Below are 70,890 nucleotides of genomic sequence, written 5' to 3' on the forward strand. Positions count from 1 at the left end.
ATGTTATGAAAAGCAGACTTATCACATTGCCTAGAGTCACTTTGTCCAGTGGATGAAGAAGTACCACACGGGTCACTGGTATCCACTGTGTGTTTAGTATTTATTCAGCATTTAAGCCTCGTGGCTACTCAGTGAGATGGATTCCATCATGATCTTGTTTCAGAAGTGAGAAACAGAGTTACCCAGCAGCTCCAGGGGGCACAGCTGGCAAGTGGGTGCCCAGGTTTAATTCCATGTTCCTAATAGGAATGTTGAGAGCTCCTGTGTTGGCTTGTTAGGTCAGGAAGGCAGGAGGTTGGGGCTTCTGGTATTTACCATAACCATTCCACAAATGTGTAGATTCTTGGCCTCAGCTGCAGGCTCACTGAACCCAGTGGTCTAGAACAAAGCCCAGGAGTCTGCTAGAATGGTAAGATCTTGAGAAGTGGCCAACAGGCAGCCATAGTGAGCCTTGAAACCATAAGTCCTACTGGTATCCCAGAGCCTAAAACTCCATGATAGGTGCCATCATACCCCTTTTATGGGTGGGGAAACCAAGATTCAGAATCTGAAGGTCACCCAGCAAACAATGATATGAGGCTCTGAAGTAGCTTTTAGTTCCAACTCCAAAAGCTGCACTCATGGTTGTAACATTCTGGTCATGAGGGTTGAAGCTAGGTAGGCCTAACTTAAAATTCTCAGGAGAAAGCTTTGCTTTCAATAGATTTAGGGGAAATATTGATATCTATATCTACATGTCTATATCTATATACATATATACATATACATATACATATGTGTGTGTGTTATTTTAAGTGCTTTATTTACTCATTAATCCTCAAGAGTTCCATGAGGTAAGTCACCACCACTTCCACCCCTCCTCACAATCTCCACCACCATCAGCACCACCACCATCAGCACCACCACCACCACTACCACCACCACCATCCCACCACCACCCTCACCACCTCCTGCTCCACCACCACACCACCACCACCTCCTTCTCCTCCTCCTCCTCCTCCTCCTCCTCCTCCTCCTCCTCCTCCACCACCACCACCACCACCACCACCACCACCACCACCACCACCACCACCACACTACCACACCACCACCTCCACCACCATAACCACCACACTACCACCACCATCTCTACCACCAGCAGCAGAATCATCATCATCATCAGCAGCAGCAGCATACGCACATTTAGGATGGGGAAACTGAGATATGGGCTAACAAAGGAACTCAGCCAAGAGTCTGCAGGCACTTAGTAATGGGATATTGTTAAAACTCAGGCCACATTGCTCCTAGGCATGCACTTTAGCCCCTGCACATTTCAGCATCTCCCACAAAGCCCTACACAGTGTTTAAAACGCTTTGTATACTAAAGAAGATGGTGACATGTCCTCTATTTTCAGATGAGATGATCAAACACTCTGGAGAGGTTGACACTCTCCAAACTGACCTCAGATTCAATGCAATCACTGTTGACCTGCGATGACCCCCCTCCACACCCACCCAAAGCACTTCCAATGAAGAAGGACTGGAGGATTGTTTTTCTCTAGATAGAAATATAAAGTAATGGTTATTAAGCAAGGGCAGTATTTGGTGCTTACAAACAGATAAATAGATCAGTAGAGCAGAAGAGAAAGCCTGGAAGAAGCCCAACCACAGAAGGAAACTGTTTAAGACAGAGAATTCTTTGCTAATCAAAGCAGAGAAGTAATAGCTCTACTAAAAATAATGAAGTGACATTCCTACCACACACCTTCTACAAATGAACTAACTCCCATGGAGTGGATGAAAGACAGAACTACGAAGGACCCAACCTGTCACATATTGAAATATAACAAAGGAAAATGTCAGCAAGGGAAGAACTTCTCAAATTACACAAAGACACATAAACACTAAGAAAAGATTGATACATTTAATGATAGGAAAACCAATATTTGCTATCAAGTCATGAATAGAGCACAACCAAATAAAGATGCTTGCATGTAACACAGAAAGATGAGCAGGCAGCATACTTCACAAGCCCCTGTGAATTAAGAACAGAGAGTCAATAGACAATGGTACATGTGCCATGCATGATTCTCCAGAAGAAAAAGAAACACAAAGGACCCACAGGCATGGGAGTGCAGTGTGATGAACAGTCAGAGAGGTGCAAACTAACCATAGTAACACACCATCTCACCCTCTGGTCACCAAGAGTCAACAGCTCACATGTCAGCAAGGGAAGAACTGAGGCTGCTGGAGGTGGCTCTGTCACTTAGAGAACACTGTATCATTACTTCATAAAGCTGAGCATAACCTAGAAAACAACAATTCACTTCCAAGAACACTCCCTGGAGAAATTCTTGTAAATGTGGATGAGAGACATGTAAACTCATTTATGTGGGTTGTTTGAAATTCACCACTCTTCCCAACACTCCCATGCACACATATAAACCCTGGAAACAATCCTAAGCTCCATATTTTATTTATTATAAATAAATAAATTGTGGTCATCTATTTAACAGACTAAATATATACAGCAAAGAAAATTAGCAAACTGTGACAAATGCTGTCATTTGGGATAAATCTAAAAAGGTATTATTATGAACTATGATAAAACCAAACAATACATTATTTGGGAATAAATTCAGAGCTGGTAATACCATGAAGGAAGAGGTAGGAACAATGATTTCTAAGTTCAGGACAGTGGTTACTGTGTGTGCAGGAACACATGCCAGGAGGAGACATGCTTGTGGGACATGGGATGTGCTGCTCACCTGGGAGGACTGAATGGAGTCTTGCATATTCATATAATAATTATTATAAACTGAGAACTACTCACAATATGTTTATGCTTTTTTATGCTCGAGGAATTTCACACTCAATCAAGAATGGGCCATTCACGCTGTTTCTGAGAAGTGAGTCCATGCTGCAGATGGTTAGTTATGGAATACCTGTCTGTACAACTTGCATGATGGTTTCTGAGCTTTGCTTTGATATTCCCAGATGGATAAAGCTAAGTGCCAAGCTGACCATAGCCCTCTGTCCTGGAGAGAGCCAGGAGTTAGGTGTGAGCCCTCTGTCTTCTAACCTGGTGACCATGGTGAGGCCATCCGAGCATGTGTCCCGGCAGGCACGGAGGAAATCCCTTCCTTCTGGGAGACTGCACCGTGTGTTCTGGATATGCCTTTTCCATTCTCTTTCCTGGCTCTTCTCTTGCTATATGTGTTGTTTTTCTTCTTCTTATGGTCTCTCTCATCTCATTGATGGCCTTGGCCACAATGGCAGCGCCCAATCAGGCCTCAGATACCTTGCTGCTGTTCTACCTGCCATTCTTGCTCTCTCATCTCTGAAATATCTGTCCCTTGTTGATGCAGGGGCTGGAGGCCCTCCCCAGAGGAGAGTACAAGCAAGTTCCATTGGTTAGAGAAGAATTTTAGATTTTGTCCCAAATAAGACAGGAGTCACTGGAGGAAGAGGGTGAGCGTAGTGGGGCGTGAACATATTGCCAAAACGTCTTCCTGGCCGTTCTAGAGGACTCAAGTCACAGAGAACTGGAGAGAAGCAGTGGAGGCCACCTGGAGACTATCACAGGCAGCCTGGCAGGAGATGATAAAGCCTGGAACAGGGAACTCACTTCTGACATGCAGAGATGTGGCATGGTTTAGAGTCCACAGAAGCCGTGCAGGGTTAGGGATGACAGCAAGAAGATTTCAGGCTGACTTCAAGCTCAGGGGTTGGGGGACCATAAAGAGGGAGACATTGTAACCTAGGCTGAGGGCAACTGTGGAGGGCAGCTTATGTGTATGTTAGGGATGTGGCACCAGGGCCTCTGATTTGCTCATGACCGGTTCCGTGCTTCTGGTTTTCCAGGTGGAGCTGCCTAGACTTTAGTGGAAGCCAGAGAGCTGGAACCAGAGTAGAGGTCCAGGCACAGGGTGTGAATGTGGAGGTCACCCAGGGACAGTTGCTCTCTGATGCCGGTGACTGTAGAGGGTCAGCTGGGCTTCAAACCTGACAGAGAAGACACCAAGAACTGAGATGTAACTTCCAAATAAGAAGCTTCAGAAACCTCAAGGGGTTTTTAGTGGGAGGTACCCTGGTAGAGACAGATTTCAACTCACGTGGCTTTTGTTCTGAGGAGACTTATTAGGCTATTTGTATTTAGAATGCAGCTTAGACCAATGACCAATAACCCTGGGCAGACCAGCTTCAATGAAAGAGATTTAATATCCTAATAGAGAGGGGGAAAGGAGAGAGAGGAGAGATGGGGGAGGAGGGAGAGGGAAAGAATTGGGGAAAGAAGGGACAGAGGCAGAGAAGGAGGAAGGGAGGGAGAGAAGAGAGAAATGTACAGGTAGACTTCCCTTTCTCTTTTGCCTTAATTGCTCCTGTGATGCCTTGGAGGCAAAGGCTGTGAAAGAACCCTCAGGACCCGGATTCTTGGATTCTAGATGTGCTCCAGCCCAACCTCTGTTCGTCAAGGCCTGGTGTCTGCAGGGAGATGACCAAAGATGGACTCACAGGACCAGCTATCGCTCTGCATCCCATGGCCTGTGTCACCAAGTGCCATGGTAAGTGGAAGTGACGCCTCCCCAGAGACCATGCTAGCTCTGATAATACTCCAGCCTCCTGCCCACCGCTTGCCCTCAGGCTACCCGGTGGGGCAGGATGCAGAACACGAGAGAAGCCACATGGCCCCAATGGCCCTTAGAACTATGAACAGGGAGTCTGGGCCGGACATGAAGGAGACGCCTTCTCCTTCAGGCCAGCTGTGTCCCCCAGATGTCTTGGAAGCCACAGGGGGAACTCGGAGGACTTGCCAATAAGCCTTCTTGTGGTAATGTCCACGTAGTTAGGGGAATGCTTCTCTCCACCCCTGCAACAGACACTTCCAGGGTCCTGCCCATCCTCCTTGTCACTCACTATGTTCTCAGTGCAGACTCTGCCCTGATGCTGCCTGTTGCCAGGACCTGGGGCTCTGCTAAGACCCTTCTCTGGCAGCAGACACATGCTTTTTTTAGGTCAGACTGGAAGCACTGGGGAATCAGTACTCGGGAATAGTTTTCATGGCTAAACCTCCTAACTTTCTCCTTGGGGGTGCAGCTCCAAGGCGTATACTGTGTCTCCGAGGTCCCAGCAGGACAACACCAGTAGCCCGTGCCATGAGCTACTTTCTAAGCCACCTTGGTCTCATCCTTTCCTGTCAGGCTTGCTCAGCTCTCTGAAGTGTTCCCAGGAGTTCCCTCTCGCACATTCTCTGACTTTTGTTTCAAACTCTGCTTCTGGATGACTCCAACATACACTAATCCCAGCCAAGGAACAAGCTCTCTTCTGCTTCTGTCTAGGGCGAGCTTCTGCAGTGCTGGCTGGATAGCACCTTGTGTCAGATGCCATCTTTATTTTGGAGAGGGAAGTCACACCAATAACTACAAAGCCCATAAGAAAAGGAGATCTGACTCTTGTGAGCACTGCTTGTCAGGGAAGGGTTTGAATGGGAGGTGGCTTTGGGGGTATTGGAGGGTGAACAGGACTTCCCCCAACAGACAAAAGGATGGAAAGAGCACATTAAAAATTTGGCAGGACATAAAACCGTAATATTTGTTCTTGAGTCTTACCTAGGTTGCTAGAGAAGAAAATATATTTTGAAGATTTATTTTTACTTTTTGTGTATGTTTTGCCTGCATGTGTGTCTAAGCATCATACACACACCTGGTACCTGTGGAAGCTGGAAGAGGGAATGGCAGTTGCAGATAGTTGTGAGCTGCCGTGTGGGTGCTGGGAACCGAATCCAAGTCCTCTTCAAGAGCATCAAGTACTTATAACCGCTGCTGAGCAATCTCTCCAGGTCTAGCAAGCATATTTTGAAGGAGGAGAAAAGGCTTGGGAAAAGTAAGGAGAGAATTAATGGCCGAAAGTACGGTTAAATGGACAAGCAGAGATTTGCTTGTGCCACTGATGCTGTTTGCACATCATCTTGGAGAGACAGGAGGATCTTCTAAAATTTCTTCTGATTGCCCAAGTATCAAATATTCATTGTAGAAAAGTGGGCAGATAGATATCAAGTGGCAGAAAGGAGGAAATGAGATTATTTTAAATCTATGGTTCATTCTGTCATACTGGTACATCTCAGTGGGATTTCAGGTGAGGTGTTGGACTTGAGTTTCAAGAATTTCTCTGGTAGCTGGGTACGATTGTATGGCTAGAAAGGCAGGGAAATAGGTGAGCCAGAAGGGGTAATGGGAATCTTCTGGGGCTCCAGGAGGATTGGCAGGGCTTCATAGGCATTCAGGAATGAAAGTAGCAGGGTTTAATGACCAGCTAGACAGGCATGGAGCAGAGGAGAACATGTCAGGTCAGCTGGAGGGACTCAGGTGTCTTTATCCACCATAGGTAGAAAGACCAGAAAATGGGGACCAGGAGATCTGGATTTCCCTTTAAGCTCTGATACCTCCCACATGTGGGACGTCAGACAGGTCTCTTGAACCTTGGATTATGTGTGTTCCTTCCTCACAGACTTGTCACAGAGGACCAGAGATGATCACCCTTGATGACAGGGAACCTGTAGTCTCCAGTTCTCATCCTGAAACCTCAGGTCTACCCTTTGCCTAATCTCCTGTTTCCTGTCATGAGTCCCCAAGAGGTCAAGGTGAAGCTAGCACCCTCTGGGTTTCCCTTCCTCTCCTCTCTGCATCCTCCCCACAGGATACCTGTGTTGCTGGCCCTGTATGTGAAAATTCTCTAAAAATCCCATGTATTGGCTATCCCTTTACTCACCCATTCACTCATTTTATGTGCCAGTATATCTAGTGAGTTGCAGGTGCCAGAGACACAGAGGTGGATGGGGTAGACAATGAATGCTTTTGATCTTCTGAAACTCAATTGCCATTCAAGGAGAGATAAAATTAGTTAATTAGTCAGTTAGGTCAGTGATCTGATGGAGAATGGGGTGGGGAGGGATGGTGGTGGAATTTTTAGATGCAAGAGTCTGAGAAGGAATCTCCGCACTAAGCCCTGACTAGCTCAGATGGAAACAAGAGCAAATGGAAAGGCCCTGGAGTAGCTTTGCTTGGAATGTTGAAAGGTGGAGAGATCAGTGTGACTACGCTTATTGAATGTCTTCCCATGCTTCGTAAGTGTTGACCTGACATTCCTGCCTGCTGCCTTTACTGATTTGGTTTCACCAAATTCCTCTTCTCTAAGGATCACAACCAGTCCCCATGGCAGTTTCACACACTGGACCCTGGACCGGGGAATCCCGGGTGTCAGGGGTTGTCTCCATAGCTCTCCTAGTTGGGTCGATTCAGACACAAGCGCAAGTTGGTTCAATAAACTCCGAGGTCCAAAAATCTAACCCTTAAATAGGACAGAAGATACTGTTCAGATGGTAGCCATGCTATTTCCAGCCATTCTTTTAGTTTGCTTTACCCACACCAGCCCATTCCACACCGGTCTTCTCACCCATCACATGTGTTTATTTATTGTGTTTCCTGTTTTCCTCCTGCTTCCGGGACTGAACCAACCAGCTCTATGACGGTTGTCCCCTTGTGGGAAACTTTAAAAGGCTGGCTCCCTTTGGCACTTGGGAGGCATTTGTAAGACCGAGTTATCAGTGCTCTCAGCCTTACAGAACAGGGTCTCAGCCTCCAAGGAGAACAGGGTCATAGCCTCCAAAGCCTGCTAGCCTGCTAGTCACAAACAGAGCCAGGAGTAAAATCCTGGGCCGCGACCTTTCAAGAAGCTGAGCTGGCCAAAGAAAACTGCCCAAGGGCCCGGCCCTGCCCGGCCCTAGGGCCACCAGTTGCAGTACTCATCTTGGAGCGCCAAGTTCCCATTTTGCTGGTGGAGAAAACTCTCATCAAGGAGATTAAGTGAGTGTATGACAGTGCTGGTGTAGCTGGAGTGGTGGCTGCTCCCCTATTCTTTCCAGCCCCACTTTGACAGACATAGACCCAGTTCTGGTAATCTGTTGCTCTCTTCCTTTGCTCAGAGATCAGAGCCAGGTGTCTTTGGGAGCCGCGTTCGCTACTCCTGCTGACTAGAGACACGGACAGAGTACTTAACCAGGTCTCCACGAGTCTCCGGGAGTCCGGCTCCCGCCACCTCGGAGCCCGTGGGAGCTGCGCCCCCGCCTCTGCCAGTCCGGGCCACGCTGTCAGTCTGCATTAGCGCTAACAGGCTCCAGACCGAGCGGGCTGGGCGCGGGGCTAATGCAATAGGCGCGTTACCTGGGGCACAGGCTACATTACCAGGTCGGCCTCCTCCGGGCGCGGCCAGAGCCAGCCAGCCCGAGTCTTGCTGGCCGCCCCGCGCCCGCAGAGCTCCCGGGGCCCCGCCTGAGTGCCACGCGGCGGAGCTCAGCCCGGCCTGGCCTCTGCGATCCCCGTGCCGCCCACCACGTGAGTGCGCCCTGCGCACGGGACCGGTAAGTGTGCCGCCTTCCCCGAAGCACATTGCGAGCAGCTGCACCGGCTAGAGTGTCCCCAAGGCTCCCAGGGATGTTAGGAGCCATCCCCACTCCCCAGAGCAGGACGGAAGAGGCGAGTCAACTCCGGCCCCCAACGGCCGGCAAGAAACTTGCCATTTAGGGGTGTGTCGGGGCGGGGGGTGGGGTGGTGCAGAGAATGACCCAGGTAGAGGCGGCAGGGTCTTTAGCCCGACCCACAGGGCGGCCGGAGGAGGTCCCCACCTATGAGTTCTGTCTCAATCTGACGCACGTCACAACCTCTGTCTCCAAATTTTTCCAACTCATGTGCTCCCTTTTCTAGGAAGCCGGAGTCTGCTCAGCGCACGGATCCCGGCGTTCTGGGTTGCCCTGGGTGGTCTCAGTTAGTGCAAACAGACTGCAAGTCCTGGTGACCACTTTTTTCCCTTTCATACAAGCAGAGCTTCGGTGTGTCCCCAGTGCCTCCGAAGTCCCCCTCTCCAGCCGCACCCATGCTTCTGGCGCGAATGAACCCGCAGGTGCAGCCGGAGCTCGGCGGCGTGGACCCGCTGCCTGAGCAGCCCCTGCGGCCCTGCAAAACCGCGGATCTGCTAGTGGTGAAGGAGCGCAACGGGGTCCAGTGCCTCTTGGCGTCCCAGGACGGCGAAGCGCAGCCTCGGGAGACTTGGGGCAAGAAGATCGATTTCCTACTGTCCGTGGTCGGCTTCGCAGTGGACCTGGCCAACGTGTGGCGCTTCCCCTATCTCTGCTACAAGAATGGTGGTGGTGAGCGCAGGGTTGGCTGAGGGTGGCTGCCTGCTCTCGTAGTGTCGCCTGGGAAGGGAGCAAGGATATCCATGAAGGAGAAGAGGAGACACACAAACAAATTTAGTGTTCAGGAAAGAACTCTTTAGGGCGCCGGGGAATAGGATCAGAGTGGTCTTCATTAGGGAAATCGAGGCAGGACCTTGGACAGTGTTACACACGGGGTGGGGGGGGGAGCTCCAGGACAGAATAGGGGGCACCTGGTTGGGTGAAGTACTCTTGAGTCAATGCTGCCCCTGCAGCAAAGGGATGTAGATCTTGAAAGGGTTCCCGAAGAGTTTGGGATGTTCCAGCCAGATGTGAGATGAAGGTAACTCCAGCACTATTAGCCTTGGGGCTGGTACACTAGGCCAAGTAGAATTACAGCCCTTGGATCACCAGAGGGCTACAAGGGGAAGTGCACATAGCTTCTGTGAGATTAGGCCTCTAGATTCCAAGAGCTGAGCTGGACCTTGAGGCAGGAGGCCTGGGACACTGGAGTGTCCTCTTCACTTTACAGGCTCTGACTACATTGTGGAATGGGGTGCAGGTGAGCCTGGAGAAGACATCCATCAGACAAACTCTTTTGCCCTCTTCTTAATGAACTGCCACTTTCCCCACCTGCACTGGAATGAGAGCACAGAGGTCACATACAGTTAGTTCCATGGAAGCAGCCTCAAGCTTCTTCCCGAAGGGCTTGGCACCTAAGATGCCCAAGCCACCCCAGTCCCACCACCTTTACGGAGATGTAAGCTCAGGGGTGCCCTGCACAGAACCTAGGCACATGAGCTTCTAGAGGAACACATTGGGCCACCCCTGATACTATAAGACAAGTTGGACTTGGAATTTAAGGGAAGTCAGTTAGAGGCGGGGTGAGAATTTACAGGGGGTTGCTGGGGGAGCTTGTGACTTTGTCCCCCAGAGTAGAAGATGCATAGCTCTTTGTCTCTGGACACTTGCTTTGGGATAAGCAATACCCAGTATTTGCAAAGAGGGTGGGGTCACCAAAGAGAGCAGGTGGCCCCAAGTTGATCCTGTTGCATATAGAAGCATCAGCTCTCACTGAGAAAGCAAGTTGAAACTACAGCCCACTGATGAGCAACCATGTGTTCCCTTCTTGACATGGGTCTGTCTGTCGCCATTAGGTACTCCAGATAAGGCAGCTGGGACAAGTCCCAAGTGTCAGGAGATGCTGCTTCCTGGTCTCTGGTGGCCCTTGCTACTACTCTTCGGGCTCAGCACTCTGACCCATAGATGCTGGTGGGGGAGAGAGAGAAAGCTAAGAAAAAGGAATACAACCTGAAGGTGAAACTTTTCCATGCTTTGTGGCTGCAGATCTGCCAGGGATTCTGGGCAGATTTTAGCTTTCTGGCTCTTAGGGGCCAATGGTAACAACAACAAAAAAGGTAGATTTTCTATATTTGCAGCAAGCAGGGAGATAAAGAGTGAATGACAAATTGGGAGCCCTTCCGACAAGTCACATGTCCTTAGTGACCGTCTGAGACACCAGACACTCTGTCATCAATCAACAATATTTCTCTGGGTTAGCTCAGTGTAGGGCATAATGCTAGGCTCCATAGGGGTCACCTGGATGTATAAGCCACCACCATTCCCACCGTCTGCTGGGCATTGATTTCCAGAAGTCTTCATTGCCATGCTGTGATACGTCCTATCTATTGATATATGCCCATTGAAACTAAAGTAACACAGATGGCCAACTTGACACATGAACTCAATAGATATTCCAGGGTTCTCATTAACACTATGTCTGCGTGGCCACTGTTGTGTTGCAGAGAGAACACCTGCTGTGTGCTGGATGATAGATTGGGGTCCTAGGGACAAAGTACAACAAATTTGTCACAGATGTAAAGTTTTCATTGGAATTGACAGAAGTTCCTTTTCCTGGGTATCCTGGTCATGGAGTGGCCTATCCTGAGTTGTTCCACAATTTATCTTTTGTGGACCAGTTTTCCAAGCAGGCTGGGAAAAAGCTGAGGTCCGTACTCTAAGTTTTTTATCTTCAATAAGGCTCAAATCCTAGGAATGAAGTAGAAGGTTCCTACACACTTGTATTGAACAAATACGTTCATAAAAATAACACAAGCTCTCAGAGATTCATTGCCAATTTCACAAACCATGACAGAAACACAATGTTGGAGATGTTGAGTGTGTGGCAGGGGGCCATAGCCTAGACATCAGAAGCCTTGGCTGTGAAGTTATAGGCTCCAGTTTCTAACATGTATGACTTTGGGCAACTCTCCAGGCATTTGTTTCCTCCTCTGTCCGATAATCTTGTTCATCTAAGAGGACGGCCAAGGACTAGATGCGCTAGTGCACATGGCGAGCCAGTGTGGCCTATGGCGTTGAGAGAGGCTGCTGCTTTTGCCAGTGTCATTGGGATGCCATAGGAAAGGGATCAGGGAGCAACTGGTGCCATAGAGGTCTAAGGAGGGGCTGCTGAGCAGTGACTCAGGGGAAGTGAGTTCTGGTTGGAACTCAGCTGCTCTGGGCAGAGAGGGCTTGGAAAAACAGTATTTTAGCATCCACCTGGAACAGGTTCCTCAGAAGAGCAAGTTCAGCTGGCTAGAGGGCAAGCCAGGAGAGATAAGGCTGAGAGGCAAGTTGAGGCTGGGCTGCAGAAGCCTTGGGTGCTAGGCTGAGGGGGGAGGGCCAGTGAATTTCCATTGATGGTTCAGAGGTTGGCAATTGGTCTGGGGATGGGTAGTAGAGCCCTTGGTCTGGAAGAACAGAGCAGTCTGACTTTTAGTACTCCCATCCCTGCTTCCGGGGATGGTCAGCTGCCCCCGCAGGCAGGCCTTGATCTCCCGTGAGACTCCATACTGTTCTTTGTGGGCCCATTCTCCTTCAGTAATTCTAAATTCAGCTCCAGGGATGGGCAAGCAGGCAGGTATTTCTTCAATCTCGGAAGAAACCCAAGACTTAAGTTTGAATCCCAATCCTCAGACATCAAAATTTCTGTTATAAAGTGGCACAATCTTAGATGATCTCCACAATCCATTGCTCCCCAGTGTCCCTGACTACAGATGGACACAAGCCAGGCCTCATCATCCTGTCCTTTTGCAGCCTGGCCGTGGGTCTTTGTGTTCTTTGGTGCCAGTGTTAACATAGAACTCTCCAAGTCTGACTGTTTATACTGGCCTAGACTGGAGAATATTTTGAACTGATGAAGGTTCCAATAGTTTATGCCCCTGGCTAATATTTTATGAATGAATTACTGTCAAAGATCAGCTTGTCTGAACATCTTCCTGAAGACCAGCTGCTAGAATGACAGGATGTGAGTTCCAGATTGCTCCCTTTGAACCCAAGGTTGGGTCTGTGCTGGTTTCTGGGAAGGAACAATGTATAGGTTACTGAGTACTCATTTCTGGAGGTGGCCTCTGTAGATTATCCTCTGCACATGACATTGTGCATTGGATCTTGTGGCAACTGTGGAGTTTTGGGTTTGAGTACACTCAGCTTTGAATCAGAGTCTGATATTTGCTAGAGAAGTGGCCTTGGACAAGCCATATTGTGTCTGTAAGCCTCAGTTTCCTTGTGCAAAAAAGAAAAAGGGGGGGGGGTTGGGGATTTAGCTCAGTGGTAGAGTGCTTGCCTGGCAAGCACAAGGCCCTGGGTTCAATCCTCAGCTCAAAAGAAAAAAAAAAAAAAGAAAAAGGGTAATTTTAGCCCTTTCTACAGGGTCAGATAACATCAGACAATATAGATAAAGTACTTGGGATAATGTCACATAACAGGGCTCAGTAGGAACACTACCATTTTGATATTTTTGATGATATTGGTTACATGCTGAACATAGGGGCAGGATGAAGTCCTAATTCTGAAACATGTGAAATTTATTCTGCAAAGAAATTGATGGAGGCAATAAGGTCAAAGAGAACTCCTTAAGCCTGGGGCCATATTGTGGCAGCTTTAGTAGGCAAAAGTTGGGCTTTGTCCATGTCCAGACAGATTATAGTGTGCCACTATAGATTGCTCACCTGGACTGTGGGCTTAGCATTCCTGCATGGGGTTCCATGAGATGCTAGGAGTCTAAGTTCCCAGTATACTCCCCTCACTGCCCAAATGCCTAGGATCCTCAGTACTGCTGATGAGAGTGGTGCTTACATAGACATCAGGGGTTTACCAACTTGATACCTTCATGTCTATCTTGGATACAGGGCCATACACATATGAATCTTGATGGTGTGATACTTACGGTTTAGCTCAGATGCACAAGGAGCCAAGCAGCATGGTACTTGAGCAGTGGAGTCTGCACTATCCCTCCCCCTCAAAGGAGTAAGGTACTGATCTGGGCTTATTATCATCTAGCAGCCCACTACTCGGAGCTAGCCAGAAGGAGCTGAAGGGCTGTTACCAACCAAGTGGGGTCTAATGGAGAAAAATGCTATATCTTACCCTGTAGTCTCAAACCCAGTTGCCTAAGTGAGGATTAAATTCTAGGACCAGTGGGGAAGGCCCAGGGCTTTTTCATTAGTGGCACCCTCCAGGTGAGTCATGGCGGAGACCTGTTTATTCAGCAGAAACTCATTGGCTAATGCCAAGCCCTAGTACAGAAATGTTTGGAAGACAATCCCTGCCTCTAAGGAGATGTAGTCCACTGTAGATAGTCTAGAAGTTCATGATCCCTCCACCCATCCATGCCTCAGATACCTGGCTCTGGGTTTTCCTGGGCAAGTGACCCCAAGCCCCATTAAATAATTATGCAAGGCCTTGTTGTCTATAGGGGCCTGGAAACAGAACTCAGACACAGGACAGAAGAGCTCACCAGCATATACCAGAGACTTCTCATGTGGCCAACAGGGCTAAAGATGAGAAGGAGCTAAAGGCCTTGGCCAGCAGAGTTCAATCTAGAGCTCTAAGAGCTGAGAATTCCAAACTTGGAGCTTTTACCAGAACTATTGGAAAGGTATCTTGTCAAAGAAGGAAGAAGATGTGTTTTAATTAGGAGTTGTACCTGCAACTGTTATTTTGAGCTATGTCTACAAGAGGACAGTGCCCCAGCCCTGCAAGAGTTCGGGTAGCTTGCTGAACTTAGACACTAGTCCCTGAGATGCTACAGGGGGCCAAATCTGGCTATTTTAGGTATTGGCCTAGGCAATGTTGGGCCTGATGGGAGCCTGAGGCAGAGACAGCCCACGGCTGAGCTGCAGGCATCCAGAAAGCTGCGCTTTGCATTTTTACTCCTTGAACACACCAGAGTTTGGCCAGAATGCTGAGGGAAGTCTGTCCTCAGGAGATTGGTCTAGATGACCTTCCTCTCCTGCTGTAGCTTCCAGGGACCACACTCCCTACACTTCATCCTGGTTCCTCAGACTTGGGCCATCACATTCCTCTGGGTGCCCCTTCCTACCCTGCCCCCAATCACCTTTCCTCAGATCTCCTTCACCTTCCCAGGTGGCTGGCTATCTAGTGACCTTACAGGCCGCTGGGCTGGCTTCTCTTCCTGATGAACCAGCATTTACATGGAAAATTCCAGAACCTCCTGTGCCAGTGGAGCTCCTCTATAACGGTGGGATATCTGGCAGTGTAAGTGGCCCCGAGAGACAAATCCTTTTTCATTTTTACTAAATTGATGCAAAGGCCCTTTGGCCAGAGTCTCTTTCTCAATGGATACTTCTCTTCCTTGTAAGGTGGTGTGAACATGTGGGTGTGCGCATGTGCAGGTGTGTGTGTGTGTGTGTGTGTGTGTGTGTGTGTGCGTGCGCGCGCGCGCGCGCAAAGGTCTAGTCCTAGCATTGCATGAGTATGTATGGGTGTATGTTGATGTGAAGTCATATGTTTTGAGGGGACCTCCTAGAAACTGAGCCCCCAGGGAGGTGTATCCTTCTACAGTTTTCCCAGGTCTGTCTAGTGAGCCCTACACTTACATAACACGGGCATTCCAGAATTGTGACAGGATTCTGGATTTTCAAGGCCTGTGTGAGGCTTGTGGCAATATACAGCCACACGAGAGACATACGGGGACACAAGGACATGACAGTGATGTTCCTTGCAGACCGAGTGCATTTATAAGCAACTTTTAATTCCATGATGCTACTGCTAAGCTGGTTATGAAGAGATGTCCTCAGACTACCACAGCTACCCTGAAGCCCCTTCCTAACTCCTCAGCCACACTCCTGTTTTTGCTTTTTCTAAGAGCTCACACAGTGTGCTATTTAATGTCCTCTTTCAGCAGAGATGTTGGGTCATTGGATGTTTTCTGGTTTTCATTCATACTCACCATATAACCATTAAAACATTTAAATTAAAATATAATTACATGCCAGGTGGTGGTGACTCACCCCTTTTTAATCCCAGCACTCGGGAGGCAGAGCCAGGTGGATCTCTGTGAGTTTGAGGCCAGCCTGGGCTACAGAGTGGGTTCCAGGAAAGGCGCAAAGCTACATAGAGAAACCCTGTCTCCAAAAACATATATTTATATTTATATCACACACTCCTTCTATTCCCTCCCTCCAACCTCCCATGTCCCCTGTGTCACCGTTCTTGAGTCTTCTGTGATTTGCCTTCCATGAAGCTGGTGGTCACATCAGAGTCATTCCCTGTGGAGAGCTGCAGCTACTGCAGCTCCTTCCATGTCTGTGCTTGCTCACTTTGTTGTGACTTGGAGTCAGCAGCAGGGGAGATGGGCTGCAAACTGAGTGATTTATTGCGTTGGTGGTACCATCTGGAAGTCTAGAGTTAAGAGCACTGGCTAAAACAGACCTGTAATGAGTTGGCTGGGTCTTTTACCTCGACCAGGTAGAAAGGGATGTGGACTGTCTGTTGGCAAATCTTAGAACCAACATCCAACCCTGATATCTGCCTCTTCCCTTCCCCCTTGGGGTACTGACTTCAGTCTTCAGGTCTATCCAACTGTTTGGGACCTAACTTCCTACTCCTGTCCAAGCTCCAGGCCCCCATGGGATGTAGCAAGTGACAGCCGAGTGGGACCCAGGCCAATCAAGCTTAGAACCTAAGTTGTAAATGTTTACTAGTGTGGACAAGCAACTTGATTTTTCTAAGTCTCAGTTTTCCTTTCCTGTAAAGCAAGAGGGGCAGTGATTATCTCTCAGGGGTAGTTCTAATGAGTACCACCTGAGTGGCCTGGCACAGACTGGGTTCCCATTAAAGGGCACATGTTACTTTCAGTAAGCCTCCGCTCATCAGCACCATCCTTATCAACACTATCCCTGCCAGCTATGTGAACAAATGCCAGAAGGGACCTTCCTGTGAGAGAGGGGGCAAGGTAGAAGTTAAATGGAAGAAAGGAGACATTGATACATAGCATTTCAAAGAGTTCCAGCCTGGAGCAGACTTGGGAGTGCTGGGTTAGCCTATGACAGACCAGATAGCTTGGCTCGTCCCCAATCCACAAACACTTCCCTTCCCATATTTCATTCAGACTCATATCCTTTATGTTTACTAGAACCTTTTAGAATCTGCAGGGTATCTTGGGAACAGGCCTAGGACTCAGAAGCCAGGCATAGCTGGGCCCAAATTATATATCTATAACTCACCAGGTATATAAGCCAGGTCAGCTCACTTGATTTGACCCGAAGCCCTAGTCTTCTCCTCTGGAGAGCCATCACAGCACTTGTTTGCTGCCAGAGGAGTTCTGGGTAATACCGCTGAACTCAGATACTTGTGATTGCGCGATATGTATGATACGAATATGCAGTAGTTTCTGCTACTCTCCAACCTGGACCTATGTCTAGCTGGAAATCACTTGGGTCTTATAACAACACGACCAGCATATCGTGCTTTATCCTTGGAAGCCCCAGTCTTTCCATGTAGAAGGCAGACACTGAGTCACTGGGCGAGCTTGACCTTGGATACAGTGTACCTCTGCTCCAGTTCTTTTTAGTGAAGAGCTTCAGTTTCCACTCATAAAATGGAGCTAGCAATGAGCTTAGCTCTGTAGAAATGCCATAAGGATATAATGAGGCTGCATGGAAAGTGTCCATGCCACAGCAGGGCCTTGGACAGAGTGAGCTGCTGAGCTATGTGTAAAAATCCTCAGTGTCGTCATCTTTATACACTCTCAACTTGGCTCATTTTCCTGCAGTGGATGGGTCAGAGACTGCCACTGTTAGAGCATCTCAGTCAGATGTCCGGGGGAGTTTGGTTTCATGCTAGCTGTGCTCGGAAAGGAGCTAGCTACTGTTTTGCTTAGAACCTGTTGACCTGCCATACATACATCCCTGAGTCATGGCACCAGATAACCCATGTAGCTCTTCAAGGGTGTCAGGACACACAGAGATTTAGAGCTGGCACTGAGACTTGTCTCACTCCACCAGGATTGTTTCCTGTGGCCTAGGACCCCCTTTGGGCTCTACCTCAGGGAATGGGCTTCCTGTGGCCTAGGACCCCCTTCAGGCTCTACCTCAGGGAATGGGCTTCTTCTGGCCTCTTTATACCAGCCTTTTCCTCCAGCAGCCTACAGCAGGATAAGCCCCAATGGACAGGAAGGAAATCTGAAGGAGAATCCTTCTGTCACTTATCAACAATACCATCAGGAAGCTCTGACTTCTCTCTCTGCCTAGCAATGTCCTCCAGGCGACACACTGACCCTGATTACATCATTTTCTATGGGTTGCTGTGACATTCTAATAGGAAAGCAGTAAAATCGGGTTTGGGGAAGCCTTGTGAGACTCCCATGATATCAGTGTGCTGTCTCTCCTTGTCCGGTTTCCTTTGTTTTGCCTGTGAGAGGAAAGGCTGGGCTTGCCTGGAAGGTTCCAGAGTGAGTTTTTTTTTTTTGTTTTTTTTTTTTTTCTCTAGAGCTAAGGACCAAACCTAGGGCCTTGTGCTTGCTAGGCAAGCGCTCTACCACTGAGCTAAATCCCCAACCCCCAGAGTGAAGTTTTATGAAAGGAAAGGTTCTGTGTTTAGACTAGTTTGGTAGAGGCTATATCTTGTGGTGCTTCATGGCATGTACCATGCACCAAAATCTACGAGAAGCTGTGGAAACACAGCTCTTTAGCTTTGCTTCACTCAGGCTTTATTTATCTGGCTGCAGATATGCATTATTATGATTATGAACACGATGACTGCCATGTTTGCTGATATATGTATACCAAGTGTTTTTCATAACTCTATTGCCCCAAGATGCACCTGCCCTGGGAAACCGCCAGATGAAGCAGATGAACAGGATCCTCACAGCTATTGTAGATTCTTGATAGCAGCCCTTTAAGAGGCAACTATCTGTAGGTCTAATGCTGTGTCTATGTTTTGCAGGTGCCTTCCTGATCCCGTACACGCTGTTCCTCATCATTGCTGGGATGCCTCTGTTTTACATGGAGCTGGCTCTGGGGCAGTACAACCGGGAAGGGGCAGCCACGGTATGGAAGATCTGCCCTTTCTTCAAAGGTAGGGATGATCTGAGGGAAGTCAAATGTTTTCTTCAAAGCCTTACTTGGTGCCTTCTGAAGAATCTGCTCCCAAGGGGAGATTTAAGGCAGACCAACTCTCACATGGGGCTCACAGGCATTGACAAGGTCAAGACTGCCCACTATTTAAATTTACACAAAGAAACTAGATTAAACCAAATGTAGCCTTAAACTTGGACTCCAGGCTGGGCCCCACTATTGAGTGAATGACTAGAGAGTATTTTCATATATTGGAAATACAAAGATAGCAGGGATTTCAGCACACATACCTCTGTTCTCACCTCTTTCTCCCATGGCAGGCATGATAAGTTGATCATGGATGCCTTCAAGTTCAAGCAGAAAGCTGCCTTAGAAAGCTTACAACAGCCATAACAGCTGTAAGATGAACTTGTGCTTGAATTTAGAATAGGTCTGTGGGAAGTAACCATGACAACTACCAGTCTCCATCCCCTAGACTGTTGGAAGAAGGGTGTGGAGCAAGGCCAGTATCTCTCAAACACTGGTTAGGAAAATAGTGACACTGAGGACAAATATGTCTCCCATGAGCCTCTTCCTACGTGGCAAGAGTCTCTTCAGCACTTTGTATATACTCAGTCCATGGTAAGGACAGGTTGGCATAAAGGTCTTACAAAATACATGGATTAGCATCTTTTCTGTTTAGTCACTTGAAATCCAACTCAATATGGCTTTTAGTACTTTTTATGTTTTTACAAATTTTGACTATTTATAAACTTAGCATAAAAAGTAATGGCCTTCATTATGGAATTTCCATATATATGTATATGGCTCAAATTAAACCAGTGAAAGCTTCTTGGGGTCCTTTAATGAAGCCATGAATATTATGTGTGTGTGTGTGTGTGTGTGTGTGTGTGTACCATTAGACTTTGACTTATTGGCTTATGTTAAAGTCTAGGGTCTGGTTAGCTGCAACTTGACCCAGGTGCTCAAACAGTACTGTCTGGAATCTCTCTCTGTCTCAGGTCTATTTTCTCCTATATTGGCATCATCCATAGGTGCATTCTTATCAACTGCTAACAAAGACAGCCACTGGCAGCTACAAGGTTAAATTCTACCAAATATAACAGTTGAAAACAACAAACATGTGCAAACAACAACAATAACAAATCCTTATGTACTCATGGCTTCACTAAAAAGACCCAGAGAAAGCTTCACTGGTTTGACTTGAGTCCTATGACTCTCTGTTAACCAATCAGTGTAGCTACAGGGAGGCAACACTTTGATTGGCCAAGACTCCATCATAAGGAAGGCTTTGGCTGTGTCAAGGAAGCTGGGATTAAATCTCACTACTAAGAATTAGTGAGGAGCACCAGGTGTGGTGGCACATGCCTTTGATACCAGCACTTGGGAGGTAGAGCCACATGGATCTCTATGAGTTTGAGGCCAGCCTGGTCTACAAAGCAAGTTCCAGGACAGCTAGGCTGTTACACAGAGAAACTCTATCTTGAAAAAAAAGGAAGAAAAAAGAAAATGCTGAGGATAATTCCTTAAAGCAACAAGTGTGTAAGAAAAAATTTCTACTCTTAAAAAAAGAAAGAGCCACAGCTATAATCCTCCAGGAGCTTTGTAAGTTTTCAGTCAATGTGTTAACACAGGACACAGTTGGTTGAGGTTGAACCCTGTGAGCACACTGCTGAGAGCCTGTCAGGGAGTGCTTGGTTGGAGCTTCCTCTGGAAGCAGGTCTTGGGGAAGGATTTACACATAAGGAGTTACCAGGGAAGGTGTCTTAGGAACATCAGTTGGAGACTGGAAACCTGTCTCTAGTAAAGGAGCCCGTCACTGGCAAGTTCCACTGTAGTTAGGGAGAGAGATGTGAAACACACTCCTGTGTTATCCTGACTGAGTAACAAGGAAGCTTCAGTGTTTACACTCTAATAACTGATATAATATTAAGGCCCCAGCACCTCTGTTTACCTGATGAGTGGACCAAGAGAACTACAGTGGCAAAAGATTATGGATGCGGCTCTGGCAATCTGATCCAGAAAAGGGAAGGTGTGACTGGAGCCCACTTCCAGGGGTGAGGGGGAGAGCCTTGGGACTGGGACGAAAGCCTGACCTCTTTGTCCCCACACAGGAGTGGGCTACGCAGTGATCCTCATTGCCCTCTATGTTGGCTTTTACTACAATGTCATCATTGCCTGGTCACTCTACTACCTCTTTGCATCCTTCACCTTGAACCTGCCCTGGACCAACTGCGGCCATGCCTGGAACAGCCCCAACTGCACTGACCCCAAACTCCTCAACGCCTCGGTGCTGGGAGACCATACCAAGTACTCCAAATATAAGTTCACACCGGCTGCCGAGTTTTATGAGTAAGTCATGGGTGCCTCACCTGCATACTCAGGTCTGGACGGGAGCTGAGCCAGGCATTCAGGAAAAACTACAGACCAGCTAGGGGCATGGCAGTCAGCATTTGAAAGGTGCAGGCTTGATGCCAAGTTAAGAACAGAAGATTCAGGAGTGTACAGCACCTGGTGGAACCTCTGGTATAGGTCAGGAGAGTGGAGGTTGGGAGCTAGTATGTCAGCATTCAGACAGAAAGCAAGATAGTATTAAAGATGGTGAGTGGTCTGTAGGACATAAAAGGCAGAGAACTTAAAAACGAAAACTAAGTTCATGGAAGAATTGGAGCTCATGGGAAGGATGGCTGCTAAGAGAAAGTGACTGTAGGAACTGATGATGTCAGCCAAGAAAATATCCTGAAGCTAACTGGTAGATGGTGGCTCCATTACTGGAATCTACATCTGTCTGGTCCTGAAGCTGTTCTTCCATATACCTCATGCTGGGGGCTCCCATTTGGGGGAATCAAACTAGATATATGCAGCTTAGAAATAGTACAGTGGTGCGTGTGTGTGTGTGTGTGTGTGTGTGTGTGTGTGTGTGTGTGTGTGTGTGATTGGCTGGTAGCAGTGGACAGAATATTGTTAAAAAATATATAGCATTTCAGTTGGAGTAATTTCAGAAGAAGAAAAACTGTAAGAACAGTACATGGGGCCCTTCCTCCCCAGCTTCTAATGTTGACACCTTGGGTTGCTGCTTTGTACTATGGAAATCAGAAAATTAACGTTCACATGTTATTAGCTAATCTACTGAAGACCTCATGTGAATTTCACACTGACTCATGTTATGATATTTGGTTGTCACATCTGCTTAGGCCCCTCCAATATGGGTGCGTTCTTTGAGCTTTCCTTGGGTTTCATGACCTTGACACTTCTAGAGAGTACTGGCCAGTGAGACTATGAAATATATGTCAAGATGGATTTATCTGTTGTTTTCTCACGTTCTGATTGAGGTTGTACACTTTCGTCAAGGGCGCCATAGAGGCACTGTGGCACTTTTTTCAGTGAGCTTTGTCTGGAGGACACGATGCCAATCTGTCTTGTTACCTGTGATGTTAACTTTGAATGTGGCAAAGGTGGAAGCTGCCAGTTTCTTCCAGGATAGAGATATTTTTACTTTGGTAATTTTTGCCTTGCAAGTATCCTGTTTCTCATACTTTAACCTATAGTGCCTATTATTAGTTTTTGAAGGTAAGGATTTTTGTTATAGCATTTGGTTGTCCCTTGCTATTTCCATCATTCCTTCTAGAACAACTGAGTAGAGCCCTCCTGTAAAGACCAGCTTTTCCCGTCACATTTTTGATCCAGTTTACTCACTTGAATCAGAATGGGATCCTGAATATTTGTTTGATCCGTGGTTGACTCCTGAGCCATCACCATTCACCCTGTTAGCCTCTTGGTCTCTGCTCTATTTCCCTAGGTGTTGGTGAAGGGAGTGGCTGGCTTGTTTTCTATCAATGTTTGTATGTTTCTGTCCTCAGAAGACAGCCCCAATTGATTCCTCCAGTACGAGTGAGCCTCATCTGAACAATACCCTATACACATGTGGGTGGCTGAGCGCAAAGTCCAGACCACAGGCGTGGAACAGGACAGGTGGACCCGACTGCACTCCACCCTCAAGGCTCATGTGATCCATTGCAGGAGCCCCACCCCCTGCTAGACGAAAACATAGATTATATATTCTGAGGCTTTCAGGTCACTTATGTAGATTTATCTCCCAGGTCATATACAAACCCCAGCAGACAAAAGTACAGATACCACCGAAGTCCAACTTGGTGAACCATGAGTTTTATTGGGGTTATTTACAGGGTAAGGGGTTGGTTACTTACTGGAACAGAAATGACTCAAGAACAGTTGTATTACCAAAGCCCACCCCAGCATGGGTGACAGATGGCTCCCCAAAGCTGGAGCACACTGCACAGTCTGCAGGGAGCGCAACAGGTTGGAGTGTCCTTTTCAAGTGACTCTGGTCAAAAGCTTTTCTAGGCTTGTTTGCTGGTTTCTGCTTCTTCCAGGCAGCTGAGCTGGTCTCAGAGTCTCTGCAGCTTCTCCCCTCTGAGAGTCTTCTTGGCATCTCTGTTCTCAGAGGAACTATCAGCTTTTATTGCTCACTCTGGCATTTAGTGGTCTAGTTAATCTGGTCAGTTTCAAGGACTTCCGGAAACTATTTTGAGTTGTTTACCTTTCTGCTTATGGAGCTTCCCATTAGGATGGAACCTGGTTAGTACTATCTTTCATTATGACCATTGTGACCTGAAGTGTTGCTTGCTCTATGAATGAGGAAATGGGAACAAATCAGCAAGTGCCTCGTCCCAGGTCCCCAGTTTCGAAGTGGCATTGGAAGCAAGTTTGTTCCAAGCTCTTAGTATGGTGAAGTGAAATCTTGGCTTCATATTGCAGTCACCTGGGGAGTTTTAAAAGGCCCTGCTGCCAGGATCTTACCAGCCTGGGTACATCCAGGGCACATGGACTTTTGTTATCAGTCTCTCCCCAGAATCCTACCATCCAGTCATCACTGAAAGCCCCTGGATTGGTCCTTTCAGTTCCCTGTCCCTGTGGGGTCTCATGCCATAGAAAATCTAGCATCTCCTTCATTCTTCTCCAGAGGAACATGGACTCAGACCCCAGAGCTATAGCAGAGTTTGTGGGCTAAAGTTCTGGGAGTTCCTTCCTATTTTATGAGTGTGGTTTGGACAGGGAAACAGTGAAAAATGGAGTCTGGGGGGTACTGCTGATCCATGCTTCCCAGCATGCTCCTCTCACAGAGCAAACAACATTGTTCTCCTTTAGCTCCTGCCAGTCATTGTTCTTACAAATTAAAGTGGTAAATGAAAGCCCCCATCTCGGTCTGGTTAGTATTTGATTCCTCCCCTGAGTGGCCAGCATGTCGACTCCTGCAGAGATGCACAGCAGGAGGGAGAAAAGACCTAGTGCTATTGTTGCTCTGAGCTCCTTCCAGGCCCAGCCGGTGGTAGAAGGAGAACATTCTTGTCTAAGGTTACACAGGGCCTGGGGGTCTAGGGGAGAGAGCAGAAAGTAGGGAGAATGCCAGAAACCTTCTGCTCTATAGATTTCTCCTCCCCGCCCCCTCTGTCTCCTGCTCCCACAAGCCTTCATGGCTACCCTGAACTGGGTTCTGAGCATGCTTTCACATCTGAATCCTACCTTATTCTCCCCATTTGTGGAGGTAGAAATGAGTGGCATTGTCAGACAACTAAGTAGAGGTCCAGCTTTAGGTCTGAGGCAGAGCTGGGCCTCCGCTGTCTACCCCGGGGCTCCTAGGTCTGGCTCCGGAGTGAAGGGGCCTCTGCTGGTAGACAGGAGCCTTTCTCACACCTCCCCTTCCTCAGGCCTGCCAGTAAGCTTTCCAGAGCACAGCATTGTCATGGGCTGCCTTTGGATTTTCTGTAGTACATTTCCCTTGTATTGAAATGCTTCTGCTTTTAAGACAACTCAACTCTGTCTGGGGAGCCAGCAGATGTGACTCCCAGTGCCAGCGCTGTGGAGATTGGGTAATTCCTTCTTTTTCCCCAGGCACTCTGGCGAAGTTTGTTGCCATCTTGTACTCATTTAGGCTGACAGACTGAACATATCCTTCAAGGGAACACAACTCCTCCTCTCCCCAGACTCTGGGCCTGAAGCCACACAGCTCCACCGCTGAAGGCCACTAAGGTCTTTATCTAGAAAAGACACCTTCAGTGAATGTGTCAGGATAGAAAATTTTTACCCATGACACCATTGGCGAAGAAGGGAATTCTCCTTCCTTCCTAATACTAACCCTTCATGCTTAAATGTCAAGTGAGAAATGGAGCCATTTTGGCCCGCAGGCTTAGGAAAACCTGGATGGTGCCCTCAGTGATGATTCACATCCATTAAGCTGCCAGAAAAGGAATACAAACCCAAGTTGCTTGTGCCAACCCCATAGCCTGGGAGGTTGGCCCTCAATTTTCTGCTCATGATCAGCTCTGGAGTCTGGTCCTTCAGATGCATGTGGGGAAGCATGTTCCATGAGAGCACTTCCATTGTGTGACTAGACATTTAGGCATTTTCCCAAGTTTCAGGCAAGCAGGGGTGAGTCTCTACAGAGAGAGAGAGAGAGAGAGAGAGAGAGAGAGAGAGAGAGAGAGAGAGAAAGCTAATACATGTGTGTGTGTGTGTGTGTGTGTGTGTGTGTGTGTGTGTGTGTGTGTGTGATTTTTAACAATCAAATTAGCCAAATGACAATTGACACATTGGACTCACAAAACTATGACATGAAGCAGAATTAAGTATCAAGTGAGGCCAGACTGTTCATCTCTTTTTGGTCACATTCAGCCATTCTTCCACTCTGTCCCCACTGCCTCGTTTTCCCTTTCTTCCCCTCTCTTCTCTTTCCCTTCCCACCTTCCACCATTTCTCCCTCTGGAAATAAAGGCTATGAGTCAGGCCAAGGAACCACTTCTGATTTGAGAAGAGCAGGACTCAAAGGTTGGCTAGGCTGACAAACCGGGTTGGGAAATGTATTCTAGGAAGTAGGAACAGAAGATTCCAAGACCCTTGGCTAGGGTCCGGGGAGCGTCTGAAGAGTATAGACAAGTGTCCTGCTGTTGCTGGGAGCAAAAGGCAGGTGTGGTAAGGGAGACATGAACTGGGCAGTGGTGGTCTCTGACTGCTGCCTGATGCTGATGGGCTTATACCACCTAGAGCTAGACTTCACAACTTGACATGTGTAATTTAGGGTAGGATGATTTTTTCTGGGGAGCGGGGTGGAGTAGCCACAGTCCTGTATGTTTGGCAGTGTCCTTGGCCTCTACTCAGTAGATACCAGCACCAGCTGTTTCTCTCCATGTATAATATATTAGATCCAGACACAGGAAGTAGTGTCTCAGTGAGAAGTTCTGTTTTAGGTGATAGGGGGCTTCTGATGATTTGGAGACACAAGAGTGACAGGGTTAGACTGATCTGCACAGGTGCCATCTCTAAGTAGTAGAGAGTGGATTTAAGGGAGCTAGTGCGAGGCAGAGAGACCAGGATTGAGGGACCCAGTGACCTTTTCAACAGTCTTGGAGGGAGAGGATAAAGGGTCTGATATGGGACAGGCTAGTGAGAACCAGAGCCAGGACTATCAAGGGCCAGACACAGGGACTGTTTAGGAGGATTTGAGACATGGTGAGCAGTATGAAGCCAAATCGTGTGACCTGGGGCTTCAGAGACCGGCTGTCGGGGGATGTGGGTCTCTGTAAGTCTTGATCACTCACATAGCTTCATTCACCATTCACAAATGCTTGTGTCCTCGCCTTCCACCTCTGTGCCCAGCTCATCCTGTGCTCTCTTGGCTGCTAGCAGCCTTGTCAGAAGAGCCTAGCCTGCTCACACTCCCTGTGGAGCCTTGGGAATGCTCTTCGGCCTTCTCTGCAGACACCTGCTACTGCTCCCTGAAACCTAGCTTCAGATGCAGGGACAGCCACAGCTGCCATTTGTGGAGCATTTCCTGGCTCAAGGTATGGCCCACATTCCACATCTGAATCCTTATGAGAGCCCTTGGCTAAAGATGTTAGCATGAGGGGTTGGGGATTTAGCTCAGTGGTAGAGCACTTGCCTAGCAAGCACAAGGCCCTGGGTTTGATCCTCAGCTCAAAAAAAAGATGTTAGCATGAGTCTCTGCATTGGCCCTATCCTGGGTGCTTCATGCAGGCTAGAGTCACTAGCCTCTAACACATAGCCTGGATCAAAGCAGGGCTTCAGAGAGCTTGGGGCTAGGCATGGGATCAGGTTAAACAGGATCCAGGGACAGGGCCCATTGTGAGAGCCTGGAAACCTTCTGTGCCACATTCTTCTACTTCCTTCCATGTTCATGCAAATACTAGGCATCTGACATGAATTAATGAATTACTGAATTATTGAATTACTGAATGAATGAAGCAGATGGCATTAGCAGTGGTCTTCACACTTTCACAGGCCACTCACAAGTGTTAACTCCTCAGAGGCAAGCTGGTGGATCTCCAGACTGGGAGTATACACTCTCAGCAGCACTGAGTCTGATTTTTTGAGCTGATCTAGTCAAGGTGGTTCAACTTCCCATTACCATTACCTGTGTGCTCCTCCAAGCACCCAGGCTTCAACAAGAGTTATAAGCCCACTTCGTCGAAGCCTCCCTGAGCCTTCCCTTCCTCAAGAACAGAAAGCCAATTGTATTTTGCCAGTCAAGTAGATAGTTTCTGGAAGGCTCAAGTTGGTCTAGCAGAAGCCTGTCATTTGGGTAGGCCTCTGTTGTAGTAGGTTCAATCTTTGGCTGTCAATCAAAGACGTTACTGCCCAAGTACCAACTCCCCAGAGGCTCTGACTTAATTGGTTAAGAGTGGCTAGACAGCAGCAGATCTCTTTATGCTATAAAACAACCTTTAAAAGATTGATCCTCTCTGTTCTGGTGGCTCACAGGAAACTGAAGCAAGAAGATGGCTGTGGGTTCCCAGCGAGCCTGGGCTACATAGTGAAACAGAACATCCAACAGCAACAAGAAAGAGAAAGATTTATTTTGGCATTAGACGATTTATGTGTGAGTTGAGAATCCTGTTCCTGAAGGGGAGAAATGTTCAGAGATGGGCTGTGCTCACAACTGGTGCCCCTGCAGGTTCTGAATTATATTCAAATTAAAGCCTTTATTTCATAATTCTCTTTAGGTGGAAGAAGAGAATGAAAACGGGGGAGAGGAAAGGAGGGTGAAAAAGGGTTTGGGGGACAAAGAGGAAGAGGGAGCTGAGCAGGCAGATACACATATGTATACAGAAATATTAGATAATAAACACAAATATTTATATAGCTATATTTTAGACAATAACTGTCTTCCCATCAAAGATGTATGAAGTATTTTTGCCACCAGTGTGTCCTTTTGAATGAGTGCTTTATTCTAAGGGAGGATAGCATAGAAACCCGCTGTTTGCATGTAACACTTCAGTGTGACTTATAACCAGCCTCTCCCTGAAGCTGAACACAGACATTTGCAGAATGACACACGGAAGTGAAATCCCTATGTGGGGAAATGGGAAGTTGCCTTGGGCGTCATGAAGGACCTGGAGAGCTGGGCTTTCCCACAATGAGAAGGAGGACTTACGAGAAGAACCAGCATGTTGGAGATTCACCTTTCTTTCCTCCCTAGATCTTCCTAGAGTGGTTCTGGGTCCTAATTTCTAAAGCAGAAGATGGACTGCTGGGTTTAACTAGAAGAGTCGAGAACATTTGTCTGTTTTGAATACAACATGTAGCTGTCAGACCTGGGCTGAGCCCTGGAAACCCAGGAGTGATTTATCTACCTCTCTCTCCTGGAAGACCTTTGTGTGGTGAACCTTAATATCACACTGTGAAAAATATATCTATTCTGAACAGGTACAGATGAATGTCTGTGTCTTGCCATTGTCTCTGCAGTGATACAGAATAGCACATGTGCTGATACTAGGTAGTTAAAGTAATCTAGAGATGATATAGAATGCACAAAAGAAGCTGTGTATGAAATACCCAGTACAATGCCATTTTATCTAAGGGACTTGAGCACCTACAGATTTCAGTATCTATGGAAGGTTGTGGAACCAATCCCCCAGGGATACTGAAAGATAACCATGCAGTCAGTCTTGGTGTCCCAAGTAGATGCTCTTCTGGCAGATGAGTCAGGAGCCATGGGAACTAAAAGGGTTAAAGATATATGGCAAGAGTTATTGGTGAATCCTTCTGGAGAAAAATACATTGGAGGCAGCATTGTCAGCCAACTGTGGCCTTTGAGTGTGGCACTCAGAGGCAGGTAGGTGGAGACCATTCTGGGGGCCCCCTGGAGCTCCCTGACTACTCACAAGAAATGCGACTCTTTATTGTGATTTTACATTTAATGCCACTGCTGATGTTGGATATAACTCCATGAAGGCAGGGACTGCATGGGAGGGGCTTCCCAGGTGTGTCTGTGGTCCAGATAGGCCAGTCTGTAGCCGACCTTTCAAGAGGAATGCATGACATAGGTGTGGTCAAAGGTCCCACTAAGGTACTCTCTTTTCTCCTTGCTTACTTCCTAGGGTGTGGAGTTGTCTGTGAGCCTCTGCACCCTGTGGGACACCCAGTTCCTGGGACCTGATCTACTATGTTATCTATTTGTCTTAGTTGACTTTGGGTTCTTATTAACAAGTGGTCATTTGTTTACTGTTCTGTTTTTCTTTCCCTCACTGTACGTGGTATGCGAGGGTCTCAGGCTTTCAGAATGCTTATTCTGTCTGTTTTTAGTGCTTAAAAATGCATTTTATGGAAGGGTAACATAGCACAAAGAAATGCATATCAAAAAGGGACAGCTCAGTGACTGTCACAAACTGAACATAGCCATGTGACCAGCACCCAGCTCAGGAAACAGCTCATGGATCCCTCCCTAAGTGGCAACCCTCACTTCCAGCCCAGATTGACTTCTAACCATCTGGATTAATTTTCCATGTTTCATAGAACTTCATATGCATGAAATCAGACAGAAAATGCTCATTTGATTGTCTGCCATAGCCATAAGATGTGAAAGGTTCATCTCCATGGGCATAGATGCTTCTCAGCACGCCACACTCTGTCCATTCTACCATTGGTGGATTTTTGCTTTGGGGGTTATTTTGTGTGTGAACACTAATTCTACTAATGGTGGATTTTATTGTTGTTGTTGTGTGGACACTGTTCTTTCTCCTACTGAGAACTGCCAGTTTAAAAAGTGAACTCTGGAGAACAGGGGCCTTCCCTGTCTTATCATCATGTTCCCAGGGCCAGTAAGTGGCACTCCTAGCAGGCCATCCTGGGTGCGGGCCATAGCTGAGTGGTGGGTCCTGTCACCATCACTAGGCACTTGGCCATCCTCCCTGATGCTGTCCTCTTTCCTGCTCACAGGCGCGGTGTCCTTCATCTGCATGAGAGCAGTGGGATCCATGACATCGGCCTGCCCCAGTGGCAGCTACTGCTCTGTCTGATGGTTGTCATCATCGTCTTGTATTTCAGCCTCTGGAAGGGCGTGAAGACATCGGGAAAGGTGATGTCTCTGTGCCTCTTCAGCTGGGATGTTGGCTTTGGAAATACACATCTTGTTTTGTGTTCTCCGAGCTACGACCATGTGGTTGGTGCAAATCGGTGGGTCTAGGACCCTAGGTTCAGGGCATCCCCTCAACTCTACCACTATGTGGACAAATCTGTTACCCTAAACCTGACTCTGCCCAACAGCAGGGTCAAGGGACACAAGTAGATCAGGCCTACTCATATTTTCCCTTGAAGACCAGGGCTTGGAGCATCGCCTAAAGTCTGAGACCAAGGCTAAAGATTTTTGACCCTTAATTCTCATCTAAAACTGCATGTAAGCATTGCATTATACCCAGGAAATCAACAATTTGCATTACTATAAATAAGTCCTGCTGAATTTTTGGGAGAAAGATGTTTTGAAAGATAATTAGATGCATGTTTTGTTCTAATTCAGTGTGGGGCACCCCCAACTGTCTAGATACTTAGGAGAACACAAGCTTAGCTAGAGAATGAAGGTGGCATTCTGAACTTGGATGATGCTGCCTCCTGTGGTCAGCTCTCAGGGATGGAGAATACTTAGGGAGGCTCCAGGTGATTCTCAGCTTGGGGAATAACATGGGGGTAACAACTCTACTGGGACTCTATGTTGCCTAGAACTCTACTGTAATTAAAGACGATAGAGTAAGAAGTGTTCTTTCTAATGCTTTACTTAGATATTGCTTTGGAACAAGCCACACCAAAATACAGTGAGTTAAAATGGTAAATATTTTATCATGTCTCATAGTTCTGGGAATGGACTGGGCCCAGGTGGACAGTTCTTCTTCTCTGTGTGATATTGCCTGGGCCATGTCTGGAGCCTTGACTGGGACATCCTAGGTGGTCAGGACTGGCTGGGAGCTGAGTTGGAGTTGTCCATCTGAGGGCTTAGGATTGTTTCCACGTAGCATTTCTGTGTTTCCTGGACATCTCACATCATGACAGCTGACTTCCTGGAGCACACTCCAAGCAGAAGAGACTCCTACATCCAGTAGTTCTTCCAGTCTCTGCTTGCATCATGCTTGCTCTTTGTCCCAGTGTGAAAACCAGTCTAGGATCACTATCATCCTGGCGCTCGGCACATAGCAGGTCTCCAGTAAATGCTTAGTAATGGGTTGAAGGATGGGTGTGTAAGTTTAAGGAACTTTATGGAGTGCTTAGCTCAACTTATTAAGCTTTTATGGGCACCTACTATGTGCTGTCCTAGAGGCTAGGACTAATAGTACACAAATAGAGGACAGATGGTTTCCTCAGTTGCTTTCATCTGTTTGTGTTCCTGATGGACTTGGGGTCAGCAGAGGTGTCCAGTATTTATCTATGTGCAGCCCCTTTCAAATAAATATCAACAGCCACAAACTACACTTGTTCTTATTATGTGGTCTTTATTTTAAACTTAATTTTACCTTAGAATAATTTCATGTTAGGTAGTCCAGCTTTATCTCTTTTTTCAGTTATACCTTAATAAAACTATAAACTGTAGGTCTTGAAACTGTTGTTAAGCCAATTTATCAGGTAGTTACATCTAGACAGACAGATGTAGCCATGTGTATGTCTACCTGTACTGGGATGAGATAGGCAATATTTCCTACCATGTGTCAGGTCAAAAAGCCCAAGATGCTGCATTTGTGGACAAGGGATACTTTTTCAGCCAAGAAGTTCTACAAAGGCCATGGAGAAGGTGATATTTGTGCTACACCTGTTAGGGCAGGCATGGGTAGAAGTGAGGAGGAGGAAAAGTTTCTCACTGGAAGAAACTGTGAGCAAAGCTGCTAAGGTGTAGAAGCCCTAGACAAGCCCTGCTTAGGGTTCTCTGTGTGCTCTTGGTACCAGGAGCAGGCCTCACAGCCCATCCAGAGAGCTGCAGGAGATGGATGTGGGGCCATCAGTATCCCAATATGGCAACCCAAGCTTAATCCTCAAGTCATGAGCAGACCATGAGCTGCCGAGAGGAAGGCTTGTGTTACCTAGAGATCAGCAGGAGAAGGGATGGCTGAGCATGCCCAGTTCCTCTGCCAAATGTGCTTTCTAAGGTGAGGAGTGTTTTCCCAGGAAAGCGCTCTCCACGTGGAAGCAGGAAGAGGGATGTGAGTGGTTCTGCAGGGTCAGCGGAAGCCAGGGCCCCCGTTTCTGAAAGTCCCCTAGAATTCTGAAGTTTGAGCACACAGAGGTCCCAGGTGGTCCACAGGGGAGGACATTTCTAGAATTGGCTTCACTTGGCACATTCCAGTGCTGTCTTTAATTGTCTTTATAAACTGGCTGATGAGGAAGGAATCCAAGAGTATTGCTTATTTCTTTCCAAGACAGAACACAAGCTTTTCTTAGTCCACTTCCAGAGTCACAGAGGGGACCTGTGATGACACATGAGTCAAACAGAAGATGACTTGGAAAGATACTGACTGCTTGGCTCTTGGGAAGGTGGGAGTATAGTCTGAACCAGGGGAAGGGGATACCCCAGACCACACACTCCATGACAGCTGTGTTGGCCCAGTGAGCACCTCAGAATAGAAGGCAGTCAGAAGCGGTGTTCACTCACCTCCCCCTCGCCTGAGTTCCCAGCCAATCTTTTACATACTGCACTGAGTCTGAGAAACATCAGAGGCCCCTCTTCCAGTGACATGAGATGAGATGGCAGAGCTGTCCAGGACCAGCCATTTGTTACCTATTGCACTCCTGGCCTTTGGGTTGTTTGGAAGGTGGGAACATACAGACCATGTGTGGAATTCTGGCAAGAGGTGGTGGAATTGAGAAGAGGCAGAAAGCCAGACAAATTCAGAGATTAACTGAGCTTTTGAATATTTAATAGATAAAGAGCTTTTTGTTTGGATTTGCATTTATAGTCAAGTCATAATTCTAGCTATCTTCCTACTACTGTGTCAGTACAAGCTGATCCTGTCTTATTTCACAACCTGACTAAGTTATGAGCTGAGTTGCACACAATAGAGAGATTTGCATATGGTCCATGCTTACACTAACCTATGTATAGCATGCTGTCTTTTTAAGCAATGTGTTATGCCATGCCCTATACATTCTACTGTATGAAAGATTATCTTCCTTGTTAGTGAAAATGGCCCTGGAACTCAGTTCAAAGACCACAAACCCTAAGTCTAGAAAAGTTAATGAAGTTTCACAGAGATAGTGTGGATATTTACTTTATTATTTATTTTAATTCTTATTTGTGTGCACATGTGTATGTTTTGTATGAGTGTGGATTACACATATGTATTTGGGTGTGTGCGCACATGTGAAACCCAGAGGGAAGACTATGGATTTTCATTCCTGTACACTGTTTGTTGTTGTTTGTTAGCTTGTTTGTTTAAGAGAGGGTTTCTCATTGGCCTGGCACTTGGCAAGTAAGCTAGGCTAGCTGGCCATGAACTGTAGGGAGCTTCCTCCAAGGGGTGTGTGTCCAGGGAGATGCTGCGGTTCCATTATTGAAAGTATGCAAGCCTAGCTATGCACCCAGGCGTCAGGCCAAGAATGGTCTTGGTCAGGGTGAGTTCCCTGGGCTACTAGCATTGATGTCACCTAGAAGCTCATTAGAAATGGGAGCTCCTACCCACCTACACCAAATTAGAATCTCTCCAGGAAAGGGCAAAAATCTGAGCTTTACTGGGGTGCCCCTTTGGGTCCTCTTAGACCCACAGTTGGAGCAGCTGGAGTTGGTGTTGTGCTCTGACCCTGGGACTATAAATACCCACACCACTGGGAGGAAGCTCTTCCTTTATGAGCCACAGTCCTCTTCATTTTTATGATCAGCCATTAGTTTGAGTTTGTTACTGTGGAACTTCAGAAATTATCCACAGACAAAGCCAAATGGACAAAAATTTTATGTTTAAGCGTGGACAAGGTGGAACAGGCCCTTCATCCCACCACTCAGGAAACAGAGTTTGAGGTTAGCCTAATCTATCAGAGCAGGTTAGCCAGGGCTAGCTAATGAAACTCTGTCTCAAAACAAAAACAAACAAGCAAAACAAAAATCAAAAACAGTAACAACTACAACTACAACAACAACAACAAACCCTAACCCAGAAACTATGTTTTAAGTGACAGAACAGAGAAAAAGGAATTAGTTGTTTATTTTGCCCTTTATCTCATGTTTAAGATAAGGCCTGGGATGGAGATGACAGAGCTCAGAGGGCTCTTCCTTTGCTGTGTGCACAGGGGCACACATGGATGTGAGGGAGCTGTCCACCAGCTTTTGACAAAAGGTTCTAGATGGCTGAAAACACAGTTGCCACCAAAAGCTTTAATTTTGAATGTAAAAAGCTGTTCCTCCTTGATGCCTGATGCTCTCACAGTGGTCTCCATCATACCCTGGTGCATTCTTTAGGCAAACTAAAACCATGTTGGAGCCTCAGTCATGGCCAGTGCAGGACCACCTCCAGACTCCTTGGGAGTTGGAACACTGGGTGCTGTTTCCATGGGAGGAGTGTGGTCACACCCAGCCTGCTGGGTAGGACAGTGCAGCTGGGCCACAGCTGTTGACATGAGTTGTAGGAGACTGTAGCTGTTAGAATAAGAATGGATGGTGGCTCTTCTTTGTTCCAGTTGCCAAGGGTTGAGATCCGTTTGTCCCAGTTAGAGAGATTGAATCATCTGAGACCAATGTGAGGCCACCCAGATGCAACAGCTTCACTTTCAAGGGCATGTTTTTCTCCCTATTTGTTATCAAGTTTGTCCCCATGTTTCTGTACGCATAGCCCCTCAAAGAACACAAAAGTTGGTGTTCTCAAAGACATTCACAGAACTGTGGACTGACTAACTCAATGCCATTAAACAGGGGAGCCTTTCTGGTTTCCTCTGAACCAGATGTGCCTACCACTGATGGGCCTACTCTGTTTCCTCACCCATTCTTTTGTCCATATTTTATCTTTTCTTTGACCAACTCTGTCATTCACTAAGGCTCTGGTTTGTAACTCGCCTGCTCTTGCATCCGTCTATTCCTCCATTCAACCATCTGCCCACTTAGCTACCCATCCATTCATTTAACCCCAAACCCAGGTCTATATCTAACCATCCATCCCATCTTCTAACATAACCTTTCATCTATATGAATGTTTACTCATTCATTTAACAGACATTTCAAAGGACCCATATAGACCAGGAATAAGGAAATAAGGGAGGTAAATTCCAGTTTCTATACACAGATATGGAAAATGTGTGTTTGTCACTAATATATCAGTCTTTGTTTTGAGCCCATATCTTTCCAGGATGCCAAAGAACTTTACCCTTAGTCATGTCCTCAGTCTTCCGTGTTCCCTCTAGGGTTGTGTATGGACTCTTTAGGGGCAGAGTGCTGTAGGGGAAACCCACCTGTTCCTTAAGCTATGTGTCCATTCATGTTTCAGCGGTGCTTTCCTTGGGTCTGACTACCCAGCCCCGGCTCAGTGTTCTGTTTGGGGCCCAACTTCTCCGCAAAGAAAATGCTACAGCCTACAGCTGCATCAAGAGTGAAGGCATTAACCTTGGCTGCCCATTGACCTTTGTTGGGAAAAAGTATTGGAGTTTAGGCTGTACCTTAGGCCATTTGAACCAGAAATCCCAAGACTGGGAACTCTCTTCCACGTTCTTGTATATATATATATAACTCCCCTGGAGTACTGTAGTGTACAGTCAAGAGCATGAAGGTTCAGAGACCATACCAACCCTCCTAGTCATGTCTTTCTTTCTCTGTCCCTGCAAGCTGGGCTGGGCGTGGCTATCTGCTTTGATTCTAAAGGTAATCTCTTCCCTTTTGTGTTTCTGGGAAGATCATTTGTCTTGGTCTCGATCTGCTCCAACTGAGATGGAGAACTTTTTCCTGTTTTCTGTCCAGTCCCAAGCACCACAGACTTGAGAGGAGGCACTTAAATGTGGATAAAGACAAAGAGAGAAGCTAAGTGCTTTGCACATTTCTGCAATCCCAGTACTTGGGAGGCTGAGACAGGGGGATTGTGAGTTTGAGGGATCCTGGGCTACACGTGAGCAGATGTCTCATAAAAATAAAAGATGCATCTCAGTGGGAGAGCACTTGCTTGATGTGTGGAAGGAGCTGGGTTCTATCCTCAACACTGAAGGAAACACAAGCACATATATACAAGAAGAGAAAGTGTTAAAGGAGATGGCAAAGGAGGGGAAGGAAAATGGAGAGAGAAGAGAGGGAGAGAGACCAGACGTTTTAATAGCTAGTGCCTGTAGTGTGACAGAGGCAAGGCAGACAGGGAAAGGGTGGGTTCTATATAAAGTAGCCTGAAGGGGTTGGGAAAGGCAGCTTAGTTGAAAAAGAGGTATCAGGGCTTTGAGAAGCTAGTTTTCACCCCTGGTGACTGCCATTTCTGTCTGAGCCCTATTCTCTAAGTACTGATTCAATCAGTTCTGAGTTTCTTCAGGGAGCCCTGCATCTGTTGGAGTCTGGCCAAGGACCTGGCCCTGAGATGAAGATGGTGCCTCAAACACTAGGAGAAGGAAGCTGGGAAAGGGCATGTTTGGCTTTTTGGGAAAAGACCCGGTATCCTTGACCTAGTACCTCCCTAGGTCACAGGCAGAGCGAGACTCTCACATCCAGTTTGTCTATTGCTCAGGTCGTGTGGATCACAGCCACCCTGCCTTACTTTGTGCTGTTTGTGCTCCTGGTCCATGGTGTCACGCTGCCTGGTGCCTCCAATGGCATCAACGCCTACCTGCACATTGACTTCTACCGTCTCAAAGAGGCCACGGTGAGTGCCTAGTGGCTGCCTAGCACTGGGCCAGGTGTTGGGAGGCTTCTTAAGGGCAGGTGGTGATGGGTGTGGTAACAGGATTAAGAAGGGTACATTTCAATATGCTTCTTTCTTGGTTGAGTGTCCAGCCTACCACTATGCTACAGAGCAAGGACCAAGAAGCAACTTCTTCCTTGTGTAATGCTTAGAAGATAATAGACCATAGGTCATGGGTCACCTTGAAACTTAGGAAGCACAGCAGGCTTCCATATGTTCTGCACCTGTTCAGCTACCCTCATTCACCCACATATGTAGAAACTGAGTCCTTAGTGTAGTCTCAGTGGGTGGATCCATCTTTCCCCATTGTAATGGAAGGTTGGAGAAATCCAGAATAATACAAGTAGAGATGTGGCAAGCATCACCACATTCAAAAGCCTTAGTTTAGGTGTACTGGATGTACTTATCATATATATTTACATATACGTATGTATGGGCAAGCATGGATGCTGGAGAACTGAGACTGACTAGGGCTAAACCATGACACAGAGATTGGAGAAGGGTTCACATCTTTAGTCCACCAGTCATATGCTTTTGTCACCAGGGAGAGGGGATTGGAAGGCCAACTCCATTGTCTCCAAAGTCCCCCATTGGTTACCTGTGTCTGTGGAAGACACATTATCTTCTGAAGATGCCATCTTCATAACTCCTGAGATGGCCAGAACCCTTTGGTCTTGCCCTGATGACATTCTAGCCTAGAAATTTTAGTTTTTAACTCTCTTGAAAATCTGGATGTTAAGTGGACCCACTGGGCTCCCCCTGGGACGTGATTACTCTGGTACCCAAGGCCAGGAGATGCTAGGGAGATTCAAGCCTGTTATTGTACTGCCTATGTCTGCTTCAGACCACATTTTCTGGTCTATGGTACTCTCAGGGAGGCAATCCAGTTCTGTAGGAAGTAGAGATGGTGATGATTTTTGTTCACTGGTTTCAGGTATGGATTGATGCTGCAACTCAGATATTTTTTTCCCTCGGGGCTGGATTTGGAGTCTTGATTGCATTTGCCAGTTACAATAAATTTGACAACAACTGTTACAGGTAAGCACCCTACTAGAGCTTGCCAATGATTTGAATCCTGGAGGAATGGAGAGAGGGTTTTATCTGGACAGGAAGCCACCTGTCTTCTGTGGATCATCCTGGTCATTCTGGGAATCCCAATGTAGTCTATGGGGCCCAAGGAGCATATTTCCCTAAAAGACATATCTTGGGAAAATTGAGGTCACCAGCCATAGGAGCCTATGGGGAAGGATTACTGGGACAAAGGAATATGGCATGGCTTCTAGAGAGGATGGAGCTGCTCGACTCTGTCCATCAGATACTTTGTATCTGCAGGGGCAGAATGAACAGTCTAGTGAGGGCTGGCTGGGTCAGAAGTAAGACTATTGGGCAGATGGGACACAGAGGAGATCATCTCCAGTTTGGATCAGCGAGCACCTAATGCCACTTCCTGCAGACCCTGTGCTATGAGGACTTCAGAGCTGGGTCAGATTTGGACCTACCTTTCTCACTCCATTTAACAATCAAGGCAGGATCACTGTCTTTGATTCAAGAAAGGGCAGGATGGATATGCTGCCAAGAGAGGTTTTAGGGAGGTCAGGAAATGGGATGGTCATCCCCTTAGTAGGGTGCCGCCATTAAAAGCCTGGAAGTGAACTTGATGAGCAAGCCTGGGAGGACAGTTGAGGTCATGGTAGGCAGGTGTGGAACAGATGGTGTGTGTGCTAAGGAACGATGTAGACAAAGACAGGGAGGCAATGTGTCAGTGGATCAGTGAGTTGCTTACTTTGTTCCAAGAGTGTACACTAGAAGTCATGAGGAATAAACCAAGAAGGAAGGGTGAATCATCTTAGCAACACTCTGAAATGACAACACAGGGAGCTAGGAGACATAGTAAGCCACGGAGAGTTTACTTAAGGAGAGGAACTCTTATCCCCAAGGGTTTGGCTAGCTCTTTGCTTACACACTGCCTCAGCAGGCACTAACCCAGTGGTGGTGAGGCCCTGGGGTCCATGTGACAGCAGGGAAATGGAAAGGAGGGGTGACCTTTGAGACTGGGTGAGACTGAAGATTCCTTAGACAGCCAGTGGTTTGTGAGCATAGTGCAAGTGGAGCAAGGTAGACTTGAATTGTCACTAGCAGCCCCCTCCCTCTCTCTCTCCCAGGGATGCCCTGCTGACCAGTACCATCAACTGTGTTACCAGCTTTATTTCTGGCTTTGCCATCTTCTCCATTCTTGGTTACATGGCCCATGAGCATAAGGTCAAGATTGAGGATGTTGCCACTGAAGGTAGGTCTCCAGCTGAAGAAAGAAAGACTGAACTGGTTTCATTGTGCCTCCATGGTTGGAGGACTGTGACGGCTGGCTGTGGAGGTGTCTGGACTTCCAACTGTTGGATTTTCTTCTAGGGCCATCATTGAATATTCCTGGCAACCGTGGGCCCTAAGTAGATAACAAAAACATTCCTCTAAGGGCCGAAGAGGAACACATCTTGGGCTGCTTATTCTGCACCAGCCTTTGTGCTAATTAACTAATATATTAGTACCAAATCTATCGCAGTTCTGAAGTCCTCATAGCTCTGGGTCTGCAGGAGGTAGCATTAGGTGCTCATCCTGAGTAATTTATACACAAAAGATGTTTAGTTAGCTTACCTCTCTGGAATCCCAGAGCATGGAGATCGGTTGTCCAGTAGGCTTCTGGTGTAGGTCATATGCTATTTATCTTATTACAGGGAAGTAGAAGTAGAAATGTCTGTGTGTCAAAAGAGTCATGCTTGTAGACAGCCTCTCCATGAGAGCCCACACCTCTTAGGGAGTAAGAACTCCTAAAAATGGGGTTACTCTCACTAACATCTAGTTACATCTTTAAGCTCCTCAACCTCTTCACATTACTATACTGGGGAGCAAGCCTGAGCATGAATTTCAGTGGGGACAAACTATGTTTCAAACATAGCAGCATACCTTCACTTCTCACAAAGCTGCAAGGCAAGGCTCAGTAGATTCTCTCTAAAGTTGAGTGATTTGGGATTTAAACTATGTATGAGCTAGTGATCAGTGATGTTAGCATTTGGGCCCAGTCAGCCTGACTCTGGATATTCTGTCCTTCTCTGTAGCCTTCTGTGTTCTTGAGACTGCAGGGAAGTTGAGACACAGGAAAGAGCAGCCTTTAATGGACTTTGAGGGTCATGAGTTTCTGAGAATCAGAGTATATTCCCACAGAGTAGAGAGTGGGTTTACCACATCTGGCTTGTAGCTGTTCAGGCTACATGCCGCTCTTTCTGCCTGGTTGTTTGATGCAGAGGTTGTATTCATCTGCTTTGTGTCAGTATTAACAAAATCCCCGAGACAATTGACTTATGAAGAGGATGGGGTTACTTGACTCACAGTTTTGGAGGTTTTAGTCAATGACTTCTTGGTACTCTTGCTTTGGGCCTATGTTGGGCCCACATGGTGGAGCAACCTGTTCACCTAATGGCCAAGGTATAAAAGGGATGGAGGGAAGAGGAGCTTGGTTCCAATATCTCCTACAAGGGTGCATCCTCAATAAATGGAAGACTATTTTGAACCTCCTATCTTGAAGTTCCCATCACTTTGAAACTGCACCAGCTGGAGATCAGGACTTTGACCCAGAGCTGCTTGGGGGACATTACAGATCTGGACAATAGCACAGCTATACTGTGGTTCCATCCCTCATGGCCAAATCCTGAGTCTGTGCTGCCCACACATAACTGATCAAGGGTCCTGAGGCTGGGCTGGAGCTCCCCTGCCCTGTGCAGTCCCCATTGAACATCTCAACCATTGATCAGGCCCTAATATTTCTTACAGGAGCTGGCCTTGTATTTATCCTGTATCCAGAAGCCATCTCCACTCTGTCGGGATCCACGTTCTGGGCGGTTCTGTTCTTCTTGATGCTCCTGGCTCTGGGTCTGGACAGCTCAGTGAGTGATGGCTCTCAGAACACCCTTCCCCACCACCGTAATCTACACCAGTACTCAGCCTGCAGGGCTGCTGCTGTCTGGGGTCTGTTTCCAAGGGCCTTATTCTAATCCAGACAATGAAGCGAGTCGTCCTTCAAAATGATAGCCTAAGTCAAAGCCAGGAACCTACAGGAACTCCAAATTGTACTGGGCCTCAGACAAGCTAGCCCAGCACTCTGCTTTTGAGGATGGGGAACCAGAATTCTCCCCCACAGGACATGAATAGAATGTCCTGTGACCCAGCACTTTCCCATTTCATTATGTTACCGACAACCAACCCAAACATTTTGGACCCTGTTAGGTTACTAGATCCCTGTTTTCTTTTTTAAAATTATTCAGTTATGTGCAAAGTTAAGTTCCTGACATCTTTTAAATGTGTGTTTCCACCCCAAATACCTTAGGGAGGGGCTGGCCAGCAGATCTCACTGTTGGCTTTTTACTTTGTGGATCTGCCAGAGCAGTTGTTGCAAAGGGTTCTGAGGTTGATTCCAGACCCTAGGGGAGAGTATTGAGGTTGATTAACAATGTCTGACAAGGGCAGTGGAGAGGAGCAAGGGACATGTGTGACTATTGTCTGCCACCACAGAGTCTATTCTTAAAGTGACCACTTTGGTGATAAGAAAGGCAGTAAGGAACCCTTGTCATATTCTACGGTATGAAATACTCACTCTGGAGAAGTCCTTTAGCTGATGTTTCCAGAAGGTTCTATTTGTATGTAGATATGTCATCTGAACAATATATCCCTTCACTCTCTGTTTCCCATCAGTACCTGCTCAGGCTGAGTGAGTCGGGGGTCAGAGACCTGTTGCAGAGGCAGGCAAGAGTTAGGGCTTCCCCATCCCATGTACCTTGAACTTGGTTGAGATTGGGGCAGAAAAGCGGAGGGAGGGGGGGACTTGGGAGGAAGGCAGGGCCTGCCAATTTCTGAAGAGCCTGATGTAACTGAGGCTGATACTGAACTACAGGGAGCCTTTCATTCCTGCCCTCCCTCCTGGTTCTCTACAGATGGGAGGCATGGAAGCAGTCATCACTGGACTGGCTGACGACTTCCAGGTCCTGAAGCGGCACCGGAAACTCTTCACATTTGGGGTCACCATAAGTACCTTCCTCCTGGCCATGTTTTGCATAACCAAGGTGAGATGGCCATGGGGCAATCTGGGGCTTTCTAGGACTGTGTTTCAAAATCCAGATTGGTACTGGGCTGGGCTGGGTGGGGCTGAGCACGGGGTTTCTACTATCCTGAACCTTGTGTTCTCACACTCAGAGGAGATCACTGTTGCCTCCTGCTACTTCTGGGGCTGATGATTTCCAAGCACTGCTATTTACTGCGGATTGACTTAGGACCTGCAGAAGTCCTTTGGAAACTTATTGTGATGTTTATCAAGTATAACTCTTTTAGCCAGTGGCTCCTAGAGCCCTTGGTTAGAATGCAGACACATTTAGCTGTACAACCCTGCCACCCATGTTTGTAAACAGGGCTCTGAGCATGTGGGAATGGGGACAGGTAGGGTTTGTAGGATAGGTAGGATAGTCAGTGACTGTTTGTAGCCAAGGTTGGCTCAAGTCCTTTCTCTCTGCCCCAGGGAGGAATTTACGTACTGACTCTGCTAGACACCTTTGCAGCAGGCACCTCCATTCTGTTTGCGGTGCTTATGGAAGCGATTGGAGTTTCCTGGTTTTATGGTGAGTGAGGCTGTCACAAGCCTTGGTCCCCAGAGCTCATGGAGTCTGTTTTACCTGGAGAGGGGGAAAGAGCTTTACATACCCAGGTAGCAAAGTTAAGTTCCTGACATCTTTTAAATGTGTGTCATTCTGGATCTCCAGAAGTGAGCAGCCCACTTAATAGGTATTAAGTCTCTCCAATCCTCAGCTCACTGGGGCTGCAGAGACCTAGGAGACACTAGTGCCAAGAGCTGAAAGAGAACCCATAGCGAGCTGCAGACCTCCAGCCACCAAACCTGACAGTGCAATTGTCAGACTGAACACACAAAACAGGATGCCCTCTGAACTTGAACTTCAGATGAATGATGAACGCCTATTTTTAGATCAGCATGACTCAAATACTGCATAGATTCTCCTGATGGCAATTTTTTTCATTATGGGTCTGAAATTCAAACTTAAACAGATATTCTGTATCTTATCCACAAAACTCATTCTGGAGCTGAGCTGAGAAACAAACTGTCACATGTGTTATCATTGTTTATTTCCCCTTTATGTGAGAGTAAAGGTTAATCTTGTTCTTACTTTTTTTGGATGAGGTTGCAGTGTGTGTGAGTGCCTGATGGTCTCTTTCAAATTATGGTTGGGGGGGGGGGTTGTCCATGTGTGTGCACATATGGATAGATGAGCTGTTTTCATAGAAAGACTAAGCAAGAGGAAAGAGCCAGGCTGGGGTCAGGGCCTGGCTCCTCAGTCTGGGTCAAGTCCTCCCTTCTCTGAGCTCTGGCAGCTCAGAGTGGCCCATGAAAGGTGACAGACCCAGAGTTTGTCCTCTGCCTTCTATGCCATTAGCCAGGTGCCTGCCGGGCCTCCTGCATTCTGGGGTGTCAGTCTCTTGCCACTGACCCTACACTCTGCCAGGACCTCATGGAATGGCATCAGGGGAGACCCTGGTCCTGCATCTGTGGGCTCTCTGTGACAGCCTTGCCCTATGTGCTCACAGGTGTGGACAGGTTCAGCAATGACATCCAGCAGATGATGGGCTTCAAGCCAGGCCTGTACTGGAGACTGTGTTGGAAGTTCGTCAGCCCTGCCTTCCTCCTGGTGGGTAGAGTGTGGCTGGGGTACCGCAGTGGGGGTGGGTTGGGCATATTTATTCCCTAGGGGAGGAGGTGCTAGAATCTAGAAGCCTGGTCATCCATGAAGGCAGGATCCTTAGCAGGGGTGGGGGACAATCTACCTTAGTGAGTGTCCAGCCAGGTTCCTCCCCACCCCCACCCGTGTGCTGCTGTGCTGGCTACAAAGTCACGTGTGTTCCTTCCTCCCCCACTGTCTGCCACCCCATGACTCTTGAATACCTCTTCTTTTCTTTCTCACTTCCTCCTGTGATCATCTCATTTTGTTTCTATCTCGGCCATTCTCTTCCCCTTCCCTCCTCTCTCTTTTCGCTGTTTCTCCCTGACTCCCTCTTTCCTCCTTGCCCCCACCCTTTCCTCCAGTTTGTCGTGGTGGTCAGCATCATCAACTTCAAGCCGCTCACCTATGATGACTACGTCTATCCTCCTTGGGCCAACTGGGTCGGGTGGGGCATTGCCCTCTCATCCATGACCTTGGTACCTGCCTATGTCATCTACAAGTTCTTCAGCATACGGGGCTCCCTTTGGGAGGTGAGCTCTGGGATGGCTACTGTGGGATAAGAGGGGAGGTGGCATTCTTGTTGGAGAGAGAGAGAGAGAGAGAGAGAGAGAGAGAGAAGAGAATACTTAGGGTCAGCATACCCACCTCATTTACCAAGTGATGACCCATCTGAGCCTCAGTTTCCACATCTGTAAACCAAGAACAATACTGTGTACCTTGGAAGGTAAAAACACTTGGTTGCTAAGTAAAGAACCTGGCCCATGGGAGGTGCTTCCTGCATGCTGCCCATCAGTACCATGGCTATTTCTACTGCTCACAGGAGGAGGCAAAGATCAGCCATGCCTGTCCCCCTTTAAGGTGTGTTAGGTCCCCAGATATCCCATCTCTTCTTTACATGTATGCATCGTATACACACACACACACACACACACACACACACACACACACACACACACGTTGAGCAGAAGTGCCTTTTATCCTGAAATTGATTCATGACTTTTATTTTGCCATACAAACCAGTGGTGGTAGTCTTTCCAAGTGTCCTTACTTTGTAAGGCAAAGACCTCACATCTGAACTGCTTTGGACACATCTGAGGTCTGGGCCAGTGAGACTTTCCCTTCCTTCTTCACAGAGAGTGGCCTACGGCATCACACCAGAGAATGAGCACCACCTGGTGGCCCAGAGAGACGTGAGACAGTTCCAGGTAGATGCAGAGCTGACCTTGGGGTGTGGGGCAGGACAGGGTGGGTTTCTGGTTGTTCTCTGTGGGGTGCCCAGCAGGATCACAGCTGGAAAAATCTGGGTGGTGACCAGCTTCAGCTAAGATGATGGGTGCCCAGTCAGCCTCCTGATGCTGATGCTCTTTCCTAGTCCCGGGATGCCGAGTACTAGAATGTTCCTAGTTTTATTCTGCCCCTGAGCTGTCACATCTGTGTCACCAAACTAAGCTGAGCATTTTAGACTCTTGAAGGCATAGCTGCAGGGCATTAGTAACGAGTTGCTGGCTCCAGAGGTGAGGGTGGTGCTTGCAGAGCTCCCTCTTTTGGGTGGTTCCTTTGCATCCAGCCTCAGCACCATTTAAGGATTGTGCTCTGAGGTCTGTGCTAGGAAGGAGGCTGTTTGCTTCGTCTTTGCTTCTTGCTGCCCCAACCATCTGGCCCCTGGTCCTCCAAGTCCCTACTGACTCTGTCTTTCATTGCAGTTGCGGCACTGGCTGGCTATCTGAACCTGGCCCCGAGGAGGAGGAACCCACGGGCCAACATCCTGGCCAAGGGCATCCTCTTCACCCTCAAGTGGACACCGCCCTGGGATTCCTATCCTGGAAGAACCTTTCCCATCCCTCTCGTTTTCCTGGTTACTAATGATTCTGTGACTCTGGTTTTGTTCACCTTCTGTTCATCCGGCCTGGAGGCAGCGACTGTGGAGAACTAGTGAGCCTTGAGGAAGAGGATGGAAGGAGGGAATGGGACATGGCTTCTGGAACTGTGGCTTGAGGACAATCTCAGTGCACACCTGAGCTGAGGTCCATGGCTCAGGCAGAACCTTTTCCCAAATGTGCTTGTACTTCAGATCATAGAAGAAACCTTTGATTCATCGAGGCTGAGAGAAGATTGACATTTGGTTAGACATCAAAAGCCCAACCAAAGCCTGATGGGGTCTGTGTGGGAGCCAAGGTTACCCCTCTCTTTCCACCTACTCACCACTCTGGTGTCTGAGCCTCTGTGTGGGTGCTGGGGTTTATTTGCAGCTAAAGTGCAGCTGGTCGATGTTTTATGGGTTTTGAGAAGAAACCCCTGACTTAGTTTTCTAGTTAATCTGAGATTGGGTTTGGGATGTTCTAGAGCATTACTCTAGTTTCTGGTGTTTGGATAGTCCCAAACCATGATGTTAGGGGGAAAATGTCCCTGGACCACCAGTGAGAAAGTTCCACAAAGTCAGATATTCTAGAAAGGTGGTAGAGACAGCTGGATGAATCACCCCTGCCACGGCCACATCTTTGTCATGTTCTGTTCGATATATGGATGGTTCCTGGTACCTTCCTAGGGATTGAGGCAGGGCCCCTGTGAAGTCAGAAATGTGAGTCCATAACAGAGATCTCTGTCCTGTGGGGTCAGGTGGGCACCTGAGGGAGGGTAACCTGGTAGGGTGCCACAGTTCTTGATGGTCCACAGACACCTAAGCCTCCCTGGTCCAGGAACCCAGCAGACAGGGAGGGGTCCCGAGTAGTGGATCTCTTGGCTCTGAAAATGGCCTGCTTCACACTGACTACATTTGGCACCTTGGAGGGCATGATGGGCCCTACCACATCACAGCACAGCTCCTCATGCCCAGTGAGGTTATTCTGACTGGACGGAACAAGTTGGTGGGGTCAGGAATTTTCTAGGTTTACCTAGTGCCCTCTGGTGGTTAGTTTTGGTTCATGATGGGAAAGGATGGCTTGGAAAATTGATGGCATCTTCCAGGGATTTATGTTTATGGTTTGAGTCTCTTATGCCCTTATTTGAAATCTAGAATCATAGATTGTCCCTGTGATAGTGGACTTCCATGCTACAGGCTTTTTTTTTTTTTTTTTTTTTGGTGAAGAAGAGGGGAAAAAAGCCACTGAGTTCATTGGGGTCATGTAGGAGGCACACAGAGAAACTTGCATGTCCCCAAGAGGAAGGGTACAAGAAGAGGCCAGGTGATGCCAGCTGGGGATGGGAGATGTTTTACTCTGAACACCCCAAGATTTCCCTGCTGAATCAGGGTCCTTGAGTCATTCCTTAGAGGAAATCCAGGGACTTTTGATTCTTCCATGTAAGAAGGCCGGCTCAGCTCAAGGCATCCCCCAGTGGCCAATGTCTTGGGGTGCTGGGGATGGTGAGGGTCTCCCACACCAGTGAATTATAGGTGCAAATCAGAGCCCTGTTAGCACACAGCACCTCTGATGAATAGCAATTCCTTTTTTCTTGTTACCTTTAGAGATATTTTATCATTATTTAAACAAGAACCTTTCACCCATGCTGCCTGCCTGCTGCCCCACAGGAAGGGAAAACTGCTCCCTGTCATCTCCCTGTGAGAAGGCAGAGTCTGTCTTGCTCAAGGTCTCAGCTCCTGAGGGATCATGGTGGACCTTCCATTCCCATCCTGTCTTTACACTTCAGAGCACCAGGCCACTCCCTGTTCACCTCACACAGGGCTGTCACCAAATGCAGAGTACACAAAGTCCCACTTAAGAGGAAAGCAGTATTTCTTAACAGAAGGACAGCGTGTTGGGAGAAGGGCAGAGGAATGTTACTCATCTTGACCCATTGGCTCCCTGAGAGGTCCTTTTCTTCAATGACAACCATAACCCTTTGAACAGTGGGTCCTGAGAAGCCAGTCCCCCAGCTGTCACAAGTGCACACACCCAGAAAGCCGGGGTGCTTGAGTTCGGCACTGGCCCACCATTTTCTCATTGCCATCTATGTGGTCCCTCTGCCTGCAAACATTGTCCCTGGGGTGAAGCTGAGACGTGGTGCTAGCTGAAGGACCCCCAACTAAAGCAAAGGTGCTGTTTTGTGGCAGAGTTGGCTCTTGAGACCGGGACGAGCCCAGGTGCTCTGATGGGGGAGGAAGGGTGTGGCACCCAGAAAGCCCCTCGAAGGTGCTAGGAGGTCAGTGCACCCACCTTCCCACCACCCTTACCAGATGGGGGCTAATGCTTTATCATACATAATGCTTGACTTCTTTGTTGTGACTTTTTTTTTTAAATAGTGGGGTTCACCCAGGGCCAGTGTGCTCCTGAGTACTGTATATGACACTTGACACTTTCAATATTTTATCATATTTTTAGAGAATTATTTTCTATGAGCTGCGAGGTGTTTGCTTAAGAACATTGGTGGTTTCTAGCTTTTACCTGTCAGTCTTCATTCTAGATTCAAGTGAGACAGAGGGGATACAGGGTACCAACTCACCCCAGATATCTTGCTCAACAAAGGTCCCTATACTGCCTTAATTCTCAGAGGGTATTCCTGCCCAGAAGGGAGCCAGTCTAGACTTTCTAGATCTGGACATGTTCTTACCAAAGAAATGATTTCCAACCCATTAAGCTCACTTCATATGAGCTTTGTTTATTTCTTGGGGAAGCGATCAGAGTGGGTGTTTGGTGTGGTGGAGACAACACAGCATTTAGAACTGATTAGCAGTGGTCTGCAGCCAAGCTGTGGCTGGAGAGAGGAGCTTTCTATCTTTGGGCTTCAAGGGGTTTTGTCTATACAATCAGGAATTTGATCAGGCAATCAATCGAAGGGTGCATCCAATTAAAAACCACAAACAACAACGAAGCGTGACGTCCTTGTGCTCAGGTTACAATGAAGAAAGCATGTCACCCCATGACTGACCATCTACTGGACTTAGAAACAGATTTCTGGCCAGCAGAGCTTTGATATTTCTTTATGTCTAGTAGCTCCTCTTATGCAGATATTTTTCCATTTGATGCCAGAAAGACTTGGTTTCTGAGAAGAAGTCAAGTCCAGCCCTCTCGATCTGACACTTGGGTGGTGGTGAGAAGGTGGAGGGCATCACTCTGCCTGTGTTTGCAAGTCTGGGTGCCCACAGCTCTGCCCACAGGCAGTGCGCTTGGCCCTAGCTGGTGAATGTGAAGCCATGGGGGGGGCCTGTCCTCGTCCCAGTCTCTACTTCTGTGTAAATAGGATTGTTTCCATCTTCTTCATGTCACGGACTGTTCAAGTATCATGCACACTTCTGCATCTGCTTTGGATTTATTTTGAAAGTTGCTCTCTTCATGGAAAAATAAGTGTACGATATAATAAAGGACATTGCCTGTGCTATCTACAACTGTAGAGTTCTGAGTGCTGTTCCATGCTTGTAAAGCTATGAGGTAGGAAAGCAAGTGACTTTGTCTCTGATGAGCCACCAACTAGTAGAGATTTTGGATGCAGTAGCCCACCTTTCATCCAGATAGTTGCTCTGAGAACCCATGGAAGAGACAGGGACAGAAGGGGTTGAGTGTGTGATGTTAGCTCAAGATTGGATCTCCTCTCCCCCTTCCCTCCCCTCCCCTCTCCCTTCTCCTCCTCTCCTCTCCTCTTGCATCCTCTCCCCTCCCTTCTCCCTCCCCACTTCTACCTCTCCTTTCCTCTCCATCTCCCTCCACTCTTTCGCCTCCCTTCCTCTTCTCCTCTCCCCTCCTCCGCTCCCTGTGTTGTTCCTTTCCTTCTGTTTTGTGCTCTGTTCTTCTCTGGTACTTGGAATCAAACCCAAGTCCTAGAGCACACTGCGCAATGCTCCCCCCTGCTGAGCTACACCCCTGGCCTGACACACATTTTTGTTTAAATACAAAGTGGATGCCATGGGACAGCATGCCTGACGTCTAATTTTGTTTTGTTTGTCATTGCTAGGCCTGGGTTTCAAATGAATCAGAACCGCTGCTGGGTTGAACTGGATGCACAATTTGGTGCAGATGTGGACTTTTCTGGGCAGGGGGTACAACACTCAAGCCCTTGGAACTCATGCTGGCTTTGTTTGGGGGAAATTGTGAGCTCAATGTTTGTTCCCACCATTTATTGAAAATAGATGTTTTTGTCACATAACATCCTGAATATAGTCTCCCCTCCCTCTACACTTCCAGTTCCTCCCCACCTCCCCTCCCATCCAGATCCACCCCCCTGTTCTGCCTCTACAGGATAAAAATAAAATAAAATATAATATAGAACAAAAACTAACACATTGGAATAGGACAAAACAATAAAACATAAGGAAAAGAGGTCAAGGGAAGGTACAAGAAACAGACATAGAGGCAGAGACCCACTCATTTGCACACTCAGGAATCCCATTAAAGCACTAACCTGGAAACAGTCATATATTACCCAAAGGGCCTAGGGTAAAAAGAGAGGAAATAATGTAAAATTAAGATAAAAAGAAAAGCTCTGACATGACATTATGAGACAAGGAGCCCCCAATGATGCCGTTGAGTTTGTTTTCTGTTGGCCATCTACTGCTGGGCATGCAGCTTACCCTTAAGAGTATCTACACTGAAACACCTTTGGAGGAAACTGAATTTTCATCTGCAGATGGTTATCAATTGGAGATTGCTTCTGGGTTAGGGAGCATGTGTCCACTTCTCCTTTCCACTCTAGGACTCCATCTGGTACAGACCCATGCAGGCCCAGTACATGCTGCCTTAGTCTCTGTGAATTCAATACTTGGATCATGTTGATTGAGATGGCCTTGTTTTCTTGGTGTCTTAGGGCTCACACACTCTTTCTGCTTCCTATTTAGTGGGGTTCCCTGTACCCTGACAAGAGAAATTTGCTGGAGACATCCCCTTCAGGGTCAAGATCTCTCACTTTCTGCACAATGTCTGGCTGTGGGTCTCAGTATTTGTTTCCATCTGCTGCAGGAGGAAGCTTCTGTGATGATGGCTGAGCAAGGCACTGATCTATGAGAATAGCAGAATGTCATTAAGAGTCATTTTACTGCTATATTTTATCTATCTATCTATCTATCTATCTATCTATCTATCTATCTATCTATCTATCTATCTATCACAGTATTATTTGGGTTTATCCTAGGTCCTTGAGCTATCTAGTCTCAGGTTTTTGGTCACCCAAGCAGTGTCAGATACAGGTTCCATCTCATGGAGTACCCTAATTATTTGTCTTCAGTCAAATTGGATATTGGTTAGTTACTCACACAGTAGTGGAGTGCTACCATTGCACTGATATATCTTGCAGGCGGGACACCATTGTAGATCAAAGGGTTTGTGGCAGACTTGGTGTTTATGTTTCTCCTTTGGTAGTGTGCAGAGTACCTTCCTGTACCAAAGACAGTAGCCAGTAGCAGTAAAGTCTCTATGTGGAGATCAGCTTGTCTTCTCCATGTTCAATGAGTTGTGCAGGTGTTGCTGTCAGCAATGGGGCCTTGTCATCAGCTTGTAGAAAGCAACCTATAGTCTCAGCAACAGCATGGATTATTTTGGGGTTCTTGGTGGACTCCTTTGGCTAACATTTCAATTAGATGTAACCTAATCCTGGGGCTGGAAGCTTCATTTTGGGACAAAAGATGGCCAGTTGGTGCTCTGTCTCCCTCATTCTGGTTCTGGACCACTTCACTGAGGATTTTTTTTTCTCATTCTATCCACTTGCCCATGAATTTCTTGATTTCATTTTTTTCTTTTATGACTGAGTAATATTCCACTGTGTAACTGTACCACATTTTCTTTATCCATTCATCTGTTGAAGGACATCTAGGTTCTTTCCTATATCTATCCGGAATAGAGAACAGTGATGAACAGGGTTGAGCAAGTGTCTTGGTGGTAGAAAGAAGTGTCTTTGCATATCTGCCCAGGAGTGGCATAGCTGGATTTTGAGATAGATTGATTCCCATCTTCTTGAGGAAATGCCATATTGATTTTATAGCTGTGCATGTTTGCACTCCCTCCAGCAATTGGTAAGTGTTCCCCTTACTCCACATCCTCACCAATGTGAGCTGTCACTTGTGTTAGTGATCCTAGCCATTCTGGTGAGTGTGAATGAATCTGAAACTAGTTTTGATATGCACTTCCCTGACAAATAATGATGTTAAACATTTATTTGCTTCTCAGCGATTTTAGTTTCCTCTTTTGAGAAATCTCTGTTTAGATCTGTACCTCATTTTAAAGTTGGGTTAATTGTTTTATTGATATGTAGTTTTGTGAGGCCTTTATGTATTTGGATACTAGCCATCTATCAGATGTGTAGTTGATAAAATTCTCCCATTTTGTAGACTGCCACTTTATCTAAATAATGGTGTCCTTTGCCATAAAGAAACTTTCTAGTTTCATGATGTCCCATTTATTAATTATTGATGTTAGTGCCTGTACTCCTGTGCCAATGAGTACAAGCCTATTCCCCAGTGTCTTTTCTATCAGGCATTATGTTTGCTCTTAATGCAAATCATCCAGTAGCCAATCTAGAGGACTTGGTGTCAAATGAAGATTTGGTCAGTGCCTCCTCTTCTGTGAAGGCTGATGAGGAATGAGCACTGGGCCCTGGAGCTGAGTGGAGTTTAATAGTAGGAAGATAAGAAGACTGCTTGCAAGGTTAGCGTGCTGATGATCCAGTCACACTTCCTTAGCGCCACTTCTAGGGAACAAGTCTTCAACACATGAGCCTTTGTTGGGCATTTCATACCAAATGTTCTGCCCCTAGCTGCTTAAGGTTCATGACCATATTGTCATTCAAAAATATATTTAGTCCATCTCCAAGAGTTCTCATCATCTTAGCAATTCCAGCACTTCTCAAAAGCTCAAGTCTGGGCTGTTGAGATGGCTCATCAGGTTATGGGTACAACACCAAGCCTTGTGTCTGAATTCGATCCCCAGAACCCTCCCACCCCACACTAAATAAATGAAAAAAGTTTTAAGTCCAAAATCTCTGCTGATACTCAAAGCAACTTGTAGCTTTTAATTAAAAAAAAAAAAAAGAAGATTACATAGTTCCAGCATAAAATAGTGGGGCAGGGCAAGAATTCCATCCCCAAAGAGCAACATGGGGCCCACAAAGCAAAACTAAAACCCAACAGGACAAACATTAAATCCTCCATTCATTACCTGGCACATGCTGTCAGGATGTGGGTTTCAGAGACCCTGGGCATCCCAGTCCCTCCTGACATCACCAGCTGGTGCTCACACAGCCTCTCTCCTGGGCTGGCTCTGCTGGATGCCTATGGTTTTCTCAGGCAGTTGCTCCACACTGCTGGGTTCCCACCTCATCTTCAGCATCATTCTCACAGTGTCACTTCTGACCCTGTCAGAAGGGCATCCTGAGCCCGGTACACAATTCTTGGCTTCCTAGTCCTTTTGTTGGGATTTTAGCAGACTCTTCTGGGATTCCATGACTCTTAAATAATGCACATTTGTAAGATCATTCTCATGGACAATGCCAAGGTGTGCTAATAGTTCACGCAGCAGCAGCAGCAGCAGCAGCAGCAGCAGCAGCAGCAGCAGCAGCAGCAGCAACAGCAGCTGCAGCAGCGCTCCCTGGACATTCCAAGTGTCTGGATAGCTGAATGTGGGAAATTGGTCTCTAAGTGGCTCTGTGTAAGCGTGGCACCCCAAAGCTCTCTTCACAAAACAAGCAAAGTCAGTCTTTCCACTCCACTCATTCTGGATAGAGTCTCACTATGCAACCCAGGCTGACTCTGGCTTTTCTTCTTCTCTCCCTGCCCACTTCTTTACCTCCTCTTCCTTCTCCTCCTCTTTTTCTCTTTTTCCTCTTCTCCTGGTCTCATCATGGGCTGACTCTGAGATCATAGACTCACATACTTCCTACCCCAGTCCCCCAAATGCTGGAAGTACAGGTGTGTGTTGCCCTTCCCAGAAGCAAAGCCTTTCAGATGAGCTTTTGCCTCTCTACACTTGGTCCAGAATGGGTAATATTCACCCATTACTTGAGACTTCTGTAAGATGTCGTTCCTCTCCCCTTCCTTCAAGATTTCCCTCATTCTCCTCCTTCTATTTACCCCCCTTTTTTTCTTACGGATTTTTGGAGGCTCTGCTATGTAGCTCAGGATGACTTAGAACTTGCAAGACACTGGGCTCAGACTCTCAAGTGCTAGGCTTACAGGAATGAACTACCACACTTAACTGTGGCATCTCTTTATGGGCACTAATATCTTTAGAAACCACACTTCTCTTGACCTAAGTTTAAACAAGTCCCTTCTCTGGGCACACTGTAAGCTTTCCAAATCCTCCTACTCTGCTTTTTGCTTTGGGTTCACACCACAGATCTGGCTAAAGGCAGCCAGTAATACACATGCTAGCTGTATTGTCTGGAAATGAATCAGGTGGTCACCTTTAAATGCAGGCTTCCACAAATTCTCTGGGTATAGGCAAAGCTATGGTCAGAATGCAGCATGAGTGGATTCTAGTTCGGTTCCTGATAGAATCCCATCTCCATCTGAATTGTACTCATAGCAATGCCCGTTTCTGGTTTCAGCTCTCTGTGGTGGTCAGCTTTTCATAGTTATGACAGAATACCTGAGAAAAGCAACTCAGAGGAGGAAGATTCATTTTACTTTATCGTTTCAGACCATGACCATTGTTTTTAGGCCAATGGGAATGCTGACACACCTTTGTAGTGGGAAGGGATAATGGAGGAAACCTGCTTGTCTCATGGCAGCCACAAAGCCTGGAGAGGTGGGAAGGATGTAAGAACAAGATGTACCAGGAATGCATGCTTCCTGTCAATCACTTCTTTCAACTGGCCTCTGTCTTCTAGACCATTCAGCTATGAACTTACCAATGTAATAATCCATTAGTGAGATTAGCACTCTTATGATCTAATCACCTTTCCGTAGCATCATGATCTGAGGACCAAGCCTTCAATGAACCAGCCTCTTCTGGGGACACATTTCATACCCAAACCAGCCCCTAGATCTTCACCCTCATTTCATCATACCACAGCAGGAAACCCTGTAACTGTGGAGCTGTGGGTCTCTTGTCTAGTCTCTAGTATACCTTAATATGACTCTGCAGTTCACTTAAAAGACATCCCAGCTGGATTGTTGGGTTTCATGTGGCTAGAACAGTGTCTGTGCTCATGTTCCTTCAATTCTCCTTTGGATGGTACCTTTGGCTTGGGTAACCAAATCTTAGTCTTTCTGGATCCACAGACATGTGACTGCCTGGGCATGAGGTTAAACTTCAAGGTATACCTGGGCCTTGCCTCCTTCTAGGACCCTACTATCCCACAAATTCTCCACTACCAGCCCCTGCTAGCCTTGCTGGCAAGGGAGATACTCCCTGAGCCAGTGCTGACATCCACGCCTCCAAAAGTGAAGGAGAAAGAAGTCTGTACCGAGAGACTACTTAAGCAGCCAGCTGGGATCTAGAGTGATATTATGAGCTACCAGCTTCACCAGCTTCAGGCCCAGAGAGGGTGGGCTGGGCTAGAGCATCAGGACATGAGGGTAAGCAAAGGCTGGGCTGCAGGAAACATAGTAAGGCCACCCTTGTCTCCAGAAAAGGTCCCAGTGATGCCAATGCCTGGGAATACTAGGAGCACAGACATAAGGAGTCCTCAGCTGAGGGCAGCTAGCTACTAGATGAAGAACATCCTTTGTTCTTCAGGCCAGGTGGAGCAAGCTGCAGTAGTTCCTGCCTTGACTTCCCTGGATGATGCACTACAAGCTGTAACCTGTAAAACTTTTTCCACCCCAAGTTGCTTTTGGTCATGGTATTTTATCACAGCAATAGAAAAATCAAATAATACATGAAGTCAGCTCAGCAACAGCGTACCCACTTGCTGCTCGCTCTGAGTCTGTTCCTAGGACCCCACTGAATTTCTTATATTGTATCACACCTGATTTCCTTTGTAGTTGCCACTGAATTTCAGCCCATCTTTACAGCCACTCCATAGGCCCCTGTCCCCAGAGAGGAGGACACTTCAGGCATGCCCACTCAGCGTCTGCACCTTTGGTTTCTCAAGTGAGCTGCAGAGTTAGGTCAAGGCATATTGGGGACCCTGTCAAGAGACCCACAGCTTCACAACTACAACTATAGAGCCCTGCTCCTTAAGTTTTGGAACTGGAAGGGGAGCATGACACAAGGGTGCCTGAGTTCATTTGAAGCCTCAGTTAGTTGAAGGAGTTTAGGTCCAGTCACATAAGCCCTTGGTTCCCAGGACAGATAGCTCAGGAGCATCAATAGCTTGGACAAGGTCAAGGGACAGGCAGGACAAGCAGGTGGCTTATGTGTACTGGTTATTGTTCTGTTTTACAAATACCAATTCATTGAATCAGCCTCAGAGCTTCAGGACAGGGAGAGAGGAAAGGGGATTGCAGTGGTCAGTATTACTTTTCCAACGTGCAAATGGAGAAAATAACTTACAAGTCGTTGTCACTGGGATTTGAGTCCAGGAGGCACGGCCTTATTCTGTGCCTTTAAGATTTCTGATGTGCTGTGTTTCCTGGCACTAGCCACAGTATAAGCATGAATTCTCATCTAGTTCCAACACTGTCTTCAATTACCAATACATCATGTATGCATATGTAAATAAAGTTATTTATTTGCATAAATATATAAGTTGTATACATATTATATACAATTTATATGCTTGTATTTTATGTATGTGCATGCATGTTTTATATATTCTAAGTGTCTTCAGTATATTAGAAAGCAAATAATTTATGTCAAATCACACAGAGGAGATCAGCTTGAAACAAGGTCTCCAACTTCACAGGAAAAATGATTATACTAGTTTTCCCTAACCTACCCCAATTATATGTTCTGCTAGTCTTTAGTCAGATGGATATTCTGTCTGGGTTCATTACCAGAAAGAATCATTTCTTCCTTCCTTTCCTTCCTTCCTTCCTTCCTTCCTTCCTTCCTTCCTTCCTCCCTCTCTCCCTCCCTCCCTCCCTGTCTTTCTTTCTTTCTTTCTTTCTTTCTTTCTTTCTTTCTTTCTTTCTTTCTTTCTTTCTTTCTTTCTTTCTCTCTCTGTCTCTCTGTCTCTCTCTCTCATAAACACACACACACACTGTTGTACATAGTTATAAATAGTAAGCATACATAAATATTAGGGCAGAAAGTGACTGTATAACAGAAATGTAGCTATAATTTCTCAACGAAAGGGATTCCCTCAATCTCTTGTAACAATCTCTTGTAACAGTGTCTGCTAACAATGTCTCGTAACAGACAGTGGATCAACTTGATGATTAGTGTCGACTTGGCAGAATCCTGAACAGCTTAGGAGACAAGCCTTTGGGCACATTTGTGAGGAATTATGAGACTCACGTGTTTTTCCAATCGATCAGATTTAACTTGACAGTTTCTTATTTGCATACAATGCACTGGGATCACATTTCCCTCCCTCGTGATCTTCTCTTATCCCTTTCCACACCTGTCGATGTCCTACTTCTTCCCAGTCCTTTGCCCTCTACCCTCATGCACAGGTGGTCACAGCCACAGTGTGTTCCTGATGACAGCAGCTGCGTCCCCTGCAGAGACAGCATTCTCTAGTGCTCCCTCCTGGCCGGCTTTAACGGTCTTTTCACTCCTTCTTCTACAATATTTCCTGGGCCTCACAGTGGGTGAGGTGATGTTACGCCTAGGGCTGAGTGCTCAGCAGTCCCTTATTTTCCGTTCTTTGGTGCTGAGTCTCTGCTTTGCATGTGTAGGTAATGAGGGGCCCTTTGCAAAGCACCAGGACTGATAGACCACAGAAAAGGACCCTCATATTTACTCTACCTTTTGGGATCAATTACTCCTGGGCTCTAGTGAGGGAACTCAGGCATCAGGTCTCACAGGTCTTGCAGACGTACCTGGGGTGCACTTACAGAGGCCCTCTGACTTGTTGAGTGGCTATATATCAGCTCAGCAAAGTGTGTCTGTTCTCTCTAGCTCCCTCTCCACATCCCTGACAATAAAGAGAGCTGGTTAAAATATAAACAGTCACGAGGTGGCACCACACACACTCCCAAGCTAAGCGGCAGCTAAAGGAAGTCTAGAGTTGTCTGGAGTCTTTTTTTTTTTTTTTTTTTAATTCATCTCAGAGCTTATTTGAGTGTAGAAAATCCGCTATTGTCTTATCTACACACAAAAGATCAATTGATTTCATATTATTGTGCCTTGGGTGGAATTGTTCATTCATTTATTCACTGATGAGAATCCCAGTCTGTACAGACATAGACTAGAACAGTTGTTCTCAATCTGTGGGTTGTGACTCCCCTTGAGGGTTGAACAACCTTTTCACAAGGGTCACCTAAGACCATCAGAAAACACAGATATTTACACTACTGTTCATAACAGTAGCAAAATTGTAGTTATATGAAGTAGCAACTAAAATAATTTTATAGTTGAGGGTCACCACACATGAGGAACTGGATTAAGGGGTTGAAGCACTAGGAAGGTTGAGGACCACTGGACTAGTGAACACAGGGCTAAATAAACCTGGCCTTGAGGTCCTCAACCCGAGAGGGCAGTAGATGCTCACGGCAGGTAAGCACTATTGAGAACCCACTGCATCCTCATGTAAATCCCTTAGTGCTTCTCATTGCCTTTAGGGTGATTCAGAGTTTCCTCTCTCCTCTCTCCTTACTCCAGTCTCAGACTCCCTGGGACCATGCCAGTTCTCCTTTCCTTACTCAGAGTTCACAATATTGACAGTTTAATGTGATAGAAAGCAATGCTTAAAATAACGGGTGGGGGAGTGCAGGCCTGAGCAGCCTGGGCTGCGTCTCAGTCCCTCCCAGAACAGGAAGTCCCTCCACAGCTCAGCCCACAATGTCCTGATGTCTCTGTCTATAAAACCAAGTGAAGGCTATTTTCTGGGGTCTCTCAGATGTGGTACAAGTAGGGGCACACATAGATAGGACTGCTCCAGACTGGGGCCCTACGGAGCCTGTTCACCACAAATTCTGGACTTCCGTTGTCTCTGCATTGTCCGGAATAAAACTGCTGCATGGAATTTATTCCATGAGCCTTTTGTCCCACTGAAGAGGGACAGATTGGTGTCAGTGCAGCACGGAACTGCTTCAGTCACACCCTGAACTTGAGACTGGCATCTGGCCTGGAGGCAGCCTTTTAAGACTGCTCTCCTTTGGAGTAGTGGCGGCCCACGCCTTTAATCCCAGCACTTGGGAGGCAGAGGCAGGCGGATCTCTGAGTTCGGAGCTAGCCTGGTCTATAGAATGAGTTCCAGGAAAGACATAGCTACACAGAGAAACAATGTTTTTAAAAAACAACTAACCAGCCTGTCAGCCAGCCAGCACACTCAGCATGGTCTGTTGGAGGATCCCTGTGTGGGGAAATCCACACATCTGGTGGTAGCTGCAAATCGGAACACAGAGAGGAGAAAAACTTGACTTTTCCTTATTTGGGATCAACCTAGGCAATGGAGAGCCCCTTTGTAGAGAAATTCTGATCAGAGTTTCCCGAGCACTTCAGAGTTTCCAGAAAACACTCCTGAGATACCCAGAAGTGAATTCACCCTGTCTTGAGACTGGGCAGTTGATTGGTCACTGAGATTTGAGACGTTCTCATCGATCTGTTCACAGTTATAACTGCAGATGCCAAATGAGGTAAGAAGCATCTTAATGCTCTCCCTGGTGTCGTCAGCACAGACACAATCCCAGCATGGGGAAGTTGCAGGGAGCCCCGGCCCCAGGGTCCTTCCCAGGAAACAAGTGCCGCTGTCTGCCAACCGGCCACCAGAGGGCAGCAAAGCGTTGTCAGCAGAACGGGCGCCCTGGAAATCTGAGCAAGGCAAAACCGCTTAGCTCTCAAGGACTCAAGCTGTGCATGGAAGTTTCTAGATTCATATCCAAGCTCTGTCCCTGGGACCAGCTCTGTGGTTGTGGGACCTCTGTGGTCACAGAGCTGTGCTTTTAGAATACTTCCATAGTTGCTATAATGCTTCATTGTTGCTGTCTTAAAATGTAAATAAATTTTAAATTTATAATAAAATATTAAAATACCACCAAAACTACTACCACCACCACCACCACCACCACCACCACCACCACCACCACCACCACCACCACCACCACCACCACCACCACCAGCAGCAGTGTTTCAACTTCATATTTTGCGTGTGGCTGGGCCTGTCACTTACCAGTCAAGTTTCCTTGGGCCTTGTGTTGCTTTTCATGGGAGGTGAGAAGCTATTCATTTCTTAGCTTTGCTCTGAAGATTGCTTGAATTAATGTGAACTTTTTTTTAACACATTAAAAAAAATTCATAACATTTACTTCCTGTTATTGTTACGGGGTTCAAAGGAATAGTACAAGGCCCTTGTTTCTGATGCTGCCCTGAAGAGGACTCAGCCCATGAGCACTAGGAGGAGCAACAGCGACCACCATCAAGACTTATAATCAGAGGCCCATGCCTGCATTTCTGCTGCATAGTACCTGCCCTCCTTCCACCCGAGGAGCAGCCTAATAAACCTGCCTGTCCCCAGGCTCCAAATCTGTCAGAAGATTAAAGAAGTCAACACACTGTCGTTTGTCGTGAAGGAGCTGCATGTGTGAGGGGTATGACCAGATGGAGGGGTCTCCTGCTCACTTGCATCCAGTGATGGAAGAAGGCCAGGTGGAGGCAAGGGAAGGAGGCTTTCCCTGGTACCCTGAAGTACCTATGAGGAGCCAGTGTGTGTTGTCCATGAGCTTCGTGCAGGCTGGGCTCTGCATAAATCAAGGGTACAGTCACATTCTTCTCTGTAGAAGCCTTACCTGCTCCTCTGCTAGAGAGAGCTGTACAGAGTCCCAGAACCTGGTGAGATGGACAGATAAACAACAGCCAAACTCCAACTAGAGAACTTAACAATAAACAAGTAAGTAGGACTGGAAAGACAGATTAGTGGGTAAAGTGCTTGCTGCTCAAACATGAGGCCCTGACTTCAGAGCCCCACCATCCACGCCAAAGGCGCTTGTGGTGACACCTGTTTGTAGCTGTCTCTCCTGGGGATGTGTGTGGTGACAGACACAAGCCTGGAGACTGCTGCTCAGCCAGTGTAGGCCAAGTGGTGAGTTCTAGGCTCCATGAGAGACTTGTGTCAAAAAATAAGGTAGAGCAAGAAAGAGGAAGACACCAACACCAACCACCTGCCTCCACTCCACATGCGCATACAGAAGCTGACATTCTTGAATCAAGGTTTGTCCTTGGCCCACAAGAATCAGAATCAGGGCATGGCCTATCTTCAAAGTTGCCCTGTGGTATGCTGTGGGGAACTTCTCAGTGATGTCTCAGCCTCTTGCAGGCTTTGGCTTCTGAAGTTTTTCTTGTATTTTCTTATCATATATATATATATATATACATAGTATATATGCACACAATATAATAATATAATATGTATATATTTAAAAACTGTTCTTTCTCTCTCTCCTTTGGATCAGTGCCTTTCTTTCTTTGCTGTATGATGCAGTGGTGGCTCAGTGGCCTTCTAGCTTTAGCACGACAATGGACACTATTAGTTCTCTGCCCAACCCCCATTCACTGTTCCTACACACTAGGATGCTTTCTCTCCAAGCACCTGGCATGGTCATCTGCAGTGTCTCATGGGACAGGGCTGCAAAGAAGTCACCTGTGAGCAAGGACTAGAGGTTGGTGTACAAACATCCCCCTTCTGAGCTCTCCTGGAGGGATAATGCTGAGTCTGTCTTATGCTACCTCCTGTTGGTCCCCAGTGGGAGCGGCTCAGTTTCCACTAAGAAGCTTCTTTCCACAGTTGCATGAGCTGATTCCCATCATGGTCTCTTTCCCAGTGGTTCTGCAACTATCGCCCATCCACCCCAGTACAACTGCACTCAGGACTTACTCTTGGGGGCCTCTGAGATTTCTTTAGCTGTTGTAAATGCACTGGGGTCATAGTACCCTCTTGGTGAGTTGACCCGTTGATATCTATATACCCCTCTTTTCCTTTGTAACTCTGTTTCATGGAATATTAATAGACCCACCCAATTTTGCCTTTTGAGTATCTGGGTTGTGTACTATATCTTTCGCCTATTTTAAATATAAACATACACATATAAATGTGTGTGTGATTACATTTAAACTGTACAGGGTTTTCTTACACACACTATTGAGGTCCAGGGCAGGTCTTTCACTCAAATCCAACAAGGCCTGAAAGGAAAGGTTTAAGATATGTTGTGGTTGAGGTGGGGCCAGGGTGAGCTTATGAGGCTCAGATCTTCCTCTGGCACCAAAGGAGGAAGTGCCCACCCAGGCTTTCTAATCAGCTTCTCCAGATAAGGGGCAAGAGGGGAAGTCGAAGGGTGAGGCTTAAAATCTCCCAGCAGTCAAAGGTCGGAAAGCGGAGCCACATTCCACATTTTACAGCATGGAGTTGGGTCTTGTTTTTAAAATCTGGTCTGACTAATCTCCTGGTTAATACGCTTAGGCATTTTAATTTCATGTAATTATTGGAGTGAGTGGATTAAGACCTGTCAGCACCCCTTTCTGATCATTGTTGTGTTGCTCTGTTTTTCCTGTCTTGCTATTTGCCTTTAGATTGAGAGTTTTTGACTCATTGGGCTTGTCTTCAAACCTCTTTAAGTAGGCTTTCCAGTTGATTATGAGGACACAGTATACGCCTATGTTTAAGTATACTATACTTTCAGATAACACAATACTCTCAGCAGCAATGACAAGGAGACTTTCTTTTTGTTTCACTTTTCTGGTGAATATTGTGTATGCCAAGAGGTACTCCTGTCTGCTGTCTTCATGACTGGGGTAGAGGAGATGCTAATGTCTTCCTGTCCACCATGATGATCTTTCAAACATCCGTTCCATGACCTTGATCGAATCATGTTCCAAAATGTGCCCAAGATCTTTCCTTCTGGAATCACCCTAAAACTGAGCATGCTTAGCAATGTGCTTCTTACTTGAGCATGCTCAGTGATGTGCTTCTAAATTGAGTATGCTGAGGAAGTGCTTATCTCTAAAGAGATTCCTATATAAATAAGTATGGGTTCCTTGAATAAAATCCCTGCCTTTCCAGGAGGGCACTGCTTTGGAAATGACTCCTGAGCTCTCCTTGTCTTTTGCAGGTGAAAAGACCTTTCTCCATCTCTGAGTTCTAGATGATGCTTGGTTTTAGCTCTGCACTCAGTAAACTGAGACTCATTGCATTCAGATAGAGTACCAATTACAGCAAGCAAGGGGCCTCACAATAGTAGTTCACATTCCTAGCTCCATCACCAGTGGCACTTTTCTAAAGGTTTATTTACTTTTATTTTATGTGCATTAGTGTTTTCCCTGAATGCATGTATGTGCACCACATGCACACCTGGTACCCATGGAGGTCAGAAGAAGGAGTTGGATCCTGTGGAACTGGAGTGAACTGGCCCATGGGAGCTGGGAATCAAACCTGGCTCTCTGAAAGAGGTCACCTCTCCACGTCATTTTGTCTTATGTTTTGATGTGACATACTCATTAAGCCCATACTTCAGTGCTGTTATTTTTCCCTTTGGATAATTAATTAACTAAACTAATGATACATTTACTTTTAAACTTTTTTTGTTGTTTGTTTATTTCTGCTCTCATTAGTTTTTCTTTTTGTCAACCTGAGTCATTTGAGAAAGGGGAACCTCAGCTGAGAAAATTTCTCCACCAGAATGGCCTATGGGCAAGCTTAGGGAGTGATTTTCTCAATTACTGATTGATGTGGAAGGACCATGCACACTGTGGGTGCTCGTTCCTGGGCAGGTGGTCCTGGGTTATGTAAGAAGGCAGGATGAGCAAGCCATGGAGAGTACGTCAGTAAGCAAGCTGGGTTTCTCCATGGCTGCTGCTCCAGGTCCTGCCTTGAGTTCCTGCCTTGATTTCCCTCAGTGATGAAATGTGACTTGCAAGTTGTAAGATGAAACAAACTCTTTCCTCCGCAAATCATGTTTGGTCGTGGTGCTTTATCACAGCAATAGACACTGAATTAAGACAAATTTAGTGTACATAAACATTTTGCCTTGTATTATACTCTATTGCATGAGAATCTTCCTTTAATATTTCTTATTTTACAGGTCTGTTGGTAGAAGTTTCTGTTCTGCAAGTTGCTCCCAAGTAATCAAAGAGAGGTTTAATTTAATTATAAATTCTCTGCCAATAGCTCAGGCTTGTTATTAGCTAACTCTTACATTTAAATTAACCCATATTTTATATCTATGCTTGGCCATGTGGCTCGACACCTTTTCTCAGTATGGCATGCCCATCTTGCTTCTCTCTGTGTTCCTCTACTCAACCCCTCTTCATCTCAGCATTTTCTGTTTGGTGCTCCTGCCCAATCTTATCCTGTCCAGCTACTGGCTAGTCAGCTTCTTTACTAAACCAATCATGGTGACAAATATTCACATGTATAAAGGACTGTTCCACACAGGCCTGTCAATTAGTTTTCATACATGTTTTTCTGTAGTCTTTGAAAATTCCTTTGTGGAGTTAGATTCCAAGTTGAAGCCCCCAGCCCTCCTGGAGATTGAGTGTAGGTTTTCGTATATGTCAGGTAAGCACTCTGTCATTAAGGTATAGCCTCAACACTTTTACTTATTTGTTTATCCATTTCTTTGTTGTGAGACAAGTTGTCCAAGCTTGCCTTAAACTGCTGCCTTAGCCTCTCATGTAACTGTCATTACAGCCTGTGTCACTGGGCTTAATGAAATCTTTCCTCTCAGCCATATAAAGTGGGTGAGTTAGTATTTTGTAAGTTGCTTAGTATCACCTTAAAAACACAACTCTCACCTCAAAGGGGATAAAAAATAGTACATTCTGGAGCCAAATAGCAGTGATCATGGCCTGAAAACACAGATCCAGGTTATCTTAAATTCTATGTTCCAACCTGGTAATAATTTGATGATTTTTTTTTTGTGGCATCAGAACAAAGAAAGTCATAATCAAGGCATCTTTTATTTTAAAAAAATTTCATATAATATATTTTGATTGTATTTTCCCTCCTCCCCAAGTCCTCCCATATTCTACCCACTTTCCTATCTCTGCATCTTCATGTTTTCTATTTCTTTCTGGAAAACTACCAAACCAAACCAAACCAAACCAAACCAAATTAAACCAAACCAAACAAAAAGACAAAGGAAACAAAGCAAAACAAAAACAAAAAATACACACACACACACACACACACACACACACACACACCCAAAACAAACAAAGAAAAACAACAAAACCCAAACCACCACCACCACCACAACAAAAGCACACACAAAAGAATCATGGGTCCCTATTGGTGCTGGCCAACTACTTCCAAATATGAGGCCCGACCCAGAGCGTGGTTGATGAACACAGGGACACTCCATTGAAGAAAATGAAATTTTCTTCTCGCAGTAGCTATCAACTAATTTCAAATAGCATCATACTTAATATTGTGACATTGTACCCACGTCCCCCTTCACTGTGCTGGGCTTTTTTAGTGTTGTGGGGGTGTTGTGCACACTGTCACAGCCTCTGTGAATTCACATGTCAAGGTAGTTTAAAGACACATTGGTGGAAACATCAGTGAGTTACAGAATAAAGGAAAATTTTCAGTTATAGGCCTCAGGTATGACCTGGCCATACATACCTTTAGCTTCTTAGTTGGTGGAAACTTGGGTTCTGTTGCTGTATTCTAAAGGATTTACCCAATGGTCACAAAAGATATTAAGCCACATACAGAGGGGGTAATAAATAAATCAAGGGAGTCTAAAGTTTGGTCCAAGATAACTTGGCTCTGGACTTGTAACATTCCAACCTCTCCACATCACTGAAGTTCTAATCTGCCAATCAGCTTTGTAGAAGGCTCAGTGTAAGACGTGGTCTTTTTAGGAACTTTTACTCACAATACAAATCTGTCATAAGTATCCTCCATGATTCAGGTTCAGGAAGGACTTTCTGAATAGGATTCCCTCTACTCAGGAACTAAGGACAACAATTGACAGATGAGACCTCATAAAACTAAAAAAGCTTTTGTATAGCAAAGAACAGCCAGTCTAGTGCAAAGGAAATGCATAGAGTCAGCAAGACGCTTTGCCAACTGTACATAGACGATTGATGTCTAGAATATACAGAGAACTCAAAAAACAAAGAATTAAGAAAACAAATGACCATTTTAAAAAGGGCCATGGATCCAGAGAGTTCTCAAGAGAATCAAAATTGGCTAAGAAATATTTTTTAAAAAGTGTTGGATATCTTTAGCAATCAGAGAAATGCAAATGAAAACTGTCTGGTTATCTGGCTCTACCCCAGTGAGAATGGCTAAGATCAAGGAGACAGCAGACAGTGAGCGCTGGTGAGAACGTGGGGAAGTGAGAACCCTATTCACTGCTGTGGATGAAGGCAGACAGGTGCAGCCACTGTGGAAATCATTGTGGAGAACTCTCCAAAAGTTAAAAACAGGTCTACCTGACAACCCAGCTATACCAGTCCCTGGCACCTATCCAGAGGACTCAGCCCTGTCCTTGGGTGCTCTGGTCACAGTAGCTAGGAAATAGAAACACAGTAAATGCCCTTCAACTGATGAGTGGACAATGAAGATGTACTACAGACACACAGTGAAATGTTACACAACAGTGAGAATGATGACATTTCCAGGCAAATGGATGGAACTGGAAAACACGGAGTGAAGTAACCCAGACCCAGAAAGACGAGTGTCACATGTTCTGTCTTATTTGTAGGTCTTTAGTGGTGAGTATTTAACTTGGAGTGTCTGGGACTAACTTCAGAAGCCAGAAGAAGCCGCAAGGGGCCATGGGGTAGGGGGATCTCTAGAGGGAGGGATAGTATATGAAGGGGGAAGGGGAAAAATCAAGGGGAGGGGAGATGATACAAAGGGAGGAGGAAGGAGGGGAGATAATAGTAGTAAGGATGTTTGAAAGGGCTACGGAAAACATTACTTTATAAGCTTACTTAAACACACACATATATATCATATACCTATTAAGTGAAATTGCATTTAATATATTATACTAGATGTAATTTCTTTAATATATATCATATTCAATATTTTAATGATCCCCACAAAAGCCATGGGCTGTTTAAAATCCCAGGGCTGAGCATAGGACCCTTCCTTCTAGGTGTTAGTGTTCCAAGACATTTCTAAAACAACATAGGCTATTGCCATTGCCCTTATTTGCCTCCCAGAGGCTGAGGGTAAGACCCTATTGCTGGGGACATTTTGAACATAAGACTTGGAAGCACTGAGCTGGATTTGACCCCAAAGCTCCCTCCCTAGTATTCCCCTAATGCTCACAGGGTCTGAAGGAGCTGTGCAAGCTACCAACGGAGAAAAACTATCAGTAGACCTGCCCAGTCGTCTATGAACCACAGCAATAATTGGTCCAGAAAGATATCCCCCAAAGTGCAATATAAAAACTTATATCTTGGGAAGTAACCAACAGCTGTCTAATTGGACTTAAGGCCCACTAAATAGGAGGGAATTCATGTCTGGTTCTGCAAAGTTAGCCAAGCACCAGTGACAGAAGAGGTCATAGATCCCAGAGAAGAGCCCACTGCTGCCATTTTCTTAAACCAATATAATTCCTGACTGTATTCTAAATATGTATCTTTATATCCACAGCTAAATATAGCTCTCACCCTCCTCAAGAAGCTTCTTCTTTCTTTTTTTAAACAGAGATCCATAAACCATCAAAATGCAGAGACTGATTGTGGGGTGCCCTGGCACAACCATATGCACACCCTAGAGTAGACTCAGGTATTATCACAGAACAGGGATCAGAAGACTGTAGGAGTGAGAGGCCCAGGACACTTTCTGCTGGCTAGTGTATTCTAGACACGACAGGGAAGCTGCATTCATGAAATCTCAATGGTCACTTAGAAAGACCTGCCCAGAGTCAATACAAGGTGACATGCCAGGCTGGATGAGGGAAATCTCACAAGGCCCCGCCCCTGCGTGATCAATGGCTGCCAAGAGAGAGAATCAGTTTTCTGCAGGGAAAAGGCCCCTGACAGGTTATCTAATATCAAATGGTCAGTCCTAAACATATGTATGTAAGAACAACAAAAGAGCCTGGTGGGTTTTAGGTTATAATACTAATATATACATACATATTGCCTTAATCAGGGTTATTATTACTGTGATGAAGCACCATGACCAAAAGCAAGTTGGGGGAGGATGGGGTTTATTTTGTTTATTTTGCCTATGATTCCAGAGCACTCATCACCAAAGGAAGTCAGGATAGGACTTCAGACGGGGCAGAAACCTGGAGCCAGGAGCTGAAGTTGAAGGTGGTCGTGGAGGAGTGCTGCTTACTGGCTTGCTTCTTATGGCTTGTTCAGCAGTAGAATTTCTTACAGAAACTAGCCCAGGGGTGGCACCACCCACAATGGGCTGGGCCCTCCTCTCTCAATAGCTACTTAAGAAAATGTGTTACAGGCCTGCCCATAGCCTGATCTTAGGAAGTCACTTTCTCAGTTGAGGGTCCCTCCTCTCAAATGTCTCTAGCCCATGTCAATTTGACATAAAACTCGCTAGCACACATATATGTAACAATAATAACTAAAGAAGAAGTCATGACTTTGAGAGGGAGGGGGCGTGAGAGGACACAGAGGGGAAAGAGAGGGGAATGGAAATGAAGCAAATAAATTAGTCATGTATGAAATTAAGTAAAAAGAACTTGCCACAACCCCTTCTTTGGTACTCTGCATTTCTGGCCCCTTTCTCTGGCTGCTTTCACTATCACCTGCCCACATAAAGCTTTTCAAATGATTCTTTTAATCCTCCAGCCCCAGGCCCTAATTCCAACAGTGGTGAGGTTCACCCTGCATTCGCTTCTGATGCTTAATTTGTCCCTTGTTAATGGGTGCTTTCTTGCTTTTCCAGGTTCTCAATGTTGCATTAAGTGTTTTACATCATGTTTAAGAGTGTGGAAATGGGATCAACCTGTATGAATGGAAACAGACATGCCTTCTTCTTGGGAGGACAAAGGTCCGTGAACTCACAGATAGAACTAGGGAAACCAGGAATGCTAAGCACATAGGACTGTCTTAGAAAAGACATAGAAAAAGACGTAAATCTATTTTTCCCCCAAGAAGGCTGGGAACAGAGATGGCGAATAGCCTAGGTAACCCCTGCACTGTTTGTAAGGCCAGGCCATACCTGGCTTCCCCCAAGCTCTCCTAAACCAGGACTGGGTGGTTAATAGTCTAGGTGACCTTTGAGCTGTCTGTATGGCCAACAGCTCTCTGAAGCTCCCACAACCAGGACCAGGGGTGGTTAGTAGTCTAGAGGACCTCTGTGCCAGCTGCATGGTAGAGACCCGGCCAGATCCTCCCCTAGGCCTGTAAGATAACACATGTAGCCTATCTTTAGAACCCATCTTCATGAAGGAAGTGACATGCTCTTTGAGAAGAGTTTCAGTGTAATTATGCCCCATTGTGCACATGGAATTGTGTTATACTAAGAAACTTTTTTTTTTTTTTCCGGATTATACTTAAACATGCCTAAAATAAACTGCCCAACACCAGCTACTGAGTTGTGCTGAGCTGGATTTCCTTCTTGTCTCACTTGGATTGTTACACCACTGCTCCCCTCCCCCCCCCACCTTCTGCTCAGCTGACTGTATGTGCGTGTGCACTGTGTGTACACTATCCCTATTGGCTTGGGTATCTGAAGTACAAGTTGATTAATATTTTCTAGTATCACCCCATGCTCTACGTGTTTTAGTGTGCTTGTATGAGAGTTGGTTTGTGAAAGGTTTTCTTTTTTCTTTTCTTTTTTTTTTTTTTTTGCCAGAACTGAGGACCGAACCCAGGGCTTTGTGCTTGCTAGGCAAGCGCTCAACACTGAGCTAAATCCCTAACCCTGAAAGGTTTTCCTAATGCATTGTTCCACCTTCAACTTCAGGCTGCCCTGTGACTCGGCCTTGTACATTATCTACTTACTCAGTGGTAGCATCAGTTTTTATTGCCTGGTCCAACTTCAACTTTAGAAAGGCCTTGGAGACAGGACCCTCTCAGGGACCATACCCCTCTGCAACATTGAAATAGCTTTAATGACCTTGACCCAGGACAGTTCTCTTTTTCACACTAAGAGTAATAGAGTTGGAGTGTTGCTCTCTACAAGATGGTTGAAGGGTTTTCTTCTTCAAGAGAAAGGATCTTCATAGGCTTCATGCCTGCACCCTGGAGGCAGGTTTTCTCTAGTTTCTTTCCTGAGTATCCACCCAATAAGGGTCCATGAAGAAGAGTTTCTAGATGTCAACTCTTCCTTGGATTTGTGGTTCTTTGACTTTGTGGTTCCTGACTCTATTCCTATTTCCTGGTAAAAAACTTAATCACTAGAGCTATGTGTGCTGACTAGTTTTATGTTAATTTGACACAAGCTAGAGTATCTGAAAGGAGGGAATCTCAATTGAGAAAATACCACCACAAGAGCTGTCTGTAGAGCCTTTTCTTCATTAGTAATTGATGTGGGAGGGCCCAGCCCATTACGGGTTCTACCATCCCTGAGCAAGTGGTCCTGGGTCTATACGAAAGAAGGCTGAGCAAGCCATAGAGAGTAAGCCAGTCAGCGGCACTCCTCCATGGCCTCTGTATCATCTCCTGCCTCCAGGTTCCTGCCCTGTTTGAGTTCCTGTCTTGACTTCCTTGATGATGAACAGTAATATGGAAAGTATAAGCCAAATAAATCCGCCCTCCCCAACTTGCTCTTTGGTCATGGTGTTTCATAGTAGCAACAGAAACCCCAAGACTCTAGAGGTTCTGATTTGGGTGGTAATACAGCTCTTTGTGCTGTTAGGATAGAGTGAGGCTCCCGGGAGTGAACATATCCCAGAGAATCCAGAAGTCTCTTCTTAGATTTCTCTTGAGGTCCTTTTGGAATTATACTTTAGGAAACTACTGCAGTGGCCAGTGCTTGGATTAGAAGTTCTTCCAGATATAGAAAGGTTCAGAACAGTTTTAGAAGAAATAGCCTCCAGGGCTATGTTCAGGAAGGGACTGAGGAACTGTGGAAGGGTCAGAGAACCAGTGCAAGGGTGCCACAGTCACTACTGCATTTCTCTAGCTTCCTCTTCTTAGGCAGGAGGTTAGCTCTGGCAGGGACTTACCAAAGGTCCCTAAAGTAGTACATAAAGGACTATAGGGTCCTTTCTCAAGACCCTGAAACAAGTTATAAAGGTAGTGGCGGTGGTCAACTGGTCACTCAGGACAGATCAGCTCAGGGTTCCTCAAGAACAGAACGTGAAGAACAATAGATGGTCATGGTCTCTGGCTGAATCAGGGATTTCCTCACTAGGGCATCATGGACTGAGTGCTTTAATCTGTACTCTTAAATCCCCATACATACTCTTCTGTCTTACATATTTACAGACTGAATTCTGGTAAAATGAGCTTCCAAGAAGAAATCACCTTCTTTCTGGAAGTGCCCACCCTAGAGGAAGCAAGAGGAGGAGAAGTGGACAGAGGGGAGATACAAGCCCTCTGTCTGCTGGGATTGGGGTCATTGTTGAT

General features: G+C 46.4%; 1 protein-coding gene across 1 annotated transcript; it reads left to right on the forward strand.

The window, feature by feature from the left end:
* Nucleotides 1–8,683: 8,683 nt before the first annotated feature.
* Slc6a2 (solute carrier family 6 member 2) lies at nt 8,684–45,210 on the forward strand. Its single transcript, XM_036188631.1, has 14 exons — nt 8,684–9,181; nt 18,437–18,568; nt 20,682–20,919; nt 29,821–29,959; nt 36,540–36,674; nt 37,648–37,751; nt 38,876–39,000; nt 40,536–40,648; nt 41,693–41,821; nt 42,271–42,370; nt 43,350–43,450; nt 43,846–44,013; nt 44,617–44,688; nt 45,187–45,210. Exons 1-14 carry the CDS (start codon nt 8,908–8,910, stop codon nt 45,208–45,210), a joined length of 1,854 nt encoding a protein of 617 aa, XP_036044524.1. The 5' UTR covers nt 8,684–8,907.
* The last annotated feature ends 25,680 nt before the right edge of the window (nt 45,211–70,890 follow it).

The sequence above is a fragment of the Onychomys torridus genome, chromosome 5 (genome assembly GCF_903995425.1).
Source record: "Onychomys torridus chromosome 5, mOncTor1.1, whole genome shotgun sequence".
NCBI lineage: Eukaryota > Metazoa > Chordata > Mammalia > Rodentia > Cricetidae > Onychomys > Onychomys torridus.

What these genes read in the sequence shown, in the direction of transcription:
- Slc6a2 (XM_036188631.1), top strand. Translation starts at nt 8,908, where the DNA reads ATGCTTCTGGCGCGAATGAACCCGCAGGTGCAGCCGGAGCTCGGCGGC. An exon ending in CCGGCTGCCGAGTTTTATGA is followed by an intron (nt 20,920 to 29,820) that starts GTAAGTCATGGG and finishes TCCTGCTCACAG; the next exon opens with GCGCGGTGTCCTTCATCTGC. An exon ending in GCGTGAAGACATCGGGAAAG is followed by an intron (nt 29,960 to 36,539) that starts GTGATGTCTCTG and finishes TCTATTGCTCAG; the next exon opens with GTCGTGTGGATCACAGCCAC.